The 70,535-nt window shown below is 38.5% G+C and overlaps 4 protein-coding genes across 7 annotated transcripts in view; 2 read left to right on the top strand and 2 right to left on the bottom strand.

The window, feature by feature from the left end:
* Positions 1–3,425: 3,425 nt before the first annotated feature.
* On the top strand, positions 3,426–32,812 carry LOC140944540 (uncharacterized). 4 transcript variants are annotated; one of them, XM_073393669.1, is made up of 6 exons: positions 3,426–3,772; positions 10,684–10,794; positions 23,595–23,781; positions 26,337–26,408; positions 26,790–26,861; positions 28,140–32,812. In XM_073393669.1, the coding sequence occupies exons 3-6, from the start codon at positions 23,624–23,626 to the stop codon at positions 31,099–31,101; spliced, it is 3,264 nt and encodes a 1,087-aa protein (XP_073249770.1). In that variant the 5' UTR covers positions 3,426–3,772; positions 10,684–10,794; positions 23,595–23,623; the 3' UTR covers positions 31,102–32,812. The 4 variants fall into 4 exon arrangements, with proteins under 4 accessions (XP_073249770.1, XP_073249776.1, XP_073249781.1 ...); XM_073393675.1 differs by lacking the exon at positions 3,426–3,772 and adding an exon at positions 10,312–10,437; XM_073393680.1 differs by lacking the exons at positions 3,426–3,772; positions 10,684–10,794 and adding an exon at positions 20,909–21,157.
* Positions 32,813–34,932: 2,120 nt separating this feature from the next.
* LOC140944579 (uncharacterized) lies at positions 34,933–38,127 on the bottom strand. Its single transcript, XM_073393704.1, has 5 exons — positions 37,866–38,127; positions 37,562–37,645; positions 37,186–37,344; positions 36,663–36,749; positions 34,933–35,358 (listed from the first exon to the last, which is right to left on the bottom strand). The coding sequence occupies exons 1-5, from the start codon at positions 37,980–37,982 to the stop codon at positions 35,203–35,205; spliced, it is 603 nt and encodes a 200-aa protein (XP_073249805.1). The 5' UTR covers positions 37,983–38,127; the 3' UTR covers positions 34,933–35,202.
* A 221-nt stretch (positions 38,128–38,348) lies between these two features.
* LOC140944569 (ciliogenesis and planar polarity effector 2-like) lies at positions 38,349–48,002 on the bottom strand. Its single transcript, XM_073393695.1, has 9 exons — positions 47,800–48,002; positions 47,580–47,702; positions 45,671–45,735; positions 45,134–45,223; positions 44,289–44,341; positions 43,978–44,005; positions 43,171–43,227; positions 42,600–42,746; positions 38,349–41,205 (listed from the first exon to the last, which is right to left on the bottom strand). The coding sequence occupies exons 1-9, from the start codon at positions 47,909–47,911 to the stop codon at positions 41,065–41,067; spliced, it is 816 nt and encodes a 271-aa protein (XP_073249796.1). The 5' UTR covers positions 47,912–48,002; the 3' UTR covers positions 38,349–41,064.
* A 2,689-nt stretch (positions 48,003–50,691) lies between these two features.
* LOC140944592 (centrosomal protein of 104 kDa-like) overlaps positions 50,692–70,535 on the top strand; it is a 28,043-nt gene continuing 8,199 nt past the window's right edge. The window contains exons 1-27 of the mRNA XM_073393715.1: positions 50,692–50,779; positions 51,462–51,543; positions 52,989–53,028; positions 53,507–53,605; positions 54,344–54,406; positions 54,786–54,865; positions 55,692–55,740; positions 55,901–55,961; positions 56,471–56,526; positions 56,755–56,838; positions 57,010–57,081; positions 58,128–58,161; positions 58,544–58,701; positions 59,246–59,292; positions 59,839–59,894; positions 60,428–60,501; positions 60,634–60,804; positions 62,107–62,168; positions 63,614–63,650; positions 64,457–64,492; positions 64,737–64,802; positions 64,893–64,952; positions 66,405–66,481; positions 67,724–67,751; positions 68,217–68,297; positions 70,183–70,308; positions 70,399–70,449. Of these exons, the coding sequence (XP_073249816.1) occupies positions 50,722–50,779; positions 51,462–51,543; positions 52,989–53,028; positions 53,507–53,605; positions 54,344–54,406; positions 54,786–54,865; positions 55,692–55,740; positions 55,901–55,961; positions 56,471–56,526; positions 56,755–56,838; positions 57,010–57,081; positions 58,128–58,161; positions 58,544–58,701; positions 59,246–59,292; positions 59,839–59,894; positions 60,428–60,501; positions 60,634–60,804; positions 62,107–62,168; positions 63,614–63,650; positions 64,457–64,492; positions 64,737–64,802; positions 64,893–64,952; positions 66,405–66,481; positions 67,724–67,751; positions 68,217–68,297; positions 70,183–70,308; positions 70,399–70,449 (1,908 nt within the window). The 5' untranslated portion in view covers positions 50,692–50,721. The remainder of the gene's footprint in view (positions 50,780–51,461; positions 51,544–52,988; positions 53,029–53,506; positions 53,606–54,343; positions 54,407–54,785; positions 54,866–55,691; positions 55,741–55,900; positions 55,962–56,470; positions 56,527–56,754; positions 56,839–57,009; positions 57,082–58,127; positions 58,162–58,543; positions 58,702–59,245; positions 59,293–59,838; positions 59,895–60,427; positions 60,502–60,633; positions 60,805–62,106; positions 62,169–63,613; positions 63,651–64,456; positions 64,493–64,736; positions 64,803–64,892; positions 64,953–66,404; positions 66,482–67,723; positions 67,752–68,216; positions 68,298–70,182; positions 70,309–70,398; positions 70,450–70,535) is intronic.

Consider the following 70,535-nt stretch of genomic DNA (forward strand, 5'->3'; position numbering starts at 1 on the left):
ACCAACGGCGTTGTTTACTGGATAGAGATTTATCCAGTGTATAGCACTATCCACCTTTTGATCAAGATTTGGAGCCTGATTTGAACAGTCAATATGAAACGTACTTTGCCTTACAAAGACAATAATAAATTATCAACTAGAAAATATAATAATATTATGAAATAACCAAAATAAATACAGTATTAGATTGTTCATGTACCACTGACTCTCAAAGGTCAAACTAGATCAGAGCCACAGTGTTAGTGAAAACTTTGACTAAGAACAGAATATGCCTCTACTAAGAATTGGCAATTCTTATAGCAATAAGCGCGTGATGATCATGACTTCGATTCTTTTTCACATCGGGCCTTGAGATTTTGTTTTAATTCCAATTTATATCAATTGACGAGGTTTGTAAAATTTGTTAGTTTTTTTGTCAATTCTAGCTGGTATTAGTGCAGATCGATGGGCGTGACAAATTAACATTGTTCCCTTTGATATTTTGCATCATTGTCTTTTTGCCTGTCAGATGCAAACTTTTCATCTCCCTCTTACAGCTGGAAGCTCTTTATCGTTGTCGGCTGTATGTGTCATTATTTATATTTGACTATTTGTAAGAATCATTATTAAGTTTTTCCACTTTATTTAATATCATTCTGGGCTTGAAGTCTTCACTGCGAAAGTTTAAACCGAAGCCGACTTCTTTGAATGTTCTTTTTGTTCTAGAAAGAGGAAGAACATTAGTGAATCTGATAGTGAGTGATTTCCGCGCTCTCCAACTTGACCAGTTGGGATTTAATTTGTTGATGAGTTTTACGAAATCATTTTACAAACTCTTACAATGAACATTCTGGGTGAGCAAGACTTCTGAAGTTAAATTTATAATGTTTATTGTTGTTTGTTGCAAAGTCGGGTCAAGGGTTTGAGCAAACTAGAGTGCTTGAACAATATTCTCAAGTGCTGGAGGTACCACATCCCTCCATGGTTTGTGGCGAAGAGCTATACACTAGGCGGTGACAAAGTTGTTAAGACTAGACAAAATAAAAATGAGGTAATGAAGCGAACTGGACCCCTTCCCAACCAATGTTAATTTTTGTTGTTGTTTTGTAAAAGTGGCTCTAGTAATAACAAGCCCAATATTGTTTGCGTGGGTGGGGTAGCAAAGGGAAGGCTTGCTTTTCCTTTTTTCGTAAAGTACTGTCGGCAAAATGCGAGACTAAGAGATGTTGTAGATAGAGTGTCTGAACTAATTTTGTCATCGATTGAAGGTTGTCATTATTAAGGTCATAAGAACGATAGCTATAATGAAGCTTAAGAACGGCAGCCAAGAGGAGGGCAAAACTATACTTCAAAATTCCTTTAGGAGAACGACAATTTGGTGGGGGAATTAACTAACTTTGTTTCCTTTGAAACCCGTATCAAACCGTCTCAGAGGGTCACGAACAGCAGAAGTTCATATTTACTAAAGATTCGGTATGAAGTTAAAGATGAAAGGTTATACTCACAATAGTGTCAGTGACTTTTCTTTTTAGCCATATATCTCGTCAAACAACAAAAAACCCTAAGCATGTTTTACAGAGTTTTAAACCAACCAAAAGGGCGTGACAGGGCACCTGTTATGATTTGCGATGTCATTCTCTAGGAAACTATATAGATTAGATAAGGCATGGAATAAGGAGGTTTTACGAACGGTATATGAGACCAAGGCAGAGGTTTCATTAAAGGGGCTCGGATCACACTATTTTTTATCTTTTTAAAAAGCTAAAAGGTGTCTTCGCATCAATTGAATTCCAAAAATAACGTTTCAGGTTTGTTATTTAAGACTATATGTTGCAATCATGACACTGTTCTAGTGTCTTCTGCTGCAACATATGGCAAGGATGGCCATGAATTGAAACTTGGAAAATTTGGGCCAACGTTTTTCAAATTTTAATGCTATAACTGCAAAAAACACAAATACAATTATAATTTTCAGTGCTCCCTGACGAAATTTGTTTGATACCCTCTTCATAACTCCGCAGAAGTAGCAGTTTTGTGTACGGATAAAGGCGCTAATAACTAAAGGACTTAAGTAAAGAATTGACTTAAAACAGCAACAAGCATCTATTTCTCCCGAGTGTCCGACAAACGCCTTTCTGATCATTTTGGATCATTCTCTAATACGTCTCTGGGAAACTGCCCACCGGTGAATGAAGATAGAGCTCCGATCAGTTGTTACAGCTTTCCATGTTTCTCTCAGTTTGACATCCTCACCGCGCTATCGTCAATTTTCGCTAGTTCACGTTAGACTATCAACAACGTTTCTTGTGGGCTACGATGCCTTGTTTTTGCTTTGCTTGAATAACACTAAATCATTGTTCGCCAACTATATATAATATGAGGCGGAGCGGAAATTAAACGGTAACCACGAGTCATTCAATAGACGTGCCATCCGTTGGCTACTTGACTGTGGTTAAGCACAAGTGCGGTAAACCAACAATGAAGGGCGAACGCGTATTTTAAACGCTAGAGCGGGTTTCAATGGGCGCTTTTTACACAAGAGATGAAACACTTTGGATCGAAGTAATATGGAAGGACGTAAGCTGTTTTAGATTTAAAAACAACAGCTTCCAGAGCTTCCAGTTGTTTTGACTGTCTACTCAGTACCTCGTGTTTCCGTCAAAAGATTAGAAAATATGGCAAAGTACCGATTACTTCTTATCCGCCGGTGGTAATTAATTCATTGTGGAAGTTTCCGTGATGTTTTGGTCCCACATGCCGTTTGAACTTATTTTGTATAGTAGTACTTGCCGATAATGTAGCAAAAGTTTTGGTGCCAGCTGAAACGAACAAAACCATTTTGTATGAAATGTCTTTGTTCTTTAAAACACCCGCAAAGTACCGAGCTTTTTAAAACAGGTGAATTCCAATCACCTGTGACTAAAACTTTTAGAAACTTTGAAATCACCTTTTATCTGCTCAAAAAAGACTGACAGAGAAATCTTAAAATTGTCGATCGTGAAGTCCTGACGTGGCAAAATTACAGTATTGGGCGATTAATGGGTCGGATCTTGTTAGAAAGCTAGTATATTATCGAATGCTCTTAAACTCTCACAGACGCGACACATTAAAGTGCTTTCTTTTCTTTTAAAGAATCAATATACAACTATAATTTGGTATGTTTCCAAGTGATCTTATACCTTTTATTCACGGGTTAATCAATGCTAACTTCTTTTTGTTGGCATATTAGGATACGCTTTTTGAAAAATGAAATTTATACTGTTTGTCCTGTTTGCTTTTCTTAATATACCAAGTTGTACACGTCCTTATCGAGTGCTGTTTCTTGTGTGAACTCAACAGCGCATGACTAAACACCCATATTTTAACGGCTCTCACGGGGCTATTGTTTGCGCACATTTTAACGGCACTGTATTTAAATAAGAAAAGTGATTTGACCCTATGTTTATCAGAGCGCAACTGGAAAAGACCCCAGAGCGTCTTGGATAAAAATCCGCTCTTTGTTGTATGACAGCTCGAACAAATCGCAAACCTTAATGCGCAAGGAGCCTGCATATAGTTAAGCTGCGCGTAGGCCTATTGTCTGTGTCACCAACTAGAGCGAGTCACTTGTGAAATAATATAGCATTTAGTAGTGAAATACTTAGAAACGGACGCATTTCTTTTCAAGGTCCTACGGTGATCCAACACGTGAAAGTTCAGAGTGGAAGGTGCACAAATTTCAAGGTGGATTTTAGCAACACAAAGAAGCTCAAAAGACGGAATATTGGTTACCCGAAGGAATCGGCGACCTGTGGTAAGCTCATCATGTACATTTTTTTCCTACGGCCATCTGGCACGCGCCCGATTTTATTCGGCTCGCGTCTTTTGACGCCTTGCCTCTAGCTGGCTATTCCTTCGTTCAACAGTTTTTATACTCAGACAAATCATCTGCAATCTATATCGCTCTTGTAGCTATCCTTTTTGTTCTTCAATAGTGTGCGAGGACTCACGCTGGTTCTAATAAATCGACTCGAAGATTACAGACTTTAAAAGTCATGTCGAGCGATTACACTGCCCAATAGTAATTGGCAACGTGAATAATATTTACTCAAAACTCTCTCAGTTGAGTTTTCTCGTACGTCTGCCCTCAAATGCTCTATTTTCGCACGAAATTATTGTTTTTCTAACGAGGCTTCCCTACCAGGAGTCAGTAGGAGTTTCAAAATTCTCTAATGACCTTGTAACTAAAATTTTTATGCTTTTGACGTTCAATGGCGAAACAGCGACGTAGAAATTCCTGATTTGCTCGGCCGTCTCTTTCGTTTTCAGTCTGCTAGAGAGGAAAAGGAAAAAACCTGAAGCATCGCCATAATCCTCCTTTAAGGGGAGCAACGACGCATGAAGGCGAAACATAACACAATAGAAGTTTCTAAACAAATTTTCGCAGGCTATTAAACGGTTTTCAGTCGACGTTGCGAAAATTTCGTTGAGATACCCTGACTAGAATAGAGTTAAACATTACACGTAGTAGCTCGCAGTGCAAAGATTAAACATCTGATTTAGAACCATAGGTCTAATTTTGTTACAGCAGGTAAAAAAAAAACAAGAACAACAATCTGAAAGCTGTATTTGCCATTTTAATCGGGAAGGTGTTAAATATATATTTTCCACGTTGTATTTTTCGACAATTTCTTTTCATTTTGCGGGTTTCAGTTTTAGAGATTAGTATAATTTGCCTTTGATGCTATAATTATTTCAAGAAAACAATTTTGATTCATGCTGTTTTTTAACTTCAAGGGTGTATATAAAGCAACAAGAATTCGTATAAACATCTCACGTGAATAGAGGCCCTTGTACGAACAGTTTGAATAGCAACTGCCTAATTACACCAGTTCTATAGTGATCTCACTCGATCAGTTTTGATTACTGACTCCAAAATTCATGCTAAAGTTGAAACCAAGAGATTCATTCCATCAATCACAAAAAATAATAACTATTGCATTTCTCTTAAAAAAGTTGGCTTATCCATTCATTATCAGTAGCATTTATGAAAAGAAAAAAAAAACAACTAAAATAAATACGAAGTATCATTATAGCTTTAATTTCTTGTATCACTATTGTCAGAATATCATAAGAGTCATAATTAAACTGAAGAGAGCAAAGAAGTTTCCGCGAAGCTAGAAAACTGAAAACTCTCTTCCTTGAGAAAAAAAAATATGTAGGAAAATGTAATATTGAATAATATTGATTACATTTCTTCGGAAAATTATTTGTCTTTGATTCTGTATCGATATCATTACTGAAAGCGTAATTTACATACACTTGTTTAATTTTAAAAGTGTTTCTTCTCTATCCGTGTCTTCTTATGTCCAATGTTTTCTGTTTACGCAAACTTTTATGTCAGACGCCTCAGACCAACCATTTCCTTGACTATCTTTGGCGAAACTTTGTTTAAGTTATATGCGTGATTCTCATTCACGCAAATGGAATATTGGCTGAGATTTGTTACATTTTTAAGAGGCACATGTACGCGTATCAAAACAGTCGCTTGATGCGTGGGTGAAAATGCTAACGATTTAGCTCTTCAGGAAGGTCTGTAAATGCTGAAAGAAAAAGAAAAAGTTTTTCCGAAGAGGTTTTACTTTGTAGCTCCATGTGCCCATGCATCAGAGGTAAGCCTTTCTTTCACCGTGAAGCTAAGTATAGGGCGTAGTACTATAAAGTGGCCCTATGTATTTGAATTTCTGACCACAATACTCATAGTTATCAAGCAGTCGTCCTTAAATCGCATAGCTTATTTTAAGTGGCTACAATTACTTTATTAGTACATTACTGGTCATATAGTTGGGTTTAGCTTGCCAGGCACTCAAACACTTAGAACCATATATTGCCTAGTTTCTAAAAGGGCCTGCAGCTGTGAATATTTTGCATCCCAACCGACACAGTTTACAATAAGGCCCTTTGCTTAATTGAGGAGACTTCTTTGAGTTGGGGGGTGGTAAACATTTTTTTTTTTTCTTGTCTTTAAGGCAAAAACTTATTTAGTGGAACCGATTTGGAGTCGATCAATATTAATTAAGAAGAGCATTCTTATCGAGTCAAATAGCGTTGCTTTCTTATCGCGGAAAGATGATAGTTATTAAGCATATTAAAACTCAGTTGCGTAGTCAACAATCATTACAATGAAATTTGTTTAAAACATTTCTCTACATGAGGTATCATATTGTCTTTACAATACGAATAGGCCAAATTACCAAAGCGTTATGATCTACTGCTTTTTTTCCCACGAGAGTAAAGTTCGTAAACGGTAAGCGATTTCGGCGTGCATTCCAGAAGTATTTTTGCCGGTAACCAGCAAAGTTTCCAAAATGTTTCAAGGATATGATTTGCATGTTGCTTAATATTTATATTTAGTTTTGCTTGAGCGCTATGAACCGCGTAGGTTTAACGTCAGGAACTCGCAGAATTAAGATCGCTTGCATGTATAGTGAAGACTACGGTATTAAGAGAGATTTTTCCATGCCCTGTCCAATTACTGTAAAATGTGTGAGACAAGACTCCGATAAAAGGGGGTTCCTGAAGGGGGTTTCGGGATGAGGACTTGGCTTGAAAGAAAAAAAAGAAACATGAAAAAAGGGGAACTGGGAGCGAGATTCCGCCTTCAGGATCAGTTTTACAATCGAGTTTTGAGAACCTGGCTTCTAGGTGATTGGCTAAAAACTCTCCCGCCACTTTTTGAACCAATCAGGAGAAAGAAATCGAAAAAGAGCCTACTCATATTGTGTTTCGTCTTCTAATTAATTTACCGGATAGGGTGTGTTAATCAGAGTAATAAATTGTATTTTCCAGAGTTAATAACGAAGAAGTATTTACTCATTTTTTGTAGCAGTCTCACCAAGTACGTTGACGGCTGTACATCCGTATGTGCTTCAGAAGTTTTTCGGTTACTTATCAACTGAGCCTGAAAAGTTCTCAAAATAACTAAGTTTGTCTACACTAACCTGGACGTGCTTTCCTTGGCCTCTGATAACTAGCCTCGTTCCCATGGTGAAAGTGAGGAAGAGCCCTGGTGACGAGGTTAGCAGGACCCTGTAGCATCGTACGAAGAAAAAAAAACCACTTCGTTTATTATCGACCGACTACAGTGGCCGATAGGGACAAAACAGAATACAGACGCTTCTGGCACCACAAGTGCTCGTGAAAAGAAGGACCCCCTCTGGGTTGGTTTGTTTTCCCATTGCTGGAAAGCCTTTTTTTAAAACTTGTGGTCCAACTAAACGTTATTAACTTCCGAGTCTAGTTCACTGTCTGAGTCTGCGCTAGCCAAATCAAATATTTTTAACTAAAATTGTTCAACCAGGCCGTTTCAACTGACGAGGCGTCAGTTAATGGTTAACTGACCAACGAATCACAATGAGTATAATTAAAAGCCGACATATGGGCTGAGTGAATTAATATTTCGAATTGGGTAGGCATGTTTTGATGTCGCGACTTCTTAACTTTGAAACATTTTTTATCTTGTTTCAACAGAAGTTCAGGCACATATTTTCTCTCAATTAATTCGTTGATAGATTGTATTATGATCTTGTGGGAGCTACTTAGCCACTGTTCTAGACTCCTTGACTATAGTGATGATTTCCTTCAATAGATCTCCTTGTCCGAATGAAACTCCCATATTGTAGACCTATAATGAATATGGGATGTGCAACGTGTTGTTTTTCCCTCCAGGACAGACACTCCTTTCCTGTTTCCAGCAAATGTTATGTCTTAGAGTTTAAAACTTGTTTTTCTTCTTCCACGTTCACGGATATTGCCTCTTGTAATAACAAACAACAGAACGTACAAGCGGATTTTACGTTATCAGTTCAGCAGTTCTTCTGGTAATTTCTCAAAAGATGTTTACCAAACTGTCCTTTTTTTTCGGAGGTCCACGATTGTTGAGTGATAAAATCAACAGCGCATGTAACTATGATTTGAAAAAAAAAAAGAAAAACGTGAAAGGAAACGATTCGTTGTTTTTACTACCGGATATATTCAATTCTTTTTTGTGGCTGTTTTCCATTTTTAGACTCCGGGAAAACATAGATAAGACAGTCACGTGACTTCCGTTACTACTGAAAACGCCTGTTTTCATTTCTGAACAAGAAGTAACAAACAAATTTGTGAAAATAACCAGGCATTCATTATCAGAGTTACAATAAGAAGGTTACTTAATTATTTCAGAAGTCAATATGAAAAAATTATGGTGGAGTATATATGTATAAATGTGTACAGCATGAACATCATGTAAAGTATTGCCCCGTTAATTTTGAATGGTCACACTTCAGAATTTCCAGCCTAAAAACAGCTTGAACAACAAAATAGACTGTACTAAGGAAGTAAGATCATTACAGTTGCTTTCATTTGAATGTTCTCCCTTACGTTTTGGCCATTTTCGAGAACTAACATCCAAGAAATTAAGGTTGTCTCTATAATGTGAAGAACAAAATACTCACGACTGAAAGACAGTCTGTTTCTGTATGGCTTTTTCTCTGCCCCTAAATCAAAATTTACTACCTTCTGGGATGCTTCAAGAATTTGCTATCGAAATACTGTGCGATATATGTAAAACAAATAGGGCCCTTGAAATCGTTTGTGGTTTATAAAGGAACTATACATGTACTGTGGCGAAGAACTTTATTCCCTGATCGTATTTGAGTCAATTAAATTTAGATAGTTGTTTCGAAGACTAATTAAAATTAATGAAATGTGAATTCTTAGCTTTCCGTTTGCTTGTCACGAACAGAAACAGAAGATCTTTGAAAATACGGCAAATATTTGATTTTTAAAACTTTAAGAGATAGCTCCGTTTTTGTTAGTCACGGTAAGTGCCCTTGGTTCGTTGACTGGCAGACATGCACAGGTACGTCACAGGTAGAACGTGCGTTAGCATTATAAATTTGTAACTATATTGGAAGTTGCGAACAGTCCTTCTATGTAAACCTTCCTTACTGTCTGTTGTCCCGGTAAGTAATCTTGGCTTGTTGATTGGCCGACATGCACAGGTAGAACGCGCGTTAGCATTATAAATCTGTAACTATATTAGAAGTTGCGAACTGTCCTTCTATGTAAAACTTCCTTACTGTCCATTATACACTGTATGAATATTCCAAAATTGTGAGGTTTATTTCAAAAATACTTAGAGTTAAATTTTGACAAGGTGGCTTTTGGCTGAATTCCACTGATTTGAATTGAACAGATAATGAAGATTACATTGGTCCAGTACAACCAGCTCAACCAGGCTAAGTTGTTAGTGATAGAGTGCACTATCAGTGTACATATTTGAACTCTTTCAGGAAATAGCTGTCGCTCTAACTAATGGCTACAGTAACAGGTCCTATAGAATACCAAACTAACTTCGTTTGCTTTTTACTACAAAGGCTTTTCCGGTATTGGGAAATGTTTTGGGAACTTAGACAACAACGTCGAAGAAAAACTCAAAATATTGATTTGTGTTCGTCATTGTTTCAGACAGGGTCTCTGTGAAACATAATAAACGATACCATGATGCAAAAAGGAACAAAGAAACAATGAATCTTAAAACAGAAGAACAAATTTAAAAATAGACGCTACAGTAAAGTTAGTTTATTTCTTCATTTCTTGTTTAGTACAAACTGTTACATTTTGTCAATTGATTATGTACATTCTCTGTACACACAAAAGTCTTTTTTTTTTCCATTGTAACAAAGGAATCCTCCAGGAGGGCTTTTTCTGGTTTTCTAAGATTTTTACGGAGTATAATTCCTAGAATGGTTTTGGTCTAAGAAAGTTTGCAATTCACTGATTTGGATATTATTTTTTTCGGTGGCGCGGTGAGATTTATCTTGTCAGATTCACATTTTAGATAGTACGAAGAATATTTCTAGATATTCTTTTTGCAGCCCTTTAAACAAAGGCGCCCTAGTGAGCGTTTTAAAAAATAAACTAGTGTCATAATTAAATCTCTCTTGGAGCAAATTAAAGAAAAAATTGAAGAATAAAGGGACACAATTCAGCAACAATTTAATTTACTCAAGGGAGCGACTCACAATTAAAAGTGATCTGGATCAAAATTACCAAATCAGATTTCTTCCCTTGTACAATTAAGGTGGACTACACGTAATTAATTTTGCACTTTGAAAAGTAAACTTTGACCGGCGTTTCGGCCATTTCGGCGCACAATGTTTGCTTTTCACCGCGAAACACAATCGAGGTCGCATACATCAACAACAAAGAATTGTTGACAATTTGCAAATACTCGCAGTCTGCAATGTGGCGCCGAAACGCCTTTCAATCATATCAGGTCTGTTTTTGCATAGCTAATGCGACGTGTTTATTAGTTAGCAGCGTCGCGACGGTAAAAAGCGAACGTTACTTTGTAATAGCCTGGAATAAAGAACGCACGCGTGGATTCGTGATATAGGTCCAGTTTGCGTTGGAGGCACTTTGCGCGCAGGAAAGGTAAGGCTAAGAAGGAAAGCTTGTTTCCGTTGCAGAGGAAACTGAATTCCTTTCGGGGATAAATCGCAGCTTAGGAAACGGTGCTTGTAATCACCTGAGATTTGATTTGACCCTCAATCGTTTATAGGGGCAACCTTCAGAAACATCTGCCACTTTGACAGAGTCAGGTTTCGTTCACTTTAAAAAATGACTCTGCGGTCAATACAGCTCTAAGCCTGCGATCTTGTTGTTACTTTTTTTATGCAGGAGACTTTGGATGCATTTGACAGTTTACCGGGCTCAGGGTCTCTTCTTGCGGTGGGGACACAAAGGAGCAAAAAAAGGGTTGTGAGAGCGGAGTTATCAGTTAAGAGATTGGTAAGTAACTTACTTTCAGCGCTTTTTGCGCACGCTAAATGAAAAAGTTATGCTTATTATGAGCGCTTGATTTTAAACCCACTATATAAACTTTTGCGGTCACAAGCTTCATAATGGTCCAATCTTGTTGTAGTGTATTTCAATCACAAAGCACAGCAAGAATAAATTGGTCTATTCATTGACGATCAGTATCAAAAGCACTGCGCCGATTGCGCTATTTTTAAGCTGTTCTTGATAAGGAAAATGTCCTATGCGTCCACGAAGAAGCACGATCTACTTTTAGATCTAGAAGTGTGCAATTCCGTTTTGAAACTAATGTTTGTCGTGGATTTAATACCCACTTTTGGCTTCCTCCGTGTTTTAAACTCATGAATATGTAATAATTGAAAGCTTTATTAATTGTAAAATCAATAGCTAAAAGTTTCAGAAGGAAGAAGGTATTTTAAAGTGAAACTCTTGGGTGTTTTTAAGGTTTAGTTGATTGCAGAAGGTACAGTTTTCGGTTCTTAGATTCTGACAGGTCGTTACTCTCTTTTAAGCGATGTGCAGTTGTGTGTTCTACGTTTAAGGGAAATAAGTAATATTAATCTCAATTGAGAAAACATATGTGTTTTTGTAGGCAATAACATACACAGTATTGAATGAGCTGTGACCCTTATTCGAAGTGGTAATCAATTGAATTTATTTTACCAGCGGGGCCATATTCACACTAGTTTAAATAAAGATTGCTCCCCCAAATCGACTCTGTAGAAATCCTGGTTTATGACGGTCATGGGCGATTTACATACTTAGCATAATGCGTTGAAAGATGAAATTGGTAATAATTCTTAAGGCATTATTTCAATTTGGTAAACGCCCAATAAAATCTTCGTGAGGTCAGCCAACAACTGACAAACTCTCAAATCCACAGGATTTATTGCTTGTTTTTAGGCTTTCTTTTAACATAAATGGCCAGGTCAATGAATTTTTCCGACTCTGTTTTGTTTATCAATGGTGAACAAGCTAGGAGGCCATCGTAACTTAACACTTAAGGTCAATATTGGGAAAAAGAAATTCAGAAAGCTGTACCTTAAGTTGTCATCGAGTAACAGTAATGACTTTGAATTACATCGACTTTAAATGGGGATAGGATGATTATTTTACCAAAGAAAGTGATGTTTTTGGAGCGATTCAAAAAAATATTTTAGTAACTCCTAGTTAAGCAAGCGCACAGGCGTTTGCATTGAAAAAGCTCAGAGTGAGAAGTCATTCCGCCATTCTGATGCGCAAAACTTGGGCATCCCAAACGTTTTATTATACAGGCACGCCGCGCTCGCACGCAGCTAATTAAGCGGAAAACGACTGTATATGTATTTTCCCTAACAGAAGTCCATCCAGTAACTGGAAAGACTACTTATATTGTCAACATAACGATTTAATTCTGTGACACACGCAGCTATAACTGAAATAAGTCATATATCATTTCAAGTAGTCATTGTTGTTTTAGGCCATGCGACAGAATACTCTATTTGACGGTCAGTGGCTTGTTTTATAGTGGGCTTAGTTTTAGTATCCTTGAAAGGCTGAGCAAAAACTACTCCATAGTACTTTGAGACGTGAAAGAAACCTTTATTCATGGCCGAGCTATCTTTCCGACTTCTTGTTATCGATTAGACACTTTTGCCGCTTTCTTTAGCCTTTGACAGTGAAAAATAGAAATCACATTCCGCGCTTTTCAATTCGTTTATCGCTAGATGAAATTCTGATAAGGGCGTTGATGATCCAGCCTAAAAATAACTATTTTAGTGGATCGTCACGTCAGTACAGGTTTTCAAATATAATCTCTGTCTGTTTTATATGACCGAGTTTTAAATTAATTACTAGTTTCATAGTGAACAGTTCTCCTCTTTTAGAACTGTTAAGTGAGAAAGCGCGTCTTTTTTGTAACAAAGTACTAACGAAATGTTGCTTTTTTAAGCAAATGTATCTCTTACTTTATCAGTCCATCCATGAAATACATACAATTGTCATAATTAAGGGAACCTAAGTTAGTTTTCTCCCGTTTCGTAGCCTTAAACCATGTAAAATTTTATCGAAAGGTCAAATACGTTTTCATCTCACTCTACAGCCTGTTTAAGGTCAATCTCCCCTTCATGAAATACATTTAATAGTCCCGTCGTCGTTTATCCTTGTTTAAGGGAAATTGAATTAAGCGCCCAAGTGTCTAGATCTCTCTTAAAAAATCAAGGACGGAACATAGCTCCTTTTGTCTCAGTATTTCCGCGTATATTCCTGTTACATCAAAGTTATCCGTTAATTAAATTTGCGAGCCCTTCTGACTTGGCGTGGGTCAATAGTTCGATTCCAATTTTATATCAAGCGCAGGGCGTAAAATTTTATTTTAATTTCTTTAACCTACCCTGAAGTTATTTAACGTTTTCACAACAAACTGCAAAAGTATATGGTAGATTTGCTTCCCTCTTATAAGAGTTAGGAAATGCTCGATTTCCTCTATTTCAGAAAGAAATTAAATTTGCCTTTGTGCTTATTTATCTTTCCGCGGTTTAAACTTGTACACAAGGATTTCCATAAGCTTGGTTTACCGCAAAGGAAATACATTGAAGTTTTCCATTTTATAGGAGCCACTTTTAATTTTAAGCCATGTGGAATAAAGGACTTTAAGTAATCGCTAACATTTGCTACATTCCCAAACTTCATCGATCATTTTTGTGACAAAAAAAAAACATTTGATATAAGAAAATGTATGCTCCTACTTATCAAAGACAAAAAGAAGTTGTTTCCCGGTCACAAAGCCCGATATGATATCTGAAAATATATCTTAATTCCATGTTCGTAAGCCGATTACAACAAAAAGATCAAAACATCGAAAACTAACATGAAAAGTTTTTCTAATAAGACTGTAGATTGAAATAACATTTCCCACCACGTTGTGAAATATCTCGATAAATTAGAGCTCTTAATACAAATTAACTAGAAATACTGTGCGGTATTTCATAGGAAGTCGAAAAATTCCTTTGCTGTTGTTCAGTTTTTCCCAAGAACAGATGAGCCGCATAAGTTATGAAACTGAGCGGCCTTTTGGTGTGCACCGGCACATCTTATTTTGCTGCGTATATATTGACATATTGTTTTAACCGGATGTGGTTCACCGACGGTTCAAGAAACGCTAGAAACTAGATGATAAACTGGAGACAAAGCGGTTATATATGCAGTCATGTGCAGTGGACTCAAAAACCGAAGGTCAGATTGGTTATCACGCTTTAACCGACGCGATTTGGCTCGTTTGTCCCAGATTCGTCAGGTATGGACGGCTTAAAGGAAACAAACCAACTCAAGTTTTATTTCGAGCTCGTTTCCTCTTAGAACCTGGAAAAACCAAGTTTTGTATGATATAGGGAAGGGAGGGAGAAAAGGGGGAAGGAATAGTTAAATCTATATATCCTTTTAACAAAGGGAAAGCCCGAAAAAACCCCGAAATATTACAATCAGCGAAAAAGCAAAAAGATCCAAAAGTTTAATGCAATCATGTTCATGACCAACAAATAGTACCACTCAAAAGAAGAGCTTGTCAGAGCTTATGTGAGCTTATTTGAATGGTCAGATATAACAATAAGTTAGTCAAAAGTTTGAACTACGCTGTTCGCCTCTTGAACGAAGAGGGTTGTCTATGACTGCACTGTAGTGGCTCTTACACTGTTGTTATGTAATTGAACAAATCCAGAATTAACTGATGTTTAACACATCTGCATTATATCATGACCACAAACCTCCCCATGAAAGAAAAACCAATTTAAGGATAAGGACTGATCTGACCTTTTAATTTGGGTTGTTTCAACCCGCGCACAAATATTTAGACAGTGCCGCTTAATTTGACTCCGTGCTCATCATGATGCGGACTCAGGAGGGTTTTGTTCTTATTTTCCTTAAAGCAAACGTAAAAATAAGGCATTTATCTAAATGGAGTGCTCAGGCCTTACTAAAATTTGAAAGGACAATGTGCCAAGACAAAAAGGAAGGAATTGAACATAGTGGTTAGTGTACTCAGTTCATTAATAAACAGCGTCATAGAAAGTGTTCGTGTCTTTTTGAGATCTGCCAGTGTTTGCGCGCACTATACGTTCTCCTCAAATTTCAAACAACTTGTTCATTATTTTTTTCATCGTAACCCGAAAAACGTTGTTTTTTTACAAAAAAATTAATTAAACACAGTTACATTCTGTCAAACGGAAACGCCAAATCAGTTTCTTGCATCTCACTCATACATAGTTTACGCCTGCAAACTAACATCTTTAACTTATGAAATGCCTTCCTATAAACCTCGACAAATACCTGCATAGCTAGAAAGACGAGAAAGTGACAATAAACGCGCTTAAAAAACAAATCTGACTTGTTAAAGGATTTTTTTAAGCACAATCGGCTCAAGTGGATACTACTCATTATCGAATTTGCGAAAGAGCTGACCTTTCAAGTGGGTGGGTAGGGAACTTGGGGTCTTTCCAGCCTACCTTGCCAGCTACACTTGTAGCATGAAAAACAGCTTGCAGTCTTTCTGTCGCCGGTAAGAGATCACTCAAGAAAGTCTTGTATTCAGGATTCCACGTCGTGGATTGCGGACTCGAGGTATTGGGGAACTTGGATTCCGGATTCTAATTTTTAGTGGGATTCCGGATTCCTTGAGCTGTATTCCAGATTCCAATTGAAAGCTCAGGATTGTGGATTCCACAAGCAGGAATTTAGGATTCAGGATTCCACAAGCAGAAAATTTCTTGGATTCCGGAATTTGTATTCCCTTACATAAGCGAAAGAGAGTTGCAAGGCGAACTGGCAATAGCTCATTGACAAGAGGAAACAAGTTATTTGCTACATAGACGGCTTACAGTTTCAATCTGAATCAAAACGAACCGAGCTGACAACCGAATGGAGTGCGTTTAACTCGCGGCCTTGAAAGTTCTTGAACAATTCGTTATTGAGAGGCGCAGTTGTTTGACCATTCATATGACATTTTCGGCATCTTAGTTTGAGTAGCCTGTAAGTACGGCTGCCATAATGACTGATATTTTAATCATCAAATCAAATTTTCAGGAATGAGGCTTGAGGTTGATGTAGTTACAACAAAGGCAAACAATCAGTCAGCGCTTGCAGAACTTGAAAAGAATAGACCTTTTCACGGTTTTTTTTTCTTCAAGTTTTGACATGAGGGACAAGTAAGGGAAAATCTGTTGAAATCCGTTGGAAAGAGCGCCTTCATATTAGCAAAATTGCCAAATTTGAAAGTGATACGTCTCAGGCGAGCGTAGATATATAGCTCTGCAAACTTAGGGAAAATTTACAGACGTTTTCATGGTGGGGGGTAAGTTTGGACCCTCCCTCCCCCCACCACCACCTTACAAACGTCTGTAAAATTTCGCAACTTTAAAGAGCTCATCTTCTTCTAGTAGTTTTGAATAAATTACTTTCTAACTAAGCAGTTTTACTAATCTGAAGACTCTCTTTTCAGTTGTGTCGACGGATTTTCCAATTTCCCTCACTTGTCCATATCAAAAGTTGAAAAAAAAAAAACGTGAAAAGACTGTGTGGAAAGTTCGAGAAACGAATACTTCACAAGCCTGGCATACTTAAATTTCAAAATTTGCCGAATGATGAAAAACGCCACATTATTTGTCATGTAAAAATCTAGCAACTGAACATTATAAGTTTCTAGCCGGCACTCCCTAGAAACAGATGGCTTTCTTTTCAAAGACTCTAGCGTGAAGAACGTTTTTTTTACATTAACAGGTTTTAATTCTGTTTCGTTCCGGCAAATCACTGAGTTCACAGACTGAGTTCAATAGAAAAAACTTCCTAAGTGATTCATTTACGAAATTAGAGAGAAAGGGGATACAAGTTCTTTGTAATAACGACTTTTTTGGCCAATTCAACAGCCAAAAGAATCTTTTTTGTTTGTCGACGAGATCAGTTTATTTTTTTTAACATGATCGCCTATATCTATAACATCAGTACTGAATAACATGAAAAATTCTGCGTGGGCTAAAGCAACTAAGGTTTACAGTGAAGAAGCTACTTAACTTGATAAAACAAACTAAATACATCAATGGGGATTAATAAGCAGATGAAAATTTCTGACACTTGTACACTGTACTTTTGACATTTTGCGATTTTATCAGGTAAAAAAAGACATTTTAAGTGAAAATGCCTCCAAAAGTTTACGACGCAAATTTTCTGTGTGCTACAATCTAGGAGACAATTAAGTGAGTAATCATATCTTCTTTACCATTTCCGATTGCTCTTGATTTTTGTCACTTTTAGCTTCAAGGAAAATGCTCTTCATATAAGCATTGAATCGCAGCTATCATCTTTTTCATTTTACAAGGGTATTAAAGAAGTCTTGAGTCTGTGGATGAAATTTTGGAGTTGTAGACATTATTCAAATGAAAGTCACTAACCAGTATGTTCCTATGTCACTGTTAAGGATGTTGTGCCAAGTCTCTAACTTCTACGTTTGCGAATAAAATCCTTACGTTTGACCATTCAATTACGACACCTATTGATCAGTGCTGTCATCATTGTGGTATTGCATTTTTTGACTCTGTAGATGAAATCACGCTTGAAAATTGATCAACGGGATGCTTAACTAATGGTCAAGCCTTTTTATATATCAGACGGAAGTACTATTTATTCAATCAACTTGATATTTTTTTACTTTTGCAGGATACAAACGAAAAAAGAGGTTTTATCCCTTCCGGAATATACATTTTTAACCCCCGAAGTGCAGAGTCCACTAAAGTTAAAAATGTCTTGCTAAGTTGTTCTGTAAGTTATCGTCTAGCCGAGTCAATGACTTAAGAACATTAAATCCAGTCAGAGTACATAACTGAGATTTCTAACTCTTATATAATTTGTTTTCATTCCTTCATCCTTTAGTTTATCTTTTGTTGACGGCCAACGCTGGGCTCGTTGTTAGGTTTAAGATGCTGGTAGACAAGCCCAAGTGGTGTTAGGCACCAAGAATCCTCTCAAATGCAACATATTGGCCCAGTAAAGCGCTATAACTATGCAAGGAAGCCTTCTAGAAAACATGGACAGCTAAAATTAGTCAAGATTAAGACAGATTATGAAAAAGAAAATTCCTATTGTACGTCAGTTTGCCCCCAAACTTTTCAAAGTTGAATGTCTTGGGAAAACAATAGATCAGTGTTGCACTCCATCTACCGATGTTAATAATTGGTCAGTGAAAGGTCGTATATATAATTAATCTCACTTTTTAATGCTGAAAATATTTTGCACATCTATGCCATTGTGAAAGGAAGGTACCATTCTGATCTCGAAACTTTTGTGTCATCAATTTTAAGACAAGGAAAAATATCACAGCAACTGAAGTTCGACGCGTTTTTTGGAACATTGAATTCCTTGTGATGTACCTCGTGATGTTTGCAAACAAACATGAATTATTTGTGTTCTCTTAGATAAGACAGATATAGACAGGGATTGCCAATTTTAAGGTGTGGTACTGCGTTTAAATATTTGTTTGACTGAGTCATGTTTTTTCAACGTCCTTTTTTTGCTTATGTCCTGTAATCCTTAGGCGCGAGTTTTTATCAGTTAATACCTTTTCACGCCAAATTGATAAGTGACGTCAATGTAAAGTGAAGTAAAAATCTTGATTGCGAGTACGTGACGATTCATTATATGCGCTATTTTGATTGGGTTTTCGCGCTAAGTACTGAAGTACTTTCCGGGCAATGTAGTATGGGTTTTCAACTTGGTGCAATTGCAATATAGTATTATAACATTGTTATGCGCACGCGGAAGAAAGCTGTATTAACTTATGCCGCTGTTGCCATTCCGATTGTAACAAATTTAAAAGCTGGAAAGCGATCTTAAAGATTCTTTGTTCCTGATATTATTGAAAAAAGGGTTAGTGAAATTTCCTTCTTCTATTCAGTAGTCGACTTAGATCTATATGGTGATTCTGTGTCCTAAAATGCATAGTCCAATATCTCAGTATCCTTACAAAGACGAAAATACGACTTCAATCGAGTTCAGGAGACAGGGATTCATAATATAACGGTTATATTTTGTATAAAAAAAGGGAAAAAGCTATACTGTGGTTGGTTGTCCTGAAAGAATTAGTGCTTGCTATTTTTATTATCATATCGATTACAGTGGAACCTTGATATAACGAACCGCTATATAACGGAGTCCTCGGTATAACGAACGATTTTCTTGACCCCAGTAATAGTAAATTATATGAAAAAGTACCTCGATATAACGAAACGTCGTATTATGGCAAACAAATTTTGCCAGTTCCTTGGCACTTCGTTATATCGACGTTCGACTGTAAAGCAAAAAGAAAAAAAAACCGCAAAATTTACCTGTTCTCAATTTTCGGGTCAGGTCACAGCTAGTCTTGCCTGCACGTTTTCAAAATTAGCAGCCCTTAAGTCTTAACTTTAACGAAATCGAGTCTAATCCGTTTCCAATTTTCTGCCTTTGCTTTTGCTGTTTTTATGAACGGGCTTTCACACAGAAGAAAAAAATTGACCTCTCTTTACGCGGCTTACACTAGCAACAACAGCGATAAGGAAAGGTGTTTTCTTAACGGCTGGGGTTAAGAGTACTAAACCGTCAAATGGCTAGGGTAGTAGGAGATCGCACTGCCCTCCTAAACTGCTTGTGGGGTAACAACACGCACACATAGTATATAATTTCAGAGCCGATTTGCTTTACACTGGTGCTCCAAAAGACTTTTTACTCAAACAACACAGTATACGAAGTTGCATTAAATGAAAAATGACGGAAGCCTACGTAAAAAGGATGCTTAGCTGAGAGGTCCCCCGGACCTTAATATTACGGTGAACTTGTCTTTTTTCTCTCCATAAATGTTGAGAAATATACTAACCTTAAGCCAGTAACTGAATTCGAAATTCTTAATTTGAAGATTGCTGTTCAATTCTTTCTAGCAGTCGCACGAGTGAAAAAGACTTAACTCTGTACAAGATGCCCCACTTGTACTCTTAAGTGTAACCATTCAAAGTAATAAAACTAGTCTGGCAGTTTTCTTTAATAGCGTCATTTGTTTGTCCGCTGCATTTTTTCTATTAATTTTCATTTCAATTTGTCCTTTTCTTAAGTGATGTACCCCGTCCACTTTCAGATGAGAGTGTGCAAATCCTCGGCCACTAACGAGTATTTTACGATCTTTTCCCAAATAGGAATGCGTTAAGCTATTAAAGTTTGCTTGTTCTAAATATAACTTATTGAAGCGATTAGACATTAGGTTAGAACAAGTGCTTGCTAAATCGATTTAGACATGACAGAAGTTGCATTGTTTCTGCTCAATAAAATCGTGATTAGAATATGTGCACCATTAATTAGTCAATTAGATTAATCAAAGATTAGTTAAAATTCTGCGGACTATGTCTTGTTTCTCAGTAACTTAACGACCCGAATTAAATTAAAACCACGATTTTTGTTGATTTTCAGACCAAAAAACCCTATCAGTAAAAATAATCGTTATAATCATCCGAAAAAATAACAGAGACCTGCATCGCGTGCGGTTTTTCGAACAGCAGTTCCCTGTTGTTGACTTTAACTGATAACCATCGCAGATCTGACCAGAGTTAGGGTAAGTGCTGTTGTTAAGAACTCGATGGCATTGCCACGAAAATGCTTTACGCTAATAGCATAGAGAACAGAAAGGTGGTCTCAGAGGCACCAAGAAACACCCACGCACCATCAACAGCACGCATGTTCATGTAGCTAACTGTATCGCTGTGGTTACACTTTAGGAAAATCAAAATATTAAAAAAAATGTTGTCAACTGTTTCACATTACTAGAAAGATCCAAATTTTATTTGTTTAATGCTGAAAAGTTAATGGCCGTTTGCAATAGTACTGCGTAACACGTTTCACTTAAATGGTCAACTCGTTGGATTTTCAAGATCCATAAACCAAAACACTAGAATTCACTGATTCTTGATTCTAAAATTGGGAATGCCGGTATCAAGGGTTAAGTGCTCTTAAAAGGTCGACTCAAAAAGGTAAACAGTCTCGCTTCCAAGCTACTTAATTTGAGCAAAGATCGGTAAATACAGTGCTATACGTTTGGAAATGACAATGTTGGGTAGCTACCAGATTATAAGGAGCAGCCAACGAAGGAATTTCTTCCCAAGTGATTATACAAGCGGGCCTAGGTTTTCTTGGAATCCTTAAATCTACGTGGGCATTTCTGTCTTGTACTAAAAAAAGACTAATTTCCTAAGCTGAACACTCTGCGGAACAGAACCGTTTATGTAATTGCATGAAGGTGACACTTAAAATTCAAAAGCACATCCTTGTAAAGCGACTCTACTGGAATGAAAAGGTGAGCACTGACTTGCAATTTAGTTTTCTTTTTTGCGTACGTGATACACTTTTTTTAATGATAACGAGAAAGACGTTCAACGATCTAGACGACGCCATTTATTTAGTTTGTCAGTTCGAGATGTGTCTGAAGATACAACATTAAATATAGCTTTTGTCAAAATATATAGGCATGCAACACGTGCAAGGTATGCTATGAAACTGGCCGCCGCTATCGTTGCTTTTAAAAACTTTTTAGGGAATACTGAAAGGCTTGGCGCAAAATAATTATAGAGTGTTGGGAGCCGACACACAAAAAAATCCCGCTTTCCCTTTTATCAGTAGCAATTAATCCATGTGCTTTCCTAACCTTGCTTCCGGCGGATTTTAAGTGCGTTCACGCCGAGTCAATTGTGTTTGGAGCTCAAGTCCGCTTGAAAGCCGCTGTTTTACTACCGATTGCACACATCCGTAGCGGTTGCGCACTCGCGTGCTTCGCATGCGAAAATCTACACTTTTCGGCGTGTCGCGAATTAGTAGCAGTGATTTTAGGCGTAAGAAAAGACCATTGTTTTCTAGTCTTCTGTTTCGCAGGCTATCCGTTTTCCTACTTGGAACGATATCAAAAACTGCAAATTTTCAATGCAACCGATATAGCAGTTTTTAATGCCTGATTAGTGCCCAGCTTTGCGAAAAATTGTCCTAAATATCCGTGTAATTGAATTATCGTTTTTATCTCTACGAGTCAGGCGGAACGTTTTTTAAATGATGGTTTAATCTGAACCAAACTGCAAATTATTTCAGTGTTAATAACACTGTGGCCACTCAGTGCTAGGAACTTCGCGAAATGTTACAAAAAGTTTAGAAGTTGCTTGACAGTTCCCGGCTGCCACTTTAGGCTCACGGAGTTCAACGTGGGTCATGTAAGGTTATTTTAACGTCCACTTTACAGAAATTACTGTCTCCCAGTATGTTAATTTAGGCTAATCGGACAGAACATTGGTCTATATATGAAGGTGATAAGCGAGAGCTCAGTTTTTCCCCTAAACTTTTTGTGAAATTGAAACAGATATTCTTATTATTGTATTACTATTATTATTATCATTAACTATACGTAGCGAGATTTACAATTGTACATTCAAAAACACTAATAAAGTTTCCATTATTATTATTACTATTATCATAGAAACTATGGTCCAGCGCCTAGAGAGAAGAATGTTCAATTATGTATCAATTATATGTTACAAATTTCGGGAGACTACATTCAGCTGTACATTTTGCGATTCACTAGCATCGTGTTCAAAGAAGGTGTATTTTTGCGAAAAGATTTTCGGCTACACTTTGTAATCCAGTTCGCCATATTTTTACAGTGATATTGAACAGAACCAAATCAGAGAGAAACTTAAAACAAGAATTAATTAAACATGTTTTTTTGCGATAAACTTAATTTACTAGTAAGAATATACGATTTGCAGTTATGACTTGTATCAATTTCCTCAACATGGATTTTAGGACTTAAGGGAGAAAACCAGGTTAAAATTTTGCAAGAGAGAATTTTCTTTGATCAGAAATCGGGCTTTTTTGTATAGTGGATTTTCCAAATAGTACTAAAACTGCATCGTGTTTTAGCGACCTTAGCAGTCTATTTGCATATGATTAAAGGTATTTAGATACTGCAATTCTTGGTTACATTTTACCATAATTACTTCGTGACGGACAAAGATTGAGATAATTTTTAATTTGCTAATTTTATGACCTTAAATAACTGGTCGGAAGGCATTTCATCTCTTGTACGTGTGCTCCTTAGTTTCTGTAAAGGTTTTTGACGGATTTCCATTTTTTTTACTTAAATCTCCCAGACGCCACGCAAGCAGTACTTTGTTAAAACAAGAAATTAATATCTTAGGTCCGATCATTTGTAACAGATAAATTTTCTCTAGTTAGAAGCGCTCTAGCAGTAATTTATTTCTTCTTTAGACTCCTTCAATCGCATTAGACAGTGTGGCAGTATTCTTTTAATTTTTTAATGTGGACGTATTGGTCACTCTGTAGTCAGCTGTCTTTAGATGGCGCCGTGTCAATATCAGCCCTTAAAATAAACACAGTATTATACGACAATACTTGTCTGATATATCTCGTATGCAACACACGTATAATGATACCATACAACGTCTTTGTCACGAAAACCAAAATTCGCGGGAAAAGGGTGTTATGTTCGGAGAGTGTGTTTTGAAAGTTGCCAGTTAAACAAAATTAATTGATAACGCGATCGGAACGGTTGATTTTGATGTCGTTACCGGCTGTGGGATCTGTTCAAAACGCTTATCATTTCTTTATCAGGTTAATATGAGTTATTACCGTCACTCATATTTACTTGTTATCTGACTGTCATAATCTCACGCGATTGTTTTGGCACGGTGTTTTTAAACGAGTTTCTGTTGGTTTTGTTTTCCAATCAGGTTTAACGTCGCTGGCGAGGCACGCAAAGATGAAGGGACCCCTGGTTTTGTTTTTCGTATTCGTTGTGATCAGCCGTTGTTGGGGCTTTGAGTGCCCAAAGCAGTGCAAATGTGGGGAAACGATTCGATGCAAAGTACGGGATTTAACCATCTTGAAGGAAATATTACCTGCAAATATCACCAGACTGTAAGTACCCTGAAGAGAGGGTCTATTTCTCTCTATCATAGTTGATCTTTTGATAATTCGGATTTGATGTTGGTTAGAACTGGGCTCAGTAACAATGTGATTTAATCACCCAACTTACAAAATGACCTACCGCAAGTTTGAGCAAGTTATGTTCTTTAAGATAAGTCTAAATAACATTTGAGTTGAAAGAGTAATTTAAGTACATAACAGATTTGTTTTTCCGACTTTTTCATTAATAATTCGTGAACAGAGAAAAACAACCTAACTTCATTTGTTACGGTCGAAAAAGAAGCTTAGCTACTTTTTTTAGTTTTTCGCCAAGGTTCCTGTTACATTAATGCCGGCCTCGAATAACTACATTAGAAACCATGATTTGCTGACTTATAGTTCTGTATTTGATTTGACAAATGTGGTTTTCGTTTGTGGGTGGGCAAAAACAGCATCTGAAGGTGATTATTCTTTCCAAGACATGCTTCAACGGGGGCATCCGAGCTGTGCTCCGAAAATTTTAAATGTAGGAGATAAACTACCGAACAAAAAGCTCTTTAAACCTCTCCTTAAAATTTCCCTGTCTTAGAATTTGATTTGTTTCTGTAAAAAAAGTGAAATTAAAATTTCGATACAGATGGAGTAAAAATCCTGTTTTATTATTTTTGTTTTGAAACGATGTGTTGCATTTCTTCCGTGCTTCCTTGTTTTGTTTGCTGTAAAGCCCCGCTAGACATTCGATATACGGTATCTGAATCACTGATTCACACAAAATGAATTGCGTTTTCACTTAACTCCAGCGGGAAACCAAACAAACAATCCTAAAAAGATAAAAAAGGCTTGACTTTTGGTGGCGGCTGTTTATTTTTTTGAGTTAATGCAAAGAGCCAGCTTTGACCTTAAAATAATATTTTGACAAACCTCCGTGTGTTTCGTCCTTTCCCCCAGTGCTTAAAGTCGAAACATTCCCGTGTGAATCGAGCTTCTTGAAAAAAAAAAATAGGGAAGAGTGAAGCTTTTTTAATTTTTTTGGAATAGAGCGTATACTCATACAAGGAAAGCTTTTAATAAATACAAATTAATAAGCTTTATTTAGGTACCACTATAATTAGAAAATAGATATGGTCTGGGTCAGTTTTAATTAAAGTTTAAATGGGCATATGGCCAATTTCTAAACGAGATTGTTATGGGTAGAACCATAAACCTTTTACAAGAGCTTTCAATAAATATATATGGATGTTATAATAAATCTGGGGGAAAGGAAAATCAGAGAAATCGATAGTTTATAAACAGGACAGAGTTCGTACTTCCGTCATTTCTGTTGATCAGTTTTCGTGTCATCAATAAACCACAAGGCTTGCATGAGTCCGTCTTTTCTTCTTGTGTCTTTTTCCGCTCATGCTTGATTCTAGTGTCATTGCTTTTTTGCTTTTTTAGTTGGGTGAGTAGATGCTGTTTAGAAGTCCTGATTGGCCAATTCAACATTTGTACGTCTGCCATAATACACCTCCTTTATCCCTCCCCCCTCCCCCTGCCCAAATTTTGCATAACAAGATAACCTTTGTTTTTAGTTTCTCCTGGGTATCACAGTCGTCCTAGGAGTAATTTAAGATCACGCCTATGCAGAATTTTGGGGAGCAAAAAAGGTGTATTACGGGAAATGTGCAAATGGCCAATCGGCTCAATAATGTTGATGCAAGCCCAGCCTTTTCCGGACTTTTGTCCCCGTTTAATATAGATCGAAATCAGAGTGCGTCCCTCATCCGCCATCTTTCCCTCGATACGTCCAGCAGTGGCCGGTGAAATAAGGGCTCACTATTTAGTTTGCTAGGATTATCATCATGATAACGTTATTACTCATTTTTCGTTCGTTTCTTTTCAAGAAATGTATGACTAAAAACGGTCGTTGAATCTAGAAACAAACAACAACACAACTTGACCATGACGGTCCAGTTTGCTAATCATTAAGACCGTTGCAAACGGACGCAACATTGTTGGCTAACGACTCCCAACATTGATAGATGCTACACGTTACGCCCGTTTGTACACCCTGTCGTATTTTGTTGCATGTTGTTGGGAGTTGTTGCGCAAAGTTTCTAACCGGTCAAACTTTGGAGACAACAACGCCAAACATTTATTTTGTTTGGTGATCGTCGAAGCGTAGCACAACAATGTTGAATCCGTTTGCACAGCTCTTCCACGCCGTTTCACAAGGGTACAAGATTTTATGGGTTGTATCCTTCCCGCGATGCACCATAAGTCCCAAAATGGTAGGGAGTTGTTGCATCCGTTTGCAAGTAGCTTTACGTTTTCTTACATTCTCGGGGACCCAGGGACAGATAGTGGGGGCGAGGGAAAGTCTAAACGGGCGGGAAAATATGGCAGAAAAGAAAAGTAAAGAACGGCCAGAAGAGCCGTTCTTTACCTTTCTTCGTGCCTTATTTTTCCGCCCGTTTAGACTTTTCCTCGCCCCCACTATCTGCCCCTGGGTCTCCGAGGATGCGTTTGTTATAGTTTTTATAGGTACCCCTTTTCGCAACTAATATATTCGTTTTGTTGACTTCCAGTGATCTATCGTCAGAAGGCATTACCAAAATTCCACCTGGAACTTTTGAAAATTTTACTTCACTTCGATATCTGTAAGTATATGTCTACATGCTCTGAACTACGAATGATTCTACCTTTTTTCTCAGATAAAAGCAAGCAACTGAGCTGCGCACGCGAGAGTTTGTGAAAACAACTGACACACGCTAGCTAGTGTTTCCCCTCCTTCCTCTCGACCATAATTATTTTATCTGTTGGGCGAAAAAACCGAGTGTTTGATTCATACTCTCATGTCATGGAGTTTAACGAATGTTTGAGTTTGGACTTCCAGTAATTCTCTTCTCGTTAGAAAGATGTTCACGCGATTTGCTTTTAACGTTTAGGTTTGAACTTCGCGGTTTTATCTTGTAATTATTAAGCTTATGTATTGTAAGTTTAACTTGGGCTTAATTCATTTTGTCTTGTTTTCTCTGCAGATCGCTTGCAAACAACTCAATCAAACGTCTCACAAGGCACTCCTTTAGGGGACTTCGCAACCTCAGAAAACTGTAAGAATCCGCATATATTGTATATTTAATTTACTATCCAGTCATTTACAAGAGTTTTTAGCGCAAATACTCGAGAGGAGAAGTGTGCCGTCACGTTACCATTGTAGCAAAATAGCAACGACCGCTGCGACAGCAACGAGAACGGAAAATAAGCATTAGGTTTATATTAGCAAAACAACAACTTTGCACGTGCATCACGCTTTTTTGTACATTTCTTAGCCGTCGTTGCACGACTGCGACTTGAAACTTTCTAATTTCACGCGCCCACCTTATAGCGTAGCGAACATAACACCGTTTTCTTCTTCTTTATTTAAACTTGGATACCGTGCTCTCGGATTCGAACCCAAAATATTCCTCCAACATTTGACAAATTCGGTGAAGTTGAATGAGATCAGTGAACTTTGAAATGGTGACGTTTTCAGTTTGTTGTCATCCATAAATTTTGCTACCATAGCAACGTGACGTAAACGGCTTCTGTTCTTAATAGATCGTTTTCATATGACGTCACTTCCTTCTCGTTGGTGTCCCAAAAACAATTTAGGAACAACCAAAGAGGATCTCTTTCTCTAAGATTGCGCCGTCCACTTTTGCACGACGTCAAGTCCGCCATTTTGGTGTCCCAAAAGCAATTTAAGACGACCAACGAGAATCTCTTTCACTAAGATTGCGCCGTCCACTTTTGCATGACGTCAAGTCCGCCATGTTGAGGTGCCAATCCAGTCCCGTGGTCCCATTTCATACGCAATAACTTTCTTTCGGTTAAAATAAATTGCATATCTGCTGACCACGTAAGTGAAAACACTCTATGATTGGGCTTCATCAAAAACAGCATTTTTACATTATAAAATTAACAACTGAAGACGCAGCTCATACTTAAGACCACTGAAAATAAATGAATCAAAGCCGAGTTTAAAAATTGTCCGATTACTGTACGAAAAACGCTCAAATATTCGTGATGGTTTCCAAAGATTTGTCTGAAGGGGAATGAGGATTTCTAAAAAAGGATTATAGATAAACGGCTCTTAAACAAGAGAGCTAACGCGAAGAATCTACCTCTTTAGAAGCGAGAGGAGAACTGGGACAAGTTGTAAGCTTTCGCAAAGTCTTCTGGACCGTTGCTAGGAACAGTGGGGAAAATTGGCCATTGGCTGACCGGCGCGTCCATCCCAGGAGCAATTGCGATACACACCTCCTTTTTGTTTGTAAAGTGGCGAATCTGTAGCCTGTTCACATAACTCATTTTTTTGTCATGTAATTTGTTTCTGTTTTCTTTTGTAGAAATCTGCTAAATAATGATCAACTGACTTTGGACAAGGACGTCTTTGAAAGCCTCCCAGCTTTGCAAACAATTCAAGTGAATGGAAACGTCCGTAGCCAGTTACCGGACGTATTTCTGAACAGAACTCATACGGTTAATGTTTCCACTGAAAGAAAGCACGAGAATGTCCATTGCGAATTCCACAAAAAGCCACGGGAACTGTGTTTTCAGAGTAGCTATCCAGTATGCGCGGAAGCCATGGATATCAAGGAAGATCTCGAGAAGCTTTCGCCCTTTCCAAAACATGCGTGCGTGCTCGCTACCTGTGAGAACAAGCAGAGAAAGGTCAAACTCGTTTGTTTGCCTTCGAGTTCAATGGCGAACAACACGTGTTTACCAGGCATGATTGGGGAAAATACCGGCGTGAAACTTGCTTTATGGACGTTTGGTCTTTTAGCTGTGGCCTCAAATCTCCTCGTGTTGCTGACTTTATTGTGCAACAGTGAAGTTCGAAGCACACCACTCTGCATTTTCGTCATGAATTTACTTTTTGGGAACATTTTAATTGGCGCCCGTATTGTCATTGTGACCGTCTCTGATACAGTAACATACGGGGATTCGTCTAAGTGCCACCAGGAATCATGGGATGGCAAATTGTGTGTACCGCTGTTCATTATCAAATACATCGGGCTCATCATTGTTGTCTTATCTCTCGTGCTCGTCACAATTGAAAGATTTCTCGTTGTCATAGTAAAGTCGACCCGTCGCTTTGGTGCGTGCCGAGCAATTGGCTACGTCTTCGAGAGCTGGATTTTTGCGACTATCGCCACAGTGGTTCTGTGGACAAAAGCGGACAAATGGGGCTATCTTTGCTCGACTTTTTCCAGCGGTAAATCATTTATGGACTTCAACAAGGGCATTAATTTGGCGCTTTTGGGTATTTGTGTGATGCTTATATGCCTGCATTTATTTATGATCTGTCGAACGAAGCTTAAAAAACCCGTTATTGCAGTGACAGTTGAATACCGAAACACTGTTCGCATGTTTCTTGTCGTACTATCCACGTTTTTTGCCTGGGCAGTTCCTTACACGCTTTTCTTATTCACAGTACCTGAAATATTCACAGAAACTATTGCGATGCAAACTATGGCAATTTCCCTGTCCGTGAATGCTTGTTTACACGCTTTCTTATACGCATTTGATAACGACCATTTGGAAAATCTCTACAGCGCTTTGTCGTGTAGGAAAGAGGACTCGAACGAGAGTAGCCTTAAGACTGAAAAAGCTAAAGACGCTAATACTGACATTGAAATGGGTCGGATGCCCGCAAAAAAATCGCTGGAGTCTTTGACCATAGTTGAAGCAAAGGAGGACAAAGAAAACTCCGCGACGGTGTTAACAGTTTCTGAACAACAGCAGAGGGCAGATAAACAACGTAGAGGTTCCGAGTTATCAAGAGCTGAAGGAGCTGTGATAATTAGAAATAAATCACCTACGGGCTCTCGACAAGAAGAAGCTATTGTTCTTGTACACTCAACTCCATCGTCGCCGATAACCTCAACAAGATGTGGCCGAGCGCACGACGAAGGTGTAAGCGAATGTGGCACGATTTCCTCGGACACTAATGTCACGTGGTTAAGCAGTGAATGCCCGAGTATGTCTCCAAGTTCACCAAATGCGCTCTTGAAAATTAATGATGGCAACTCGACGCTATCGAGTGATGTTTCTTCGATCACTCCCAGTAAATCTGCTTCAAACGCAGGGAGTCTTCAAAAACCCAAAAGGAGAGCTGATTACATAGAAAAAGAAAGCAAACGGCAGCGTCTTTCGAAGGAATGTGTGGGATCTTCCCTGAACCAATGCGACGGCGAAGAAATAAAATGCGATATGAGCAAGGATGAAAATCAAAATACCAAGCGGGACCGACGAATGAGCCCGGTTCGTGATATCATTGTCCGGGTTCTTTCGCCGAAGGCAAAAAAGCGTCCAAAAACTCTCGATTGTGTTCCAACGGCCATCAACGACACGAAAAATCCCATGCACTCACCTCACAAGCGTACTAAATCACTACTGGAAGGAAAAGACGCCGAAATTCTTCGAAGTGACTATGGTAACAGGAGTCCACTTAGACCTCTGTCGCCCGTGCGGCTTAGGCCTAAAAAGCCAAAGGATGGGTCTAAAGAAAAACGCAACGGTGTTCTGGTCTTTCGAGCTGGATCCGACGGCTTGGAAATTCACGAGGATGTTACGTCACCAACTTCGCCCAGGTCTGCAATGTGTACAGAGCAATCTGAGAAACCTGAGACTCATTCACCGAAAGCTCCTAATAAATCGAAAGACTGGGAGCGACTGGCAACTTTTTTAGTCATCAAACCAGTTTCTCCGAAATCAAAAATTAAGATCAGTGATAAAGACAAGAGGAAGGGAAGGCACAGCCTTCCGGAATCGGTGCTGAAAGGCCCCGAAAGGGTCCGAATTTATGAAAATCCAGCGACTAACTTGGACAGTGAGGCGGAAAGCTCCCCGAAACCTACTTCTCCAACGTCTCCAACGCGACGGCTCGCCAAGCTTGAAGAAGGAGATAAACTTACAGAATTACCCATCGGGCTTAAACAAAAAAATCGCATTAGCACCGCTTCTACCGTATCACGCGTGTCAAAGTCTAGCCTAGAATGGGACCCTTCATGCGCGTATGAGTATGGAGATGAAGAAGTTATGCCTCCACCACCACCCCCTCCACCACAACCAATCCCTGACCTACCACCCACGCCTCAACCGAGTCCCGTGCCCGAGAGAAAGGCAGAATCCAGTGACCAAGTAGAATGTGTTCAAGTCAGACTCGACCCAGCTAATCGATACAGCCTGGAGTGGGATCCAACCGGTGTGCAAATGAGGCTTAGCGTTATTTCTCAGGATTCTGTCTCGGATGGAAATAAAAGTGCGACTTCTGCGCGGAAGAAACCCGAACCAGAATATGTATAAAAGAGTGTATTTAGCCGAGATGCGACGCAGAAATTAGGTTAAATTATTAAGTTATTTTGGCGTCAATCGACCGCAACTACCATTTTGTTTCCCTCGCTTCAATACCTACAACCCATTATGTCTTTAAGTTGAAACAAGAATACCTCAATCTTACAAATCAATAACAACAACAACAAAACAACCCCAACCCTCCCCACTCAGAATTTGGATTACGGTAGTTGTAGTCGAATGGCACAGTTACGACAGTCAGTTATTCTTAGTCAAATACCGACAAAGGAAAAAAAATTGGTCATAAAAGGTACGGTAAAAGCCGCAAATAAGGAGCTGCAGAACAATAATCCAAAGCACCAAAATATACACGAACCCTGAGGATCCTACCAAACAACTGTTTCTGCCAGTTGCCAAAACTCAGGATTTCTTGTAATACACGGTTTTTAACTGTACATAAAAGCAAAGGTGAGATAGATTTTGACAATATTTATGCAAACGGTAATTATGGCTCAGTCAGTTCACGGCGAGTCCCCCCCGGGGATGGGGGGGATTCCTATTTCAAATACAAACGTCGCACGGTGAGACCAACAGATTCATACGAACACCCCAGGATGGGGTTTTTTAAAGAAAAAGAAGAAGATCGGTGCAAATTCTCCCCCCTGTGGACAAGGTAGAAATGTATTTTTCCGAAAATTTAACAACGAAAAAATGTACCGCCACCTAAAAGACCTTTGATAAGAACGCCCCACCCTGGGAAATCATGATGAGGCAAATGTCCAGAGGATATGGGTACGTTTGGAGTCGACTGGGCCATTATGGAATTTATTGCAATGGATAATATACACAGATGTTTCAAAGTCGGAAGTTGGAAAGATTTAAACGTTTTGCTTGAAAAAAAAAAAGGTACAAAATTTCAGGTTTAAGTTGAATTCAAGGTTTTAAGATTTAAATAGGAGTGATGAAATGCAAGAAAACGTTGATAAGTTTTCGTCTTTAGAATAATTTAGTTTTGAACTTTTGGGTCAGTTTTGAAAGGTATGAACAAGGATCGCCATACAACGAATAATGTGGTCCTCTCTCGTGAAAACATAAAGCTACTGAAACAAGGTTTAATGAAAACATAATTTATACTTTTATGTACATAAGAGGAAAATGCGACACATTTTGTTCACACCGACACGTTTGTCTTTCTTCAAATTGTTTCATAAGAAACCAAAATAACATAAAATTTGTTTCTCTAAGAGAAATTTCTGTTTGATTCGTATGGATCGTATTAAATTTCTTTTTCTTTCACGGGGAGAATACTATTATTCAAGCCATAGAAATGATTGTCAGTGCCTTTCACTTTAGATGTAACGGTAAAAAATCTACGAAAGAAAACAAGCAAAAGCGTCATTATCGGAAAGCGAAACGGTGTACGGAAAAGGAAACGGTTTCTTGTTTGCTTGCCTTAAGTCATAAAGCGAGTGTTTGTTATCGATGAAAACGGAGAAAAAAATTAAAAAGAGAGGAATAAGAGAAATAACTTAAACCACATTCTTGTTAAGACCGAAGCAATATTTCAGTTGTAAATTAACGCTTAATTTATTACAAAAAATGTGTGTTGTATATATTTAAAGTGCTAGTAATATATTGCTCGGACCTAACGATAAGTAAACTTATTTATATACACATAAAAGTTTAGAATAAAACCGTTTCATTAAAATTCGTATTTGTTGATCAATATTGGGAGCTTAAGTACTCTTCGCCCCATACTCAAAACATGCGAATGAAAAAAAAAAAGAGGAAGCAGCACAAACTCTCCCGGTTGGGAGAGGGTACTTCCTATAACAGCCTACCGTATTTATTCGATTAACCGCCCTGGGCGCTTTTTAAATTTTTGGACCTGAGAGCGGGCGCTTATTAAATTTTAACCATTTTCAGCAAGTGTTGTATGCTTATTTTGCAACAAAACAATGATAAATGCTAATAACAAAACGCGAAGAAGTAACAAAGCAAGGTTTCTGTAAAACACTCTGAAAAAAACTGCGTCTAGTAACCCGTGTATTAGCACTTATTCAATTTCAATCTCATAGCAACTCAAGTGGGTGGGGTGGGGTGGGCGCTTATTTGAGTTTGATTGGGAGGAGGAGGCGGTGGGGGTGGGCACTTATTCGAAGTTGGGCGCTTATTAACTTTTTCTGCCTTTAGGATGGGCGCTTATTCGAGGAGGGCGCTAATTCGAATAAATACGGTATAAGGGAGGCTCAGCCCGAAAGAGTACCTTCTTCAGGCCTCGTAAGGATTTCAAAAATTGAAATGTATCAAGGGAAATCTGTCATTTCAGTCTGCAGAAAGGCCCAAAAGGGCTCCGAGATGCATTCTAGGGCTGTGAAAAAGGCGAGAAAAATACAGTGCAGTTACAGCAGTCGAACTGAGATGCAAAGTTCAAAGCTAGGTATGTGAAAGGGGTAAGGGGTTGGACCTCGGCAGGAGTCTCCCCGTATAAAACCTTGTTGAATTACCACCGCCCCCCCCCCCAACTCAACTCCCGGCACAGGTAACAGTAAAGCAATAAAACAGTTTGTAAAGGGGTTCAAACAAAAAGGTGTAGAGTTTGTTTTACAGAAGCTTAAATAAGACTTGTAACAGTTTTATTAACTCAACCTCCAGATTTTATTGAGTGAGGTATTTACTTGTTACGACTGGATTTCATACTATATCAACTGTTGGGAAAATCCCACAAGTTCCACAAAATCTTGAGCTTCCCCAACCACTTGGGACCGTCGGGACAAACGAGGGAAATCAGAAGCGTCCTTTTTTCTTTACGTGTCCTTCTTGATGTCTGCGATGGCCGCTCATTTGCGACATTTGAGAGTTCAGTCGGGAAATCCCAAATGATCTGAGACATATAAACTTTATTCCCCAATTGTCCGAGGTTTTGCCAGTATCTAGGGACAATTAGAGTCTGCCCGAGGCGCCATTTGTCAACGTAAGATGAGGTTGGCTACAATATCATCTTTACCCCAAAATCCCAATGGCATCTGGGACATACTCTGGGATTGTCCCTTGGGAAATAAAAAAATCCCCGACCTTCGGGGATTTTCCCGGAGCGTAAAAACAATGTTTCAGCGCTATAACCAAACAACCGTGAATTACGCAACAAATAGCTGAACCATCTCCTTCAACCAGCTATAAATCCTTCATTGCTCAAAGAGGAGTTCTTAATGGCACAATGATATGGCTGTTGTATGGCCCTTTAGACTGGACAGTCGATACGACATTTTAATACGAGTATTAAATTTATACGCCTTGATATTGGCTTTTCCATGGGACCGATGTGGGGAATTTACCGAATACCTCTTTCACGTTCAGGGAAGATTTCATTCCAGACCGTCCTAACAAGCCTCAAGATTTTGGGGAATTAAGTAACACTTGAAAAAGCACAGCATTGGATTCCCTATACAGTCTCAGGTGTCAGCCTGTTTCGATAAAGTTTATTGATTTCAAACGATTAACCCGTGTCTCGCAGAATTAGTGTCCACAAAATTCATTTTCTCAAATGCTGAAAAATAAAGAGTGCTTTGTGAGAGACCTACTGAATATATGCTTAGGATAATGGGTAAAAAATGTGCAATCGTTCACGTCACGAATCCTATCCCACAAATCTCTGTGTCCCTTAGTCAGCGACCAGCACCGTTCGAGTTGGAAAGAAAACAAGTTTGGCACTAAATTCCACAGGGGGGGGGGGGGGGGGGGGGGGCTGAATAATTAAGGAGACTGACGGGACAGAAAAGCTAGTAAGGGGAGGGGGAGGGGCAGTGAGGACTGGACCAAGAACAGAGAACAACAATGCCGCAATAAAGTTACGAACCATCGGTTTATTTTATAAAACAACTTCGTCTATACACTTTTCTGTAGTTAATTTTGCATGTAAATATAATCGTCTACTTTGGCAAAGATGTTTTCAACTCTCCATTTGAAATATTGCGAGCTATGTTGTACTGTACACATTTAAGATATATTAGTACAATATGATATATAACATATATTACTTATTATATTAAATATTAACACAAGTAACGTTTTCTATAACTTTTTTTGCAACATTTTTTGTAGCTGAGATAACTTTTATTCAGAGAGTTTGCCAAGGTCCGTATCAAACTGCGTTAGTGCCTCCTGGAGAGTCCGCAAAACCACGTAGTTTCTGACTATATTTACGTCCGATTTCTTGATCTTCTCGCCATCGGTGTCTTCCCCACTCTCCATCTCTTCTTCGTAGAATTCCTGTAGGAATATAAAAAAAATCATTGGTAAATACATTGGTACAACCAAAATACAGTCGAACCTTCATTAAGCGGGCCAGTAATCAAAGTCTTAAACTACCGTATTTATTCGAATAAGCGCCCAACCTCGAATTAGCGCCCACCTCGAATAAGCGCCCATCCTAAAGGCAGAAAAAGTTAATAAGCTCCCAGCCTCGAATACGCGCCCACTCACAAGGTCCAAAAATTTAATAAGCGCCCAGGGCGGTTAATCGAATAAATACGGTAATAGTAGACGAGAATTGTAAATTAATAGCCACTGAATCATTTTGGGCAAGGGAGTAAGTAGACAGGCTGGTTGCAATGATGTTGAAAAAACAGTGACCCGATGATCGCAAGGGGATGGGAAATATCCTAGGGAGGTGTAGAATATCCTATACCCCACTGCCATAGAGTTTTAAAGAGATGTCGTCATAAAAAAATACATCTTGGAAATTATGGGATTTGTTTGGCCTACTTGCCAAAAACTAGCATTGTGGGGCAAATTGTCTCGAGACACTAGTCCCGTTTTGCTCTGATGACTCCATACAAATCCTTCTAAATTTGACTCCGTTCTTAGTGTTATGAACCGAGTCGAATTTAGAATGATTTGTATGGAGTCATCAGAGCATAACTGGGCTAATATCCCAAAGGAAATTTTCCCTGGAATGCTAATTGTTGCCAAGTAAGCCTTTGGATGTTGTTCTTCCATAATACCCCGAAAAATCCCGTAATTTTACAACGTTTATGACGTCATACCTTAAAGTGAACTCCCTGTCTCCCAGAGAGGCTCGCGTAATAGAAAAGACGTATTTCAACAGTCTGTCTCGGGATCCCTCGGGGGGGGGGGGGGGAGGGGAAACCCCTGGGAATTCTCGGTGGGGTTATGCCGCACTGTTCTCTAAATCCTGACCCGATTTCAGACCAGAAAGTGTTATTTTCCGCACCCGTTTTCAGACCAGACCTCTAAAATCCATACCCGTTTTCAGGCCTGGCCTTTAGGCAGAAATTATGTTATCATTACTTAGATTGGAGCGCAAACAAACAAATCCTTCAAATCCATTTCGAATTTGCATATTTCTCTTTCTTTCTTACTCATTTGGAATTGAAACGATAAATACGTTCATACGATGAGTTCCCTCAAAAACCATACTCGGTTCCAGACCAAAATGGGCAAAGTGTATTCCCGTTTTCAGACCAAAACGACGCAAAAACCTACCCCATGGGGGGGGGGGGACATACCTACATAGCTTATATAAGGGAGTACCCCCCGGATCTGAATCTTACCAAGAAATTCTTTGTTGCTTCGTTCAGTTTGTCCTTGAGATCATGTAAATCGTCTGGGAATGGGAAAGGAATCTCTTTATCTCTAAGCTGAAAAACATAAGGAATATATGATTCAAAAAATTAAGGGTTTGTTTGAAGCTAGGTAATAAAAACACACAAAAAAGAAAAAAAAACATAATCAGATAGAAAATATTCAATTTTCTATAGCTTAAAACGTTTATTTGTGTATTTATTTTCACCATCTGTATTCAGATGTCTATATATTTGTTTACATATTTCTACACGTTCTACTCATTCGGATTTCTACACATTTGCCTCGTGAAATTATGTGATCCAAATCAAGCCCTTGAACACGGCTTTTACGTTTAGTTGTTTTGTATAACCAAAATAGTCTGAATGTTTTTTTTTTGGTGTTCAGTCAACCCTATAATTCACTTTGAGGACTGGTCACGCAATGTGTTAAGTAATATTCGTGATCATGCGGTTTGTCACTATATTTATATAGAAGGACATTCAAACTTACCACTTTTTTCATTCGACTTGTGAGGGTAGATAAAATCGAATCCAATTCCTTGCTTAACGCTCTCACTTCTTCGTAAGGGGAGCTGTGGGCCAGTTCTACAGCGGCGTTGAATCTTTCAAATTTCTGTAGGTCGTCGCAAAAAAGCCCGACATTTGTCTCCTGAAAACGAAAATGAAATTGTGTTAATTTCACTTTTCTCATTTGTTGTTTCAAGCACATTTCAGTGAAAGGAAGCTCATCTAAGAAAACTTGATAACCCATTAGAAATCAAACATAAAGAAATTACAGAGCAAGAAACAAATAAAGCAACAGATTACATGTAATTGATTATCAATTGGAGAAATTTAAAATTATTTTATAACTGATCTTGTTTTACCCGGCTTATTCTTGAATCCGTAAGGTATTCCTCAAATTGTAAGCGGCCCAAGTTGTTCGTGACCTTTTCAGGTAGTTCGCGATTCTGAGGGAGAAAAACAATAAATTAGTACATTCATCAAACAAACTGCTACTAAACTCTTTAACAACAAATTAACATTTCTGTTGATTTAATAAAAGTTAAAATCAAGAGTAAATATCAACATGAAAATTCTGCCTTGTTCAACGAAAGTTGCTTTCTCTTGTCACTTCATAAATTGGAAATATATCCACTCGGTGCAGAAAAGTTAGAACATCTTCCTTACCATATTGTCTAGGAGAATCTTTTCGCATTTATACTGCCGCTCACCGGCTTGATCCCAGAGACTTTGTAGGTCGCGTTTTTCGGATTCTGAAATGTGTAGCTTCTTGTTGTCTCTCATGGTTGTTACAACTCTCTTAGATGAAATATCTTCCTTGCTTTGTGGCACAGTGACTGTTTGAATGTTTGAATGAGTTCTGCATCCACACACGCGGTATTTATTATGCACGGGTTACCGCTGGGATCGAGAGGGGAAAGCCCCAATGGTCATGAGATATATTTAAAAGTGAAAACTGAAACCTTTTAATAACCTGGAACGGAACAATATTAGACTGGTATTCTGGGAAAATAACCCAATTAGGGTGGAGCTACTTTTTATTGTACACATAACTTAGCGATGCAATTTGAAACACATGCAAGGGTGTTTCAGAGTCACGAAGTAGAATATATGCCCTCAGGGAATACTCTCATTCAAGAGCTTAACTAATTATTTAATTCCATTTTCAACTAATACCCCGGAATTTTGGCAGCAGCGACGCGTTTTGATTTCTCCGATCTTGATAGCGTCAATTTTAGCTTCCCGTGATTCCGAGAATAGTTAATCGATAGCGAGCCAATTTCAGTCACTTAACGAATCATATGATCTCACGTGCGCGTGCCTAAGTGCCCACTTTAAGAGAATGAAAGCTAGTAATTCTGTGAAAATAGTTTTTGTCCGGCTGTAAGATTAAAAAACAAGTTCAGCAAGGAGCTGGTTTAGCCGTTTTGACTGACAACACCGCCGTGATGGGTTCATTCATTCGATCGAGGTGTGGTATCATAAATCTACTTCCTGTTTTGAAAACAAGACCTCTTCGACGACCTCGTCGCGCCTGAGGAAAAGGAAGTGACGTTTGCTCGTCACGCCTATTTGTGATGTCACGCAAGGCTGAAAGGGAGTTCCACAGGTGACACGTACAGTACATATGTAAGAATGAAGAAACCAAGAAAAAAAGGAAGAATCAAGAGTTCTAGCCCTCTGCGTTCTGCATTATAGGCCCTCTCTGGCCAGAATACGAGGTAATACACAGCCAAAACTGGGAACTCTTAACCTTTGGCCGTGTTGACTCGTCTTCAATAGGCTTTGTGAAGGGTGCGTAAAAGGGAGGCCACTATATATTGAGATAGAGATTTAATCTCGCACAAATTCATTATAACTACTGAATATTACTGAGACTTTCAAACTGCACCCATTTTTAAGCACGATTTGTTTCGAGGCAAATGTTAAATTTGCGTCCGTTAAGCAAGAAAGATTTTGACCTGACCTCCAACAAGGAAGTGAAATTTGCGTCCTTTCGGGAGTACATAACGTTTGCAGGTGCGCCCCAGTTCCGGCTTATGCCGGGCCTCAAAAAAGCCACTTAGTCTTTGAATGTTAAAGGAACTTTGTATCTGCTCTGTTTACAATTGAGTCCCTTAATCAAGAACGTTTTTGACCTGGAATCCATCCAGAAAATAAGATTCGCGTCCCTCGGGAGTCCATGACATAAAGATATAACGCCTGAATTCCGGCTTATGCCAGGACTCAAGTAGACTCAATTAGGCCTCTGAGTCTTCGGATGCTACAGGAACTTTGCATCTGCTCTGTTAAGATTTGAGTGCGGTAAACAAGAAAGTTTTTGATCTGACCTCTATCAAAGAAGGAAAATTTGCGTCCTTAGGGAGTGCATAACATTTGCCGGGCACGCCTCGATTCCGGCTTACGCTAGGAATCAATTAGACTTCACAAAGTACTTCTAAGAAGGAAGATGAACATAAAAATATAAAAAATCCAACACGGTCGAAACTTTCCTTACGAAAACCTCTTTAGCATAGACAGTTCTCTGTGTCCCAAAGATACCAAACTTCACATGATATCTCTACCTCAATAATATAGATAGACAACTCTGTAAAACGGATACTTGGTTATTCAATTAAGGTCCGTTTTAAAGCGGTGAATTTTAACTAAAGTAGCAAAAAATATGTACATTTGGTTGTTCTTGGTAAATATTACAGGGCAGCTAAAGAATTCATGTGTATGCTGTGTGTTTTTTATAAAAGACTAAAGTGTAACCTATTCTCTTGTTTATCCATTGAAATTAACAAAGATCCGTCTTAATGGAGGGGAAGGAAGAATGAGGAAGAAGTTTGTACAAGTCGGAAAGATAAAGCAAAATTTCAAAAAACTATAGAGTAAAATAGAAGAGTGACAAAGAACAACTGATTGAACTCAGAATTGGCTGCAAGGCGAGTCAGTGTATTTCATTTTTCTAGTTAAAAATAGAAAACGTGAAAAATCATGATTGATTTGTCGAGAGTAAGCTGGTATCATGACAATTTCTCTCTCGTTTTGTTCATTTCAGTTTAGGAATACAGCATCATATTCCAGAACGCATAAGTTTTCGATTCCTATTAAGGATATGATGCTAGGAATTTCTTTGCAATGAAAATAGAAGCAAGTCCAATCCAAACGCACCTCAATAATGAGAAGCTCGTATGTATTATGGCACGTGCACTGCGTGAACTGCTTTCCTCATAGCCTCCGCGCAGGCTCACTTGCTTGTTCGGGGAAATAAAATGTTGGAAGCCGCCATCGAGCAAGAAAATGGAAAGTCCACCGCCAAAATTTTCCCCGAAATAGCACGAGTGAGCCTGCTCGCAGGCTACCTTAATAATTTCGAAAACGCTGAAGATTTAACACCCATCCGAGTTATCGGATACTAAAGGAAATTTTCATCTGCTCTATTGAGCTTGCAACGCACACAGTTATCTTGGAAGCGAAGAAGAACTTGAAATATTGTTTTGGTGAAATAGAAAGACACCAAACTACAAAGGATTCAGAATAGTCTAGTTCGGAGAAGAGCAGGGTAACATGGGGTAAACTTGAGTGGTTTAGGCTTCACTCTTTAAGAGGAAGAAGGCATGGCGTATGCCCCTTTCTCCTTCTGCGAAAGATCGCAATTCCTTAATTCAAGATAATTCAAAAGTGAGTTAAGTTCTGTGTGAAATATTCCCAAAGCCCCACCGACTTCCGACTTTTTACTATAGCGATTTATGGCAGGCATAAAAAATTTCTGTCTTTAAGCTCACGTTACAGCCAAAACCTGAAACTCGAGCCATCCTTGCTGTAATCCACTTCTCCGTGGTTGAACTTCTACATTCAAACCCTTTAATCCCGCATCCCGTCAAATGTAAATCTTGAACTCCGCAGAACCACGTGAAGCGCCAGAGGAATGCCGGGATATTTGCTTCTTCCCGGAAGCTGCTGTCACCTGATCTCGTTGCCATAGCAACTCTGCCAAAGAGTTCAGGAACGGTGCAATATCCTAAAAATGTCAATAGAGTTTTCGCTTCGTTTCCTCAATTACCAGATCACGTGAGAGCAGACTCAGTTATTAGTTAGCCTGCTCGCACGCACTTGTTATACCAGGAAGGACAAGAAAGATACCCGTGAGAATTTCACGTGATTTGTAATGGGTTATTATTAATTGCAGACTATACATATAAAGTCAGTTATTTCTATATTTTTGATTAAAGACTTAGAGTATGGCAGTCACGTTAGGGTTCTTATGGGCCTTTGCCAAGATCGACGCCTACAGTCATTTTACAGTTTTAATTTTGATCTCGTGATTGAAGTTTAAAACGACTAGTCAAATGACAACTGAAGAACAAAAAGAACCAGAACGGTGAAGACAACAAGAACAAGAACTGCGCAAAAAAGGGATCTTGAGCAAAAACAACGCCTCTACGCGTGCTTTTGAAGCAAGATATATGGTTCCGCCGTTATCTCTGGAAAACGAAAGCGTTAAATGACCTACTAGCCTGCGCGGCTGGGGGAATTGGTCATGCGCTTGTAAGAGTGTTTGCGGCGAGGCCGCCATTCTCGCGGCTTTGCCGTGAGAAGCGAGCGCCGAAGGCGCGAGGGATTTTAAAGCGCTTCCTACCCATTCTCCGGACGGCTTCGTAGTTTCTTTACCACAACTTTTCCCACGCTAAATAACAACCCCACCGACTACGCAGGCTATAAATGAAAAATTAAAGATTTCATGGATAGGATGAACACACGACTGAACTAAGTATTATCTTCTCTTAGTAACTGAGCTTAATTAACGTCCTCATGACTTACAAAGGCTTCGCCAACAAGAACCAATTAAAGAACTTAAGAAAATTAAAAGGTGATCCACTACTTCACTCCAAATAAGTGAGTTATGGTCAAACAAAACATCGTTGTAACAATTCATTCTGACCCTGACGAAGGGTTGGCGTTCGAAACGTCACTGCCTTTCGACTATCTGTACTTTGACCGAACTGCAGTCTAAATCTATGAACAATTAACTTAATTAACGGAACGCTATTGATTCTTTTTTGCGCAATGCAACTCGGCTAAGGAATAACCGACGCAGTACTTACACATGGTACTGTTCATGGTTCTGTAATTTACAAAAAGGAATAACAGAGTTTTAAGTTGGCCTCAGTGGAGTGAAGGGAATAATTGACCCTTCAAGCCCTACGGGTGATCAGCGTCAAATTTTCCCTTGTAATATCAATGCCTTGTAAAACAGAGTGGTCATGAGAATTACGGACATGATCACACAAGATGAATTTGATTGAGATTTCATCAACTACTCCCCACAACTTCTGTAGGAAATGAATATGGGCAACAAATGAGAATTCAAATTTTGAACTCAGGTTTTAAAGGCTTAACGCTTATCTGACTTACCGTAATCCCCGACCGGCCGTCCAAACCTCTACCATCAGCCGTTCTCTGACCGGTCACATTCGCTATTCTGAGTACAGGGACCTGCCACTGATCCTCAAACTCTCTTATTTCTTGTTCTGTAAAATCGCTGTTCAAAATTTGGTCAAGTTTGGTACATGTTAAGGTGCAATATTAACAAAAACCTTTCGGCGTTGTGAGGTCTCACTCGTGTTAACTGTTAATCGTAAAAAACACAGTCAAGGGTTGAAAATTTTTTTGCACTCACAAGTTTTACTATTGAAGATGTCAAGGTGACAAACAAACAAAAAAACAACCCATCAAACAACAAAAACAACAACAAATGAAAATGGGCGATATTCTTATACCTATTTAAGTCATCTGGAATTTTTTCCCTGTTTGAAAAATAAGGCTCGGAATTTTGACTTTTCAAGACTTTCTGTTGAATGCTTTACGGTCAATGACCATTCGTTATGACATTAAAGACTTTCTTAAAACGTAACGGCCCTCAGGAGAGACCGGAGTACTGTCTTTTTCTTCTCATTATTCATACGTAAGAACATTTGAAAGGATATCTAGTGGCAACAGCTATTTGCAGAATCTTGTCACCTTCATCCAGAATACGATTTATCTGCATATAGTGTGAAAACATAATTGTTAGTAGTCAAGATCTATCTGAAGGAATATCCACTCGGACCGAATTAGCCATTTTGGTTGCGCCTGTGACCGCATCGGTTTGTGTAGAAATGCATTCTGGGACTAATCTGAGGACAAATTTTGACACAGTCTACGGCTCAACCTCGTAGCAGCCACTGAAATGAAGCGCTGGCTTCCCAAAGCCTGTACCCGGCATAGTACAGTTCGACAATACCGGCCGAGTCTCTTGTACGACCACAAATTAGCAAATTTTGCCAAATAAATTTGCATTTGCAGTCCAGTTATAGTAAAATATATGGAAAAGAACCTTCATATAACGAAACCTCGTTATAGCCAACAAATGTGCCAGTCTCTTGGCAGTCGTTATATCGCTACCCAGATCTGGGTGGTACTAAACTGCGAGCAGTCTCTCATTTTTCTTTGCAAAGTTACTACACGCAAAACCGCGATAAACGAGGTTTGCAATCGCACTGGATGAGATCAATAACTAGACGGATTTTAAGGGAAAAGGCGGACTGCAAGCAGTCTAGGGTGGTATTTTTGATTTGTTGAAGCAAATTTGCCTTGTGGCACGACCAATCAGAAGCACTTCAGATCTACGTAGTAAGACGTCATCAAAGTGGAATTTCTGCGCTGATTCATTTCACAGGGAACCCAGTGGTGGCTTTGACAAATGTCGGTTGTTTTCTCCGGGTGTAAAATTAATGTTTTTTTCTCCATTTACCTGATTTGGTAAGTCATCAAAACTGCCCCTGTGAAAAAAGGTAATAATAAAACAGCTGTGCGAATTCAGGCTTTGACAGAATACAAAACACATGAAAAATAAACTTTCGTTTCGCTTTGGAACAAAGTACTATACCTATCAGATTTCTATTTCTGGTACACTGTATGTGCACAAAGTTAACTTTGCAGAAAATGCTATTTAACCTTCAGATCATTTCTATTCATTTTTACCCTCAATAACTCAAACATTTCAATTTCCCTAGAAGGTCCAAGTTATCGGTAGTCGACTGTATTATCAAAGAGGAAACATACCTGTCAGTAAATGAAAACAGGAAAAGTGCTGCATCAGCTTTTTCTTTGAGTGCCTGTGGATTGAAAACAACTAAAAAAATCAAGGTAGACTGCAAAACATCCCGTATTTTTGCATGTTCAAGCACACGCAAGCTGTTAAACAAAAGGTCTGGAGCGAGGCTGAAAATGGAGAGCAAAACTGGGGACGGGCATGCGAGGCTCACACACTTCGTGCATGTGAGACTCTTCAGCTATGCTAAAACACCGACTGTTTTGCAGTCTAAACTCAAGGGGCTGTTTTAAGGGTTTATCTTTTAATAGTGTCTTTAAAAGAAATAAAATTAACAAAAAAATATTACACTTTGACTCAAATAGACAAGCAAAGGGTAATTAACATCACCATGGCAACAGCTCAGCTACAGGTACACTTGAAAATGGCCTCTAAAAGTTTCCTAAACATACTGTGCCTCTGATTAAGTATCTGGCAGTTTGTTTTTTTTTTTCTCATTTTGTTTGTCTGTTTGTTTGTTAGAGGGCACCTTCAATTTTTTATTATCTTTTGTGTTGTGAATTATGAAGAAACAACAATTTGTTTTCAAAACTGAGGTTGTTTGTAGGTAAGAAAGTAAAAAGAAATGCAGAGCTTATTATTTTGTCTGTAAGTCTTAGAAGTAAAAGAATACTAAACAGCACTTTTATGACAAAAATGGGGTTGATCATGGGTTAAATTTTTATCAAAAAAAAGATTTTTGTTTTAGAGATTTATACCATGTCTCCACAAGTAATATGCTAAATGAAATAATAAATTATTATTTCATATGTATATTATTTAAATTTAATGTTCTCTCAAGTATTTTAATTCTTACCGGCAAAATATGATCATATTTTCTGACAGCATGTTCACCACAATCCCAAAACTGAAGCTTGAACATAACAACTTTCTGGCTCTCTTTCAACTGAAACAGGCAAAATTGTAAATACATTGTAATAAGCAAATTAATCCTTTTGTTGACAGCAGCGATTATGAAAACAAACAAATTTCAAGGGTATAAATTGAAGTCTAAGGAAGGAGCTTTTTGAAGCAAAAGGATTTAGAAAGCAAACAGAAGGGAGAGATGCTGTTGCTATCTCTTCTGAAAGTTTTCAAAGAAATCTCCACTGAGAGAGTTAGCTAAAATTGTCAAAGAAACTTTGAGAGAAGTCAGTAAACTCTGAATAAAAAAAACAGCCTTGTTTTTTTTTTTTAACAAAACACTTGAAAATGTCTTGCCATTTGGGAATAGTTCTGCTTTGATTAAGTCTTGATGTTTGGAGAAACAAAACTGTATGACAACTGTCTGCAAAGAGCAATCTTGAGTTACCTCCTAATTGTCGTTCATCATATTCTTTGATAGTAAAAATACCTTTGCTGGCCAGTAGACAACTGAGGTTTGAATGCCCGGGGTTTCTACATGAATGCGGGGAATTTCTGCATCAAAACAGAGCAGATAATAATATTAGTTCTAACCACTTGTGATTTCTGGGTTGAATAAGGATTACTTAGTATTAAACAACATCATTTTCATTTTCATTCAGTAACATAGTTTAATGCAACTAGAGGTGAAAGGCCTAGAAATGTTTTGTTGACTGTGACTAAAGATATTTAAATGGTTCTATTAAATTTGCGCTAGTGCTCTAAAACCCATAAAAAATAACGTAATGATATCCATGACTATCTAAAATCTTTATGCTATATCTAAATGTTGCAAAAAAGTCACAAAAAGAAAAGTCATTATATGGGGAAGCCTACAAATTTAATGCACCAGTCTCTTTGCTCCTCCTCCTCTCTTTGCTGCTTGGGATGTTTCTCAGGAGAGATGTCTACATCTCATCCATAGAAATCCGATACAAATCAGAGCTCCTGATTAAATTCCAGACAGATTTTACATCACAAGTATGGAATTTCTGTCCCTGAGATGCAGACGTCACCCCTGCAAAATGTACCCATTCGCGAGAAACAAGGAGAGATGGCTATATTCTCAGGCTCTATGTGGGGCAAACCGAATTGGAACTTGATTCACTCAGACTTTTTATAACCAGTCTAATCACTACGTAAAAACTCAGGAGTCACGCAGCAGTTGGCTGGTGTTCATCGGCTGTTCAGTGCTGCCTTCAGAAGTCCAACACCATCTCGAGTTTTAAAAGATCACTTAAGACGTACTTGTTTACTAAATTCAGTAATAACGGATCATTGTTTTTATAGATTTGTATATATTGCGTTAGTTTTAATTTTTCCCTTTTTTTTAATCATTATGAATAAAATGGTTTAATAGTTGCTTTAGTTTTAATTTTTTCCTTTTTTACTCATTGTAAATATCAGAGGATATGGTGGTAAATTGGTAAATATTTTTCAATAATGTTGTTTATATGACTGTAAAGCGCCTTGAACATAGGATAAGAGCCCTATAGAAATAAAGTTATTATTATTATTGTTATTATTATTATTTAATCACAACATAGTGATATATGTAATGAAGTATGACCTATTGTTTCACCCCTGCCAGAGTGTATGTGAGTGTGAGAGAGGTAAGGGGAAGGAGCAAGTGGCTTAAAATTAATGTCCTGTTCATCTGTATCCAATTTCCACAATTCCTCCATAAGAGAGTAGGGGAATTTTATATAACACCAATATTTGAGTGAGGGCCGGGGGTGGGTGTCAGCAAGGTACAAATCCTTCTGTTGAGAAAGTATAGCTCTTCTTGAAAAGCTTATTTGTACTGTACACATACAAGGCTGCAAATAACTTTGCTTTCTAGAAAGGACACAATAATGTCTAATCAGGTCACCATTGAAGTCAGACACCACTAAAAAGCTGTCGGACATACATGGTATCAACTTCAAATTTTTAAATACATGTAATACGCAGATGGTCCGCTAAAAAGAGGTAATTGTTCATGGTATTGGGCCACTCCATTTAACAGAAAACACCCCCTATGGATGAGACTTTTCTGAGGGGAGCACCAAAAGTCATTTCTTAGGGTGTGGCCAAAAAGCACCCTTATATCTTGGATATATTTCTGAGCGGTATGCAAATGAAAAATTCCTTCTTTCTATAAGAGGAAAGAAAACACAGGTTATTTGTGAAGGGGGAGAGGGTTGTGTCAGTACTTTCGATTTTCTTTCTTTTTTCGACGAGGGTATAAGTCAACTCACGTAAGCCATTGGGGGTATGGGATGGCCCATTTAATCTGTATGAGGTCAAAATGCCCAACTACCCTGAGGATTTTGTTAATTTGTTAAATTTTTTTTTTGGACAAAGTCTGTCCATTTTACCTTGTCCTAGAAGCTTAGCCACTGTACTGGTCTTTCCAACAGCAGGCTTGCCAGTTAAAATAATCTTATAGGATACAGTCTCTATATTTAGCTGTGGTGGAAGACTGGGTGTTTCAAGCACTCCTGAAAACAAAGAAAAAATGTTTTTATATTGCATGCTAGTTTTCCAAACTAACTCTTAGTAATAACTTTAGAATCGGGAATAGATTGATTTCCTCACCAAACATTTTTCTTCTGTTTCGATGCAAAATCCCTCCCAAAAACTCGCGTCCTTCCGCGGTTTCTTGCCATTTGAACTGAATTATAGAACCTCTTGCTTTATACCTTGCCATTTTATAAGAGATTATGAGTTTTTTGCTCAAAGAACTGGGACAGTTTACAAACTATTCGCATGCATGTTTTTACCGCCATCTTGGAATGTTTGCGCATGACACAAAGCAGTCAGTTGCTGGAAAAAATGCACTGCAGTATCTAGTCTTTCCCAGTCTTCCTCAAAATGGGTAACGCAACGAACGAAAGTAAAGTTTTCGCCCGAAGGATCGGAAAGAATACAAATTAGCTCAAGGATTATTATTATATTGGACGCAATAATCGTGGACAGATTGGCCCTTAGGTGCCGCCGAAAGCTGATGTAGCAGATGAATGCAAAATATGAGGAATCGGAAAGAAATTACTGCGAGTCGTGTTACCTAATTTTGCTTGGCGCCAAAATTTTGAGTGTGTCGAGTTGCAGCACGTAGGTACGTGGGTTTGTTATGTTTTGTTTGCTTGATTTTAGGGAAAATAAACATTCTCTCTTCATGATCCTTGAAGGTCGTAAAGCGTGATTTGACAAATAAGTCGTTTGATTTAATGAACTCGTGTAGATCAATCATATTGTATGTGATGAAAAATATCGAGTTTGCCGATTTCACTAAGCTTTATAGGCTTTTAAAAACATCGATGTTTCAATACTCAGAATGTAAAGGATTTTTTCAAGGCTTAGGAAGATCTACTCGATTGCCTTAATGTGTCATTTATGGCTACACAATTTTCTCTAGCAACCAAAAAACTTCTGTAAAAAAACCTCTGTACATGTACTGTACATATAAGCTTAAAGCTGGAGCTTATATTTTTTCAAATAAGCTAACAGCTGGATTCTGTGATTAAAGCTTATCGTCACTATACACTGACATTCGATAATTCCATTTCTTGTTCAATCTTTCGACTGCCTTCGATAATCTTCCAAAGACTTTCTTTTCCTAAGACATCACATTGCATTCAAATGACTGTCCTTTGAGCCATAGAATAATTAAATTTATATTCAAATGTCTTCTTTGAGGCAATTTACAAACTCGTGATGATCAAGCATGTAATTTTAATATAGTTTGCAGATTACCATAATCACAGATGTTATGGAAGCAATTTGCAAGATAATTTTTCTCTGATATCTGACTGGAAATAAATTGAAACGAGTAATTGGCATTTTTTTAAACCTATTTTGATGACAAAGTCTTGTCAACTTGTCAGTTCAGTTACTATGACTACTAATACATATCCCAAGCATTCCTCTCAGTGTTCTGCAGAGAAATAGAAACTACAATATATCCTGTCCCCTGCAGTATTTAATTTGCCTATTTCAAATTCCATTTACTAAGGTCAACCCTTCACTGCATAATTTTGAAATAAATGAATTTCATGATTTTGAAGAAAGCTGATTTTCTATTATTGATAGCTACACCATAAGAAAACCCAGAAGTGTCTTCATGCCCAGTAAAGTGCCATTTCAGGTGGTTTACTGTTCCAGCTCTGATGATAACCATCGTGAAAAAGAACTAGAGGTTTGTGTTAGTTTTTTTCATAGTTTTTAGTGGCAGTACTAGCCATGCAGGAATTGGAGCCTTGTGTAAATTAAAAGCAAATCCAAATTCAAGCGCATACAAGTGTCGGTGCAAGGCCATATCCACATTGAACTAAAGGCCACTGCAATATTGTGCACTTGTGTTTATGCTACTTGCAGGGTTAAGTCTAGAAAATACTATAGCCATTCCCCTATGGATAGTTTTTTCTAATCCTCCATCCCTCCTCAGAATTTCAGTTTACAATGTATATTATGTACATGTAGGACCTCCCCCACCCCCTCAGAGATTTCTATATGACCCTCTATGGGGTGGATGTGGTTATTTCCTGCAGTGGTAGACAAAACACTGACTTAGTCCATTCACCATTTTGCACATCTCCCATCACACATCTTATTAACCTCCCCGCAACATTTTCCATGACCTTTGTTATTAATTTCTCCTGGGAAATGCAGTGTCCCAAGAGAAATTGAAGACAATGCTCATTGGGCAAACAAGGTGTGTGCACATGGTAGATGGACTATCCTGATGAACTACCCTGATGATGTGAACTATGTTTTTAACAGATTATAATGAATCATGGTAGGTACATGAAGAAGCTACCAGAAAATATATTCAAACCATAGTCCATCGGAGAAGTGCAGCCTGGGGATCATTGTTTTGTCTAATACCATTTTCTGGAATATGGAATCACATAATGATTGTGAAAGTTCCAGAAAAAAAGTTGAAATTCAATAACAAAATTAAATTCTCATGCCCACTGTAGAGTTACACTATAACAGAATAATTTCCTGTGAGACCCAAATGACAGACCATGGTACAGTGCTGGATGTTCAAAAGGTGGATATGTAGCTCTATCTGATGGATAAATTACTATCCAGAGGATATATATTAGGAAAACGGATTGCTTTATCCACATTGGTTTTTTAATACTATCTATCTTTTGAACAACTTGGGCCAGATGGTAAAGCTAATCATGGATTCCTCTTGCCCTCATGGTCTCTGAGTCAATAGCCCATTCGGCCTTTGGCCTCATGGGCTATTGACTCAGAGCCCATTGACCCAGGACCCATTGAGGGCTTGAGGAATAATTGTTAATTATTACAGTGATTTTTATTATTTTACTTTGTAGTCGCACAGTCCCACAACAAAAGGATGGCAGTCTTCAAGGCAAGAATAACATACAGGATGATGTGTCATTAAATTCATTTTATGTGTTTTTAATATGTAATTGTAATCTAATAACAGAACATTGTCTTCCTTTTGTCAGATTTTGTCTGTATCCTCAGGAGCTGATATTGCTAATGAACGAGCCGACTCGAATAAGGAAACTACAGCTCCTTTCTCACCAATTTATGATATGTGAGTGTTTTCTTTTTTTTTTTTTATGAGCTAATCTGATTGCTTTACCTTAATCGCTCAAGAGTGAGCAAAATTCAGTTCCTCATACATGTAATGGTTAACGGTACAGGGTTTGTAAAGATAGTCTTGAATTCTCGAAAAACACTTGAGATGTGCCCAGCAATTTTTCAGACCTGGAAAAACCCGAAAAATGGTAAAAAGTCTTGAGTTTATTTTTTTGTCAAAGCTACAACACAATTCCTTTATAAATGAATTTTTTTCGTTTTGGTCAAATCTTAATCAATCTCGCGCGGGCACTTGCAGTGCATCATGAAAGAAGCTTTGTTTCTGTATTTTTGGGGTCTCTATTGAACACCTTTTTGATAACCTTGAGTCTGGGAAAAGAAATCCAACATTATTAATATTATTACTGTTTTGGAAAAATGTCTGGACTGAAAAAGTGATGAATTTTGGATCCAAAAATCTGTACAAACCTTGTAGTAACACTGCCTACCTAAAATATGACAGTCAAACATCATGATCAGAAAAAAAGGAAATGATCAATAGTTGAAAAAGATCTTGATTGTTAAACAAATTTTCGTCTTCAGTACTATGGGAAAAGTATGGAAGGCAGTCATGATGATGTTTGGGGTTTGAAGGGTTAACCCATTATATCTTTCATTTTACATGTTGATGACATCAGCTAGTAAAGTGGAGGTTTTAATCAGCCAAGTTCCAGCTGGTCACGCACCGTCATTGCTGACTTCAAAGTTCAAACGACTTGGGTGAGTTTTAGCTCGATGTTAGTAAGCCCCTGAATTACAGTGTATGAGAAAATCTTAGTCTTGGAGCCCATTTGGTCAAGGTTGGGGTTTTAGTAGTGTAATTTAAAAACAAGAAGGACTGTATATAATACATGTGAATGGCTTCAAGATTTCTGATATACATCTACTCATTCTTGCACTAGTATTTTTTGGTCTACAAAATTGGACGTAAAGTTTAGACACTCATTAAACATTAATTCCTTTTGTTTTTCTTTATGAATTATTAATGATCGCAAAATATCAGAAGCCCTGATAGTATGACTGGTCAATGAAGCAAAATGAAAATTTATATATTTTCATTTTGAAATTTAATTTGCCTTTGGGTCCATACGGGACTTTTAAAAAGGGGCAGTCAGTGCGGACTAACAGTGGACTGTCTTTTTAGGGTTAGAAAACAATGGGACTATTGTTGTCAGATACTCATTTGCGTGGTGAAAACAATAGTCCTCAGTCTGGGTTTTACACTGACTGCTTTCCAAAAATTGGTAGCCTCCTGGCCCAGTCGTCTCCCTCGAACCTATTTTAGTCTTGTCAACACTCTGCCCTAGAGAGCATCAGAGACCTTTAGATTCTAGGACAAGAACGACTCCGGGTATGAGATTTGACGTAAAGTTTTTTTGCATATCCTCAAATTATAGACACCCTGGAAAGCTTCATTGCACTTCTTTTTCACCAAAAAATTAGCACTGTTATCTTGACTGAAGGAGCTGAAGCCATCTCACGGCCGCAAAATGATAAAACCTCTAACATGTACTTTATAACTGGTCTCTATACCATGACATTCTCACTAAAACTTGTAGTAGAATGACGACGGCAATCATGTTTTTCTGCCAAAATGATGCTGGTTCATGCACAAGCCTTACGTAGTATTGAGAAAATCTTGTACTTGTAGTTGACTCATCTCAGAACCTAAAGGCCTGTATTGTGTGATGACACTTAAAACGGCTGCAAGGGAGACTACTGGCACATCCACCCCAAGACATTCTATTGCTTGCTTCCTGTACTGGTCCTTAAATATATAGCAAATGTTTGTTCTTCTTCAAGGTTTGCTTGCCATTTTGTATAGTTCCAGATAGTGAATCCAGAACCAAAAAATATAACAACCCATTAGTTTTCAGAGCAAAAAATAGAGAACCTTATTGTCTTAACCGTAACTGTGGCAGGATTAGCTCAGTCAGTAGAACGCACTGAGAAATAAAGGTACTGCCATTGCCCTGCAAACGGCAGGCCTTCGCATAGCTTGGATGACCACGTAATATGGTGATCCCATCTCCAGTAGGAGATTTAAAAAGTGGTGTCTGCAAAGTGTCTACAGACTATGTCTTTTTTAAAAGAACATTATTTAACATTTGCAAAACAAGTGCAAATAAAATCTTACACAGTTTATTATATTTTTTCTTTTAAAGTTATGTTGGACTTTCTGACAATGAAAGCACAGGCTTCAAGGTAATGACAGAGATAAACTGGCAGGTACAAAACACAGTTCACCGGTCACAGGTCACTGCTCTATTGATAAAATAACTGAGATAAGCATTTTTTTTTACCATTAGGCTTAAACTCTTTTTGGATTGTGATTATAAGGGCAAGGAGACATGTTTAGTGTTGTTCATTTACCGTAGCACAGTGACCTGTACTCTAACCTGCACCCTGTAACCTGTGACCTATACAGCGTTTTGTACCTGCCGGAGATAAACGCTATAAATTTTTTTGGTTTATAGTATCCAGAATGTGCATGTGCAGTAGAGTGTTTTAGTAGAGGGCATTGTTTCTGCTACAGTTTATTAAAAATACTGTGTTGAGTGTAAATCTTAGGTCCATGCATAGAATCATGCTACAGTCTTATTACTGCTTCTTGTTTCTGCTATGAGATACTTGATGCAAATCTCTGGCTTTGATGTCTTATGTACATTGTATTTTATTGTAGGCAAGGGAGCTGAAATCCATCCATCTCGATGCCGAAGGGCATTTTATGAAGCTAGTTTTACATAAGAATCATGTCAACAAGTACAATATTTATAATCAGGCAAGTGGTATATAAACAAGCTAATATTGATATCTACTTTTTTATTCCACTCCAAGAAATAATTCACCACTCTAACTGTCCCACTAACAGCACAACAAAACAAGATATACAATCGTACAGTTGAACCTCCATGTCAATCACCTCTGGTTATTGACAACCTCCAAAAAGTGACTTCTTATCCAAAACACCATAATTTTCCCAGTCAAAACCTTGCAGATTAAATCTCTCATCAACAACCACCTCCTGTAAGACTGCAACTACTTTTGGGGGCTGATGGTTTTGTAATTTCCCTTTGTTTTTACTCTGGCCTCATTCTTTTAACTGACCCCTTGAAGCGTGGTCCAATCTCTGTGTTTCCTATATGACTGTAGTATGCTACTCAAAAAAAAAAACAAAGAACTTTTAGTGAGAACATGGAAGTATTACAAATATTGTGACTTCGAAATTACATGCAATAAATTATCTTATATAAAGTAGATGTGTCCAGACCTCTTCTCTTAAGAGCCCCTCCTCAAGCAACCACTAAAATGTTAGTCTTCGCATTTTGGGTGGTTGCTTATGGGAGGCTTGACTTTGTATATAGATACATATCCAGATGGGCAGTTAGAGTGGGAGATTAATATAAGTGGGGGGCCATTATTCGAGAAAGAAATGTCTGTTTACCTCTAGGCAGACTTATAATCAAGGTGGAAGGGGCCTTATAACTAGGATTTTGAGATGTTTCATTTTTGGCAATAGGTTGGTTTAGTCGCTGTAAATGTGATTGGAGATCGACTGGATGATCCACTTGATCCTAATCCTGTAAGTATTAAACAGCAACCTTCAGTCAATCTGATCATGAAGAAAGTTCTTGCACTTTCTGCATAATTTATCGGTCAGATCATGATAACTCACAAGAATCAGATACCACTTTCAGTTAAGGGGCTCCTTAAAAAAATGCTTAAATTTTGAATGTCCTGTGTTAAGGTATTTGCTGGAGCAGTTTCGTCTTAGATACAGTATTCAAATCTGATTCTTCATGGTTAGGAAATAATTCCGCCATGTGATCAGTACTATTTTATTTTTGTCTGATGTGGTCAAGTTTCATTTAAGTTATTAACCTCATTGTAATGAATGATATTGTACCTTATATAGCAAATTGTATACAATGAAATTTTATTTTTTCTCTTTCCTTTACCAGTTGAAAAATGTTGACAGCTTGGTACAGGGGTACATGAATCCCAACTCAAACCAGGGACCTGTCTGGGGGAGAATAAACAAGTATGTTCATTGAATGCAATGGGCTACAGTTGAACCTCCATAATTCGGCCAGTAATCAAAGTCCCATAGTAATAATTGTAGAAAAGAACGGAAAATTAAACGTCTATTAAATGGCCACCCCCATTAAGTGGCCACGACCACCTTTTGGCTGTCCCAACGGGAGCTCTTCCATCGTTGTCACCTGTATTAAGTGGCCATGAAGCGCTTGATACACTTATTTTGGCTTCATTTCAAGGAGATGATGGAGGAAAATACGGTCTTAGATGGAAGTTGACGAACGGTTGTGGACTAGACTTCCTCAAAGCCCGTTTATCTGGTTTCTGCTAGTTACGTGGTCAGTCAGGAAACGACTTATGTCACCTTCGGCACTCACGCAGTCGACTTGTGGCAAGTCTAGTTGTGGACCAGTAATGCTTCTCCTATCGCGCGTTTGTTTCGAAATGAAGTGTTGTTTTGACAAACCTCCATTGAGAGGCCAACCTCCATTAACCGTCCACTTACTGGTTCCCCGAGGGTGGCCGCTTAATGGGATTTCAACTGTATTATTAAAAGTGTGATTTAATTCCTGTGCATTAATACAATATTTAACATGGTACAACACAGGTTGAAGAAAAGCAGCCAAGGCTAATTTGGACCTACCTAACAACATGGAAACCTAAAGTTAAATCTGACTACAGTGAAAAATTAAGAAGTCTAATATCATTTACAATATTTTTGTTCATACACTATAGATTTATCGACACAATCAGTTATGCCAAAAAGAAAAAAAATGACATTTTGTACATAAAAGTAAATCTAAAATATTTTTGTACTCTTTGATTTATAGACCTGATTATATTTCTCGTTTGGATGACTTGTCTTTCGACATGTATCAGGTGAGACTGAACATCCCTTGCAATAAAATGAACACTTACTGGCTGGTCAATATTTCCCTTAGCTCCGATCCGCCCCGCGCATTTTTGGAGAATAATGTTCCTCCATATAACAATAATAATTTGTTGATGCTTTAATTTTTTCACGCGTGATTTTTTCTAGGATCCTGAAACAGCTGCCTTGATAAGAAAACTAAATGACAAGAAACAAGAAGCAGTTCAGCGTAAGAGCTTGAAAACCTTATTGCACTTTTCCCAAAGAAAATCGTTATGTTTTCAGAGAAAGTCAGTCGGTTATTCTTCTTTTCACAGTATAGTGACATGTCTTGATGTCCTTTCATTTTGTAGTGAAACAGCTTTTGCTTGAGAAAACAGCCGACATTATGCGACAACGCCACTGGTTTCCTCGGGCTCAGAAACTCCATAAATTCTTACTGATGAGGTGTAACTATCCTGATATAGGTACTTCTTCTGATTGGTTGAAAATTTGCCTCATCCAATCAGAAGCACTACCCAAATCTGGCTAGTGACACGTCATCAGTATGGAATTTCTGCGCTCGTTTCTCAGACGTCATTTCGCGGGGAAACCTGTGGTGACGTCGCGAAAGGTTGGCTGTTTTCACAGGCTGTAATGAAGTGTTGCAGAAAACTTTGTTTAGAGTATTCAGCACTTTACCTAGAGAATGTCACCAAATGATTTTTAATTCTATTCTTATGTACTATACATTAACAGAGGAAAGATACGACTATGCTAAGAAGCTGACGGCTGTCATCTCAGACTTGTATAAGGTTTGTAAAACCAAAATTTAGAATTCATTTTATAATACACCAGCCGAGGTATTTTAAGATGTTTAGTAACTAATGTGCCTGAAACGAAACTCAGCCTAGCTAGGTTGAGTTCATTTTGAATTTTGATAGTATTTTCTCATGTTTGGGTTGTTTGTTTAGTTTGTGTTTTCATATTCTCTTTTCGAGTTCTTGTTGTAAATTACAAAAGATGTTTGTTTTCGTTTAAAGGTTGGAGAGAGACTTGGTCGTTATGAAGTCGAAAAGAAGAAAGCTGTCGAAATGGAGAATTATGATCTTGCCATGGAAAAGAAAGTATGTTCACATCCTTTTACATGTGTATCATGGCTCCAGAAATGTCCCTTCCTGAAAAAGTAGATTTTCGTCCACGCACGTCATCTGCTGGCTAAATCATTAGGATACTAAAGCAACCTCGACGGCGCCGGGGTGAAAACGTGACTTAATTTGATTTTCTGTTTCTGGCAGAGGCAGAGCGATGAATTCCGTCTGTACGTCTACAAGCAACTTGACATTCAAGAGCTGTTAGAGCTAGATGGGGTAAGGTGCAACATAGTTAACGTTAAGATATTTGTATGCAGAGGACACTTACTACAGAAAGCCCATTGTGGGTGTCCCACATTGTTGAGAGCTACCTAGATACCCGGCGCTCATGTGCTTTGAGGCTTCGGCCGGATGCCGATGCATGTTCAAGCGAAGGCCCAACCAACGAAAAGGGTCAACGAAAGACTCGAATGTAACATGAAACCGCTCATTTAACGACTGTGTCGCCTATAGAGTGGAGGTGGGTGCTCGGGATATCCGAGGGCTTCCACGTTTGGCGAAGCCAGCCCTTAGACAGAGTTACGCCCCTATGGCTGGTAAACCCGCGCCTTCCAGCCGTGAGCTCCCACACCAATGGAACCAGGCACCTGTCACACTGATTTATCAGTAGAAAAAATAAAGGGGGAGGGATGGGGGCAAATGAAATGATCCAAAGGCTTAACGAAGGGAATGGTCGCCCGGAAACGCTGTACTAAGCACATGGAGTATGATGCAAGCAAAGCTGACCGCGCTTGCGCAACTATACTGACCGCTGACCGACAACACGAGAGGGCGCTCCTTTTTGTTAATTGCGTTAAACTTCATTTAACTTCATGAAAATTCTCGGCACCTAGGATATTTGAGTCACACTCGTGACCAAATTGGAATCAAATTCGAAAGCGAATGAAAACGAAGACGTTTCCGGAAAGGACGAATATGACAGAATCAAAAACAGAAAGCGTAGAGCAGAAGGTTATCTTATGTTTGTGATTCCACCGCTTACGATCTTTAGTCTCGAATGGCACTATGGGACTTTTTTGGGGGACGAATTTTGACACAGTGTTCTGCGCAACCTGTCTCGTTTGTCGTCTTGAAAATGTTGGTTGGTCTTGAAACATGATTGAAACGCTAGTCCTTGCTGTCCTTATATAATTAATGGGATAATTTGGACTGACGGTAATGGTGTAGAAAAGTTTCCCAAGTCTTTAATATACACCTCAAGGTTTACAGGTAGAATATTTATTGAACAATACAATGCTTATTTTTGTCTCTTTTCTGTGCAGCGGCTGTCACATGAACACAAGCCAATAAACATAAGTAAGTATATCATTGCGTTTCGATGTTGTCTCTTTGTAAGTCGTGTGATAGCCTGCGAGCAAGCTCTCCTATTTGGGCGAGTGAAACGAGTATCGCGAGAACGCCCCTCGTTCGCGCGTTCTCGCGAGGCTCGCTTCGCTTGCCCAAATAGGAGAGCTTGCTCGCAGGCTAGTCGTGTGAAGGACGTTGAGATTATGTTTGGAATATTTCGCTCTGAGGACTGCTTTGATCTGAATCCAAGTCTTAATCGTAACTTAAGTTTCTTGATAGCTCTATCTATGGGTTTCTCAAGTTCTTATCCTCATGTATACTTAAAGATAAATGAACTTCCCTCACTTTTAATAATCATGGCATTCTCAGCGTATTTTTTTGACGTTTTCAGCCCCACCACCCCTCCCTCCCATAGTAACAGATCACAGTCGTCAGCCTCCTCCCCCTCAACATCAAGAGGAAGACAAAAGAACACCGCCCCCGCTGGCGCCAATCAGAGAACGGTATTCACCGCAAGAGGAGACGCCACCTGCCATTAGCTTCAGAAAGGTATCGGCCTCTAGAAATACCATTATACAGTCTACGCTCCCTTTGCAACCACTAGTTAGGGCGTACTTCATGCCGCTTAAGGTGCCCCAAAGGTATTAATTAGCCTGTTGGTCACCTTTTTGAATGGCGCTTTTCAACGGGAAAGATTCGATTTCTTATGATTTTTGGCCCCCTTAATAAAGAATGGTGGAACGTTACAAAAATGTTATTGAGTTTCTGACCGTAGGTATGGAAACGAAAACGGAAACGTTGAAGATTTAAGTTACATTGACACGATGACTTTGTTTACATTGACACGACAAATTTAGGATGCATAAGTTGCTGGCAGCTACATGTAGCTAGGTTGCCAAACTGTATTTAGCTTGAAGTACACGTAATTTTTATTACAGAGGCACAATTTGATTTGAGAAAATGAAATAAGCATTTTAGTCATAAACATCCCTCCTTGTCGAGCAGTTATGCGCCATATGAAAACAGGTATTTAGACAATAGGTGCTATTTGTCTATTTAGTTACAACAGCTAAAATTGATATTCCTTCCACAGGAGGATCTTGCTGATGATCGGCCTCTCCCAGCATTAAACAACAAAAGGTAAATCTATTCCGCCTTGTTGAACCGCTTTTCACAGTCACACCAGGTCAAGCGTACCCCCCTAGATTGTATTAACGAATCGATTATTTGAAAAGTGAATCTGTTAGGCGTTGCCGCAACTAATATCAAATTCAAATCTGCATCTCAATGCGTAATGAGCAGTGAATTTTTTTATCATAACTTCTCAGTATCCAGTCAGATTAAAAAATCTTTGAATGGATAAAATTGCTTTCATGACATGGCATGATTTATACTGTGAATCACGTGACAAAACGTGTGGGACGGCGGTTGCGAGCTACCCGTGATCTTCCGGGACGTTTTGGCTCGTGATTTACAGTAAAAATCACGTGACAAAACGTTGAACTACATCACTTGTTAAAGATTCCGAGATGGAATCGGAAGCTTGTGTGTGCCAAAAGTTTTATCTGGAGTTTGAAACCTCGTTTATGTTATTTACAAACTTCCTATTGAAAGAAGTGAACTATTGAAAGAAACATTGATATAAGCTTGTCATAAATGCTTTGTGTTTTACTTTTATTCTGCTAGACCCACAGAAATCGAACAAGAAGGGGAAAGTCCCACGGAAAATGTTACAAACTCAGGTCCGACCAGGTTTATCCGTTCTCGCCTAACTAATCTTTATCTATAGTATTATGTTCCTTTTTGTCAGGCTTTTAGTCATTGGAAGGAATTTATAAAACTGTTTTTCTTTGATTAAAGGAATTGCGCAGGGAACAGACTTCCAAGACATGGAAGTATTTCGAGTTCTTGGATGTTGATGATGTTGTTGTTTCTCTTTGTCGCCAGCTTTTAGTTTGTTGTAGTCTCAATGCTTAATTGTCTTCTTTCTGCGATAATTTAAGTGCCTTGTCTTTGCAATCTTGGGGCGGAACAATCAACATTCAGAGCTGGCTGGAATTCGCAATACATGAAATTTCTTTGTTTCTGCATAGTCAAATCTTCGTGATCGCGTTCGAAAGTCCCTCACATTAAAATTGTTTTAAATGTTTAAACCCTGAAAGAAGTGGTGTAATGACACTGTTAGCTCACCAAAGATGCAAACTCCAATCGTAGATAGCTATGCATATACACCTGTAACAATAATTGCTCACGTGGAGGTTTTCTTTGTTGACAGATGGTCCCGAGCCTCTAAAAGAAAATGATCTTAGAACTGCGTCACTAATCATCGAAGTTTTTGGAGAAAACCTGGTAAGTACGTTAACCCCTTGGCTACGGATCCCTATTTTTTTTTACCGGTAGGCAAGTTTTCTACACTTACGGCTAACCAAAAAAGTTAACTTTGCGCGTTCATAATGGACGGTTATTTGATTGGTCTTTTAGGTACAGCATGCTTATTCCAAACAGTGGAAGTATCGCCAAGAGGCCATGGAAAATGTTGACAAGGAACTGACCGCTGACACACCAGAACTGACGTCAGACAAAGATCCCAAGACTGTTGTCAAGGCCACTGTCCTTCTTATTCAGAAGAGAATCAACGATCAAGTGTTTTCAGTAAGATTGAAGAACGTTATTCTTCCAAAGTAGATGAAAACTAACGAAGATATCGCTCTGCAAAGACGCGAAATTTTACAGACATTCGTCTCTTAGGAGGGCATTTGGTGCCTCCGATACAAACTTCTGTAACATTTTGCAACTTTTTTGAGCAGTATCTTCACTCTTTTCAGACATATCACCCTCAAACTTGAAAAGTGTACCAATGTAAATGCGTTCTTTCCAGCGGTGTGCATGGATTTATACCAACTGATTCTTGTTACTAAAAGGTTGTGAAAAACCGTGGTAGGGTCTATGATTGCGGGCGGTTAAGTTACTTTTCACTTTGCAACCTAACAAGGACCATTACCGTCGGTTGCATCTAAGCGTGTACACCTGAAGAAAAAACGTGTTCTAACTGGGTGCAAACATGACATCTTTTGCCGCCAAACAGCGGCTGTTGTCGACTTGATTTGTTTTCGTTCAACAAAATATTCTTTGCAAGAATTTTTAAACGTTAAGATCAATTTCTGGAGACAAGTGTGCTGTTTCTGAGCAAGAAATATGCCTGAAAGTTGAGAAAAGTGAAATATGAGTGGAACGCGCTGATCAAAAACAAATAAACAATTTACCTTTGGCGCGACAGTTTGCTTTAATGACTGTCAAACTTCAACTGTTTGGCAGCAAAACACGTGATGCCTGGCACGTCTGGCACCCTATAAGAACATGTCTTTTTGTCTCGTGTCCACGCTTAGATGCAACCGACGGTAGATTGAGCAGCAATCACGAGACTGATTACGAGTACGATTTTTCCAACCAAGTTCAAGTCGTTCTCTTACTCCATTACATTCTCGTTCGTCAATATTTTTTTTTTTTTGCGGGGGGGGGGGGGGGGGGGTTAAAAAAACAACAACAAACAGAACAGAACAGGAAAACAAGCAAACCAAGGTCACATCATTAATTGGAAGCCTAGTGAAAAGAACGTCAATGGAGCTTTTCATCTTGTGTCTCGCATGTTAAATCCTTTTTGCAATACGACAATTTGAATATTATGTTACGAAAATGGGGAACGGGAAAATAGCGAATGGGAACAAAACCTAAATTAAACCCTATCCCTGTCAGTAACTTCATCACACATTCTCTGTTTTGTTTCCATTTATTATTTTCCCGTTCCCGTTTCCCGTTCTCCGTCGCCGTTTTCCGTTTCCCGTTCGTCATTCCCCGTGCCCCGATCTCCTTTTTAGTAACATCCATTTGAATATAGTAAATGACGTATTTTATCTAATTCTTCGATACGTAACGCTTAAATGCCTTGTTCCTTAGGTATTTAATACCTGCCTTGTGGTATTACGTTCACTGATCAAGACCTACATTCCTCATCACAAGTAAGACTTTTTAAAACTCTCTTTGTCAGCCACGGTAAACTATTCATAGCTATGTTTTCCCCGGGGTTTTCAGTAACATTATTACTACAGGATTCATAGATGAAACAAGAGGACGTGAGCTCCGAAGCCAGAAACGTGTAGAGGAGAGACAACTTTTCGCTACACTCGCTTCCTCGAGGTGGTTGAAAGTGGAAACTCTGACGGTCATTTCCCCGAGTTCCCTAAGGCCTGTTTCTCAAAAGTCTCGGCAACGTTTCGGAAAACTGTTTTGTGTTTGCCGTGTTTACATTCAAGATCAAAGTTCCAATAATTTTGAAAATGATGCAATGAAACTATCAGTTAACGAAGCAAAATTGACTAAGAACTGTGCTACTATTCAACAAGTCTTGATTTTAAAATTTGCCTTCGGGCCCGAAACATTTCCGGGCCTTTCGAGAAACGGGGCCCCGGACCCGAAAGGCCTTACCATGAAGGACTATTAAGGCGTTAAAACAATCACAGAGATTTAAATGTAAAGGTAAGCAAACCAAGGCTCAATTCTTCAGAAAACAATATGCCCTAAGTTTCCCCCCGGTCTTAACTTGCAAGCGAAGCTACGTGCGACGCCATTGATATGAAAATGATTTTTTTATTCGCATGCAAATACAGTCAAACCCCCTGGCACAGTTGTTCGAACTCCGGTTAGTGCTAACCTCGGGTTAGCGACACCCTATGAACTTTTCATGGCCCACTCAGTGTCCGTACTAACGGGATTTTACTGTAAAACTCATTTGCACAAGATAGGTTTTGTACTTACCCTCGTTTTGAAAGTGAGAGTTTTTGGAACTCGGAAATGACCTATTAGTGTTCCATGAGACCACCGGACCGGTTTAAGGTCAAGTCACGTGAAATGCTGAGTTATGTGTCTCGAAATTTTATCAGGCTCAACAATATCGTAGCATCCCTATTACCATTTGCCGCGCTTGTTTCTTCTAATCGAAGGTTTCTAGAACGAGGTAGATTACCGCGCTTGTTTCATTGTTAATCAAGAGTTAAAGAGCGAGATATATTACACATTTATACTGCATGTTACACATTAATTCCGCTTGTTTCGTCTCATGATGTTTTAAAAAACTGATATTTATTAACACACACTCTTTATTTAACAAAAACTAACTTTGCTTCTCTGTGCACTTCACCTGATAAAATTAGGGCGACATGACTCCGCATTTTGGGCGACTTAACTCTGGTTACGGGCGACATATCTTCGAGCGAGCTGATTTTCGGGCGACTTGACCGGTTACCCACCGGACCAGCTCCCGCTCTCAGACGAAACCTGTGCTTGTATGATACGATGATTCGTTTTTTGGGGGCACAATAATAGGGCCAAAATACCTAATATTTGCTGTTCCTTATTGGTTTAATGGTCAAACCTATTGATAAACAATTGTTTTATCTTCTTTTAGGATCGTCAAATCAGAAATGTCACATGTCGTGGAAAAGGTCAGTTATACCTTGTGAACGCTTGTTATATTTTTAGAAAATGATTCATTATCAACTTGAAGTTGATGAGACAGAAAACGGTAGTCAATGTTAAGACGAAAATGTTGTTTTGAAAGTAATTGCCAAGTATGTAGCTATCTTTTGCCTTGGTTGCTGTGTTGGATGGGAGTGGTTGTAATGGTTGTTGTTTGGGTGATGAACATTCGTCGATATGGCCATGACATCTTCAGTTTCCCTCCCTCTACCCACCCCCCTCCTCCCGCTTAAAGTTAGTATGTGTAATCAAATGGTGATCAGTGAAATTAGGGAAATTATTAGGATTTGGACAAAACGCAAGTGAAATTCGCTAATTTACTAGTATACCGTGTGATTACTTATTAATATCATGTGTCAGAAATTACGCCCACAATCGTTGACACTATGATGTTTTTCGTATCAATCGAGAAGTCCATGCACTGAAAAGTTAAGAGGTTGAATTCATAATTTTCTGTATTTGTCGACTAAATATCCGTTAGAATCCTTTTTGATGTGCTCTTTTGTGTGTTTCGGTTTTCGAAACCGTCATTTAATGCCCTGACATCTTCATTCATAACATTTTAAAACCTTGACGCCATTTTGGCACTGAGACATACAGCACGTTACCATAGCAAATTCATAATTACACATGTGAAAGTATAAATTAACGCTGAAATTTAGCGCCAAAATTAAAGAGTAATTTGTCACCCATGATGTTAAAGATTTATCTTATCAAAAAGCATCATTTCCATGAATAATGCCGTCCATATTTTTCCTTTTCTTGTTGCCAGGTAACTCCACCGCTTTTAACCAAGTCTGGTGAAATGGTAAGTGAGTGTGTATGACTTGATCAATAAGAGAATATGAAAGTGCTTTTGAAGTTTACAGATTAAATATAACACATGTACAGCTTATTATTGTGTATGTGAGATTTGGAGTTTGCAAGGTTTACAGTTCACGGTTGTGTTTAGATGGTTGAGAAAATAAGACAACTAGAATCATGAAATTAACTTTGGCTTCCTAGCTGGTTGGTCGTAAAAACCGGTCTGACAATAATGTTTTTGTTTTCAGGCTGCCAGAAGTCGTGATGCTGCCACTGCTATGATCTTGGATCTAGCTGTACACAAAGACATCAAGGTTTGTAACTAGCACAGGAGCGTACAGGTTCGATAATTGTCTCCTTACTGTTGTCTTGTAGCCTGATGTAATTCTTTTTGCTTTTTATAGCCACTTGGTGTTATCCCAGACATTGTAACGCGGCCTTTTAAAGGAAAACAGCAAGTTACAGTGAGTTAAATTTTAATAGCACATAAATTAAAAGGAGCTTTTATGTTCAGTTTAGCTAAATTCAGCCGTAAGGAATTTGCTACCCAAGCAGGCGTAGGCAATTCCTGGCAGATGCCACCTGAGTTGATCCACAAAAAGTACAAAGTGGCGTATTTCAATCAATCAACAACTTTATTTAAGTGTCTAGTCTTCTAGCTTGCCGTCAGGCCTACTAATCGGGGACACTACTTAAATAACTTATTAATAAGAAATATATGTACATAATACTATAAGCCAATAAGATTTAACTATTCTAAAAACTACTTAAAAGATACACGATATTCAATATGCTTCGAAAATACACCTATGTAATAAATTAGAAAAAACTATATATACAATTTCATAATATATCAACTCTACCAGTTATGATATTTCCTGTTTAAGAATTATGAGTCACACAGGTGGCACCCTTTGCATGCGTTATCACTAACCAATTTGCTCAGATCTTTTCTCCTTATATTTGCTTTAAACCTGCTTAAGGAGGTCTCGTTTCTGTCCTTCATACTCAATTTTGACCATAAAAATGGCCCAAAAAATCTGAGGGAATGCTTTCCATATTTAACAGTTTTTACCCTTTGAACGTGAAAGTCCGAGTTCCTCAGGTTGTAATTCGAAAATGATGACGAGAAGAGTTCTAGTATGTTGTAAGGCAGTAATCTATTCCTTATTTTGAACATAAAGATAGCGATATTAACGCGAGACATTCAATGTGAAACGTTCATTTAGGATAGCGTGAGTCAGTTTTCTAATGTGGATGTATGAGTATCCTACGGTAGTTGAATTACATCAATGTTACAGCTGTTGCAAAACTCTATCATATGTTGTAAGGTACACTGACATAAATTATGCTTGGCCAGATACAAATAACCGCCAAAAAAAGAAGCCACGATTGAGAAGAAGCCCAAAAATCTGTGGAAACGTATTACCCTAATCGTGCAGTGGCAAGAAATCCAGGGTAAAAGGTTCAAGCGAAAACATAGAAGGCAAAACACCTCATTATATTTTTAGACTACTCTCCAAAAAGAACTAATTTCAAAAGAGTGCAAGACCAAATGCCGGAATACGCAGATTCAGTTCAGGTGATCCAGATATGGATATTCCGAAGTCGAAAGAATATGAAACCTCGGAAAAGACACTTAACAAAACAAAACGAAAACTACCACCACGACTTAGGTGACGTAAAATGGCACAAATCTCGCACCAAAACCATAGTCCGAAAACTATCCTACGAACCTTTCCTTGCTTCTTAGCCATGCCGTCAGAAAATTAATTCCTGACTAATTCGTTCTTATGTTTCTCAAACGTCAGAAATTACATTTCCCGTAATCTTACCATCCTAATTATAATTTGTTAGTTAGCTCTGGCTACTTATTTATATATTTTCTCGCTCACTTGTGTTGTTTGAAATTGCAGGCAAGAATGTACAAGAGTAGGATAGAGATAATTGAAAAACTTGTAGGAGTTCTTGAGTTAGACTCTGATAAAAATGGGTAAGTTGGAAATAGAAAAATGGATTGCTTTTGTCGCGTAATGTTTGAACCCTATTCCAACAGATACAAAATTTTTGTCCAACAAAACGACAACACTGCTGGGTCGTGTTTGTTCCTTACGAACAAGCCAAAAAGTTTAAACCTGATCCAACAGCATCCATCACTGTTCAAGGATATAATTGAGACCTTTAGATTCGAAGCCGAAGGTTTTTTTCGCATATTCGCATATTTTTAGAGATTAAAAAAAACAACAACAACAAAGCCGATTCTTTCTTTCGACTTAATTTCAATGTCTCATTGACGTGGATAACAGAGAAAAATAGACACCCCTGAAAACTCCATTTTACAGAGTGTTTTTTTCTTAGCAGAAGCGTTACTAGTAACACAGTTTTTTTTTATTGAAGGTGTTCAAAACCCTCTCCCGATCGCAAAGTGATAAAACTTCTAACATTTAATAACTTGCTTCCGTCACTACGACATTCTTGTTAAAACTCGTGGTAGATTGACGACAGCTACCACGTTTTCCCGCCAAAATGACGCTGGTTCACGCGCGAGCACTACTTAGTACTGAGAAAATCTCCTACTCGATCTTAGTTGTCCTCGTCTTGGAATCTAAAGCTATCTTATAAGATTTCAAGTTGCTAAGTGTCTGCAGTTACAAGGTAGAGTATTGAACAGCTAGGAAATTCTTCTGTTTCTGTTTTTTTTTTCTTTCCAATGAAAGGAGTTGAAGTGATACTCTATAACAGCTGGAGTCGGAAATCCCCGCCCCCCATCCTGGTGTCGACGCCATATGTGGGTTGAATTTGTTGTTGTTTCTCTCCCTTGCTCCGAGAGGTTTTATCCGGGTACTCCGGTTTGCCCTCTCCTTTAAATACAACACGTCCGAATTCCAATTCGATCTGGAACGCACGGACACGTTTAAACGAGTTCTTGAGAACTCCTATAAGTGCTCCGTAGGTAAACAAATCACAGTTGGAATTTTTTTAGTGAGCCCTGCTGATGTTGGATGCTGAACCGGAACAACATTAAGTTTTAGTTTTGTGCAAGCGCCTTATGCGTCATTTCTAACATTCTTTTATTTTTCGAGACAGTTAAATTTGCTTTCTTTTCTATGTATATGCTACGCGATTTCAGAGACCTTTTCATCCTGTTGAGCTCGAGTTCGAGTTTTTAAACACTTTCAGTGTGCTTTAGGTAGAAGCCTGTATTCCTAACGTAATTATTTCTTTTTGTTGCCAGGAGTCTTTCCACTGGAAAAATAATGAGGGTAAAATTATTTCATTGATTTCTAGGGTAGTTTAGCATGATAGTTTTCACTCAGTGGTAGAAACGTTTGCACTTCAAGATGGTTTATATAATAATGACTGTGTTTCCTTAAATGATCCTCCCTTCTCCCGACCAAAATAGCAAATAGGCGTCCCCGACCCTCTAATTAATGCCCCCTGCCGTCCTAACGTTCTTGAATAGAAAGGAATCGCGTTTTGATCTTCGATAATAGTGCCATCTCCTTCATTAGGGCAGTTCCTGTTATTCCCGCTATCTTGTGCCTGCAGAGCTCTTTTATGTGCATTAATAAATTTATGTAGCCTAACTGAAGTAATTCCTTGTAGAGGAGACTTAATACCCCAACACTTCTTTGAATAAGCGCCGTCTCTTTTGCCCAAGTTTTAAATAAGCGCTCGGGTGGTTAGGGAAGACTGTAAATGGTCTTCCTTATTTTCTCTCTTACCAGGTTGTTTTACCCGCGCTCGAACACACTAGCGGTGATGTGAGGGATCCTGCATGTCGGCTGATTCTTGAGCTGTACAGAAAGGTGAAGACAGTGTTGAATGTTTTATTACAGTTTTATACTCAAACTAACACAAATGGATGAAGAAACTATTAAAGCAACGGCTTACAAAATGAAAAAAAAAAAAACGAGGCGAATCGAAATTTCCACCGAGTCAAGCAACAGCTCGTTCAGACGAGTTGTGTAATGACCATTCTTTTAGTATTTACCTTAGCTAACTTCATTCTGGATTAGTTCTCGATGGGGGAAGTTCCAGTAAGAAAAATGTTACAAGTGAGAAGCTAGAGAAGCAAATAAATGCCCAGGAATTGCCGTATTCATGACAAGGTCAATACTTTTTTATCTACTAGTAAAAACCAAAAGTTACGTAGTGCGGGCGACAGCGGTCGAAGGTCAAACCGCTTTTGTTCCATCTCTGTGCTTCGCGTGGGTTTCATGTGACAGATGATCAAAACACGCGTGATCAGATTACGAGGGGCAGAAGGTCGAAACGCGCTTGTTCAAATTGCGTTCTGTGTATTCCATTCATTCTTAGTGGAAGTTCAAACGAATGTTGCTACATACATGCGGCGCATGCGTAATAACAACCTGAAGATTGAGATTACAGGCTCCTCTTGTCTCCCGCAACTAGCGTTTCAACTGAAAAATTTCCACAAATATAAACCACTGAACAATTTTAACGTTACTTAAACTGATGTGAACTGAGATGACTTTTTGTTACCAGTATTGTGGACATTCCACAGTCAGATGTAAGAATGCAAAGAAGATCATCTCAGTTAAACACACAACGTAATTATGCAGTTGCCAAAAGAAAGCCTGGAAAAAACTCAGGCTTGCCAGGATTCCAACCCTGACCTCTGCGATACTGGTGCAGCGCTCTAATCAATTGAGCTACAATCTTGGACAAAAATGTTGAGAAAAATGGATGTTACCATGTCTAGTTTGAAGGCAAAACTTTTGAAAGCACTGGCAACTACAAATACTCCCCCTTCGCTCCATCCCCCTCCCCCCTCCCCCCCCTTCCAAAAAAGATGAAAATGAAAAATTGAATATTTGAATTTCATATCTTGGAACCGCGGAGTAAAGAAATAAATGAAGATCATCGCAGTTAAAGTCGAAACTTATTCAGTTGTCTCCAATTTTTCTTTTCCTTCTGAAAAAAAAAAGAAAATTTACACGCCCATGAAAGTACGATTTCTATCACTTAAGATAAACGTGTAGATTTAGTCTGGATTCATTATTTCATATCTTCGTAACAACGCCAAAACAGGTACATCCAGAAAAATATATAGATACATTAATTTCTCTTATTATTCATTCAAAATATTTCCCCGCACAATTCACCATAACCAGTTAATGATGACCAAATTTGGAAGAATTTTGTGTTTAACGAGGAAATGACGTCAAGAAAGCAGCCGCTACAGGTTATTGCACCGTTAACGGAGAAGACCTGGGGATGAGGTTGAGTTGTTTTCGGTGTGAAAACTAAAATGGCGGACACTTAACTCGTTTCAAGAGTGAGAACTACAGCTGGGACTAGGCGAAATAATGGCTAAAAACAGCAAGAAGACAACTCGGAGGGCGACATCTGCTATTTGAAGAATATTTGCCGAGCTGGACAAACCTAAACGTACACAATCAAAGATGAACTTAACATCGATGCAGGTAAGCATGTTTTAGCTATGTTTTTAAACTAAAAATTATTTTGAATGAATAAGAAAGCAATTAATGAATTCGGCTTTCGTAGGATATGAAGAATTAAGCGGATTGAGGAGGGTGTTATTCAGCCTCGATAACAGCCTCCTCGATCCGCTTAATTCTTCATATCCAACGAAAGCCGAATTCATTACGTGTTAAATATATCCTAAGTCTTGCAACCCATTATGTATGTAAATACTTCTTGTCGTAGGTCAAAGATAAAGTTCGTGATTATCTGCCTCCTGATGAACCAGCCACCAGGAAAAACCCGCTGTATAGAAACCTGTTTGACGGGTTTGACAAGATCGATGGCAAGCCTACAGAAGCAGAGAGAAGGGTTTGTCTAAAAATGTTTTGTTTAAAAGTAAGGGATAAAGAGGATGTTTAAGGACTAACGCTATATTATGTAATGTTCATATATTTACAGGCTCAAGCTAAAGCTGCTACTGAGAATTCTGAGAAAGCAAAACAAGCCGAGGTATAGCCCAACTATCCAATATAAATTCTTCAGTTTCATCTCCGTACATTTCCGTAAAGAATAAGTCAAGAGAATATCAGAGCGTT

The sequence above is a fragment of the Porites lutea genome, chromosome 1 (assembly GCF_958299795.1).
Source record: "Porites lutea chromosome 1, jaPorLute2.1, whole genome shotgun sequence".
NCBI classification, from domain to species: Eukaryota; Metazoa; Cnidaria; class Anthozoa; order Scleractinia; family Poritidae; genus Porites; species Porites lutea.

What these genes read in the sequence shown, in the direction of transcription:
- LOC140944540 (XM_073393669.1), top strand. Translation starts at nt 23,624, where the DNA reads ATGAAGGGACCCCTGGTTTTGTTTTTCGTATTCGTTGTGATCAGCCGT. An exon ending in TTTACTTCACTTCGATATCT is followed by an intron (nt 26,409 to 26,789) that starts GTAAGTATATGT and finishes TTTTCTCTGCAG; the next exon opens with ATCGCTTGCAAACAACTCAA. An exon ending in CTTCGCAACCTCAGAAAACT is followed by an intron (nt 26,862 to 28,139) that starts GTAAGAATCCGC and finishes TTTCTTTTGTAG; the next exon opens with AAATCTGCTAAATAATGATC.
- LOC140944579 (XM_073393704.1), bottom strand. Translation starts at nt 37,982, where the DNA reads ATGAGAGACAACAAGAAGCTACACATTTCAGAATCCGAAAAACGCGAC. An exon ending in AGATTCTCCTAGACAATATG is followed by an intron (nt 37,646 to 37,865) that starts GTAAGGAAGATG and finishes TTTCTCCCTCAG; the next exon opens with AATCGCGAACTACCTGAAAA. An exon ending in CGGATTCAAGAATAAGCCGG is followed by an intron (nt 37,345 to 37,561) that starts GTAAAACAAGAT and finishes TTTCGTTTTCAG; the next exon opens with GAGACAAATGTCGGGCTTTT.
- LOC140944569 (XM_073393695.1), bottom strand. Translation starts at nt 47,911, where the DNA reads ATGGCAAGGTATAAAGCAAGAGGTTCTATAATTCAGTTCAAATGGCAA. An exon ending in TTGTCTACTGGCCAGCAAAG is followed by an intron (nt 45,224 to 45,670) that starts GTATTTTTACTA and finishes TGCCTGTTTCAG; the next exon opens with TTGAAAGAGAGCCAGAAAGT. An exon ending in AATATGATCATATTTTGCCG is followed by an intron (nt 44,342 to 45,133) that starts GTAAGAATTAAA and finishes TTCAATCCACAG; the next exon opens with GCACTCAAAGAAAAAGCTGA.